The sequence below is a fragment of the Lycium ferocissimum genome, chromosome 1, assembly GCF_029784015.1.
Source record: "Lycium ferocissimum isolate CSIRO_LF1 chromosome 1, AGI_CSIRO_Lferr_CH_V1, whole genome shotgun sequence".
In the NCBI taxonomy this organism is placed as follows: Eukaryota; Viridiplantae; Streptophyta; class Magnoliopsida; order Solanales; family Solanaceae; genus Lycium; species Lycium ferocissimum.
Genome location: NC_081342.1, coordinates 51,844,817 through 51,903,539, shown reverse-complemented (window position 1 = coordinate 51,903,539; position 58,723 = coordinate 51,844,817). Strand labels below are relative to the sequence as shown.

The window sequence follows — 58,723 nt, the reverse complement described above, 5'->3', positions numbered from 1 at the left end:
TTTGTTGGACCCACGTAAATTTTATGTACAGCTTTTGTAGGGCCGAATTTGGTTACGGAATACAGATGTAAGCTTCTACCAAACACTAGTCACGCCTACTAAGTCAGTCGTGATACGAGTCCACTACTCGAACTCCTAGGCTAGTCAACCGCCGGAGCTCATTTAGCATTTCCTTTTCTCCGGCTCCACATCGCATAAACTTCCCATGGATCTACTACAGCTAAGAGCATTAGCCACAATATTTGCTTTTTCCGGATGACACAGATGTCAACATCATAGTCTTTCAATAATTCCAGCCATCGCCGTTGTCGCAAATTCAATTCTTTCGCTTGAAGATACATCAAGGCTCTTATGGATCTGTACAAATATCCATACGGACACCATACAAATAATGTCTCCACATCTTTAATGCATGAATCATGTGCACTCAATTCAGGTCATGGGTCGGATAATTCTTCTCGTTTTAGTATGCCTTCAAGATACTGAAATCACCTTACTGCATGTTGCATCAACACGCCGCTTAGCCCAACGCTTCAGCGTCACAATAAACAACATAACCTCCCAATCCCTCTTCCGGAAGTGTCGTGGACCGGGGGCAGAAGTTAATCTATCATTTAGCTCTTGAAAACTATGTTCACAAGCATCTGTCCATTAAAACTTAGCTGATTTCTGGGTTAACTTCGTGAGTGTCACAGAAATAGAAGAAAAGCCTTCTACAAATCTCCTATAGTAACCTGCTAAGCCCAGAAAACTACAAACCTCCATAGGTGTTGTGGGCCTTGGCCAAGTCTTCACAGCCTCAATCTTCTGGGTGTCTACCTGAATACCATCGACTGAAATAATATGCCCCAAAAGGTCAGAAGTTTCTTCCAAAAACTCACACTTAGAAAATTTGACAAATAATTCTCGAGCTCAAGGACTACTAAGGACAAGATGCAGATGATCCGATGTTCGCACGGACCTAGAATATACCAGATATCGTCGATGAACACGATGCTCACAAATAAATCTAAACGTTCGAACACATTGTTCATCAAATCCATAAATACTGCCGGCGCATTAGTTTGCCCAAACGACATTACTCGGAATTCAAAATGGCCATATCTTGTTCTGAAGGGTGTCTTAGGAATATCTTTCTCCCTAACTCGCACCTGATGATACCTGGATCTCAAATCTATCTTTGAAAACCATTTGGCGCCTTGTAATTGATAAAATAAATCATCAATCCTAGGAAGAGGATATTTATTCTTGATCGTCACCTTATTCGATTTAAGCGATAGTCAATACACATTTGCAAGGAGCATCTTTCTTTCGCACAAACAACACTTGTGCTCCCCACGGGGATGAACTAGGCCTAATAAAGCCTTTCTCAAGCAAGTCCTTCAACTGCTTCTTCAACTCTTTCAACTCTGCGGGAGCCATTCTATAAGGATGGATAGATATGGGCTTTGTATCTGGCAGCACATCTATAGCAAAATCAATCTCCCGCTCTGGAGGGAGCTGTTATAGCCCGTATTTCATACGTTCGGATATTGTGAGACAATGGTGAGAAGTTAAGGACAAGACTATGTTTCCAAAATTATTTTAATGTACAAGTTGGTTATGGACATTATTTATGAACATTATTGTATGGAAGTATTGAGGGAAGGTTAAGGGTAAAAAGGAAAATCGCAAAGTGGTCCATGGTAACATTGTGGAAAGATTAGGGAAAATTGGAATTTCACAAGTATTCTAGAAAATTCTTGAATGGACCAAAGTTTAAATAATAATAAGACAAGTGGTCATACGTGCTATTATAAGAAAATTCAAGAAAAGGAAGAAAATTCTAGAAAAGAAAGAAAGGAGGGTTAAGTGTGAATTACAAAAAATTATATGGACCAAAGATTGCATGGCAAGACATTAGTCTTCCCTACTTAGACTTAAGGAAATTCAAGAAAAAGGGAGGAAAAGTTCTAGAGGGGGAAAAAGGGGGACATTTGACCATACTTGAGGGACCTAAGCACAAATATGGACAAGTAGTGTAAGATATATATATATGTATAAGTTGGGCATCTTTTAATGTAAGAAAGACTTGGAAAAAAAAAAACTTGGAGATGAGAGGTGGCCATTCGGCCATGGCTCCAAAATTGGAGACCATGGTATTGACCAAGAAAAATTGATTTCTCCTAGCCTTCCTATTGGAAGGTCCTCACTGGGCAATGGAAGGATGGTTGGAGCAAGAATATCACTCACTTGCACTAATTGTGAACCAAAGTCAAGTAGAAAGTTGAAGGGAAAAAAAGGTAAGAACTAATCCTCTTTATATGTTATGGAGAGTTATGTATGTTGGAAAGTATGGAAAAGTGAATGAAATTCATGTGTTGTAGAGGTGAAGGTGTGTGGCCATGTAAAATGCATGGTTGAGCCGTGTGTGTATGTGTTGTGTGTGTTGTGTGGAAGATTGAATTCATTTCATGTAGTGTGTTGCTTGTTGTGTTAATGTATAGAAAACATGGAACATTCATGGAAAATATGGATGTTGTAGTGTGGCCGAATATAGTAGTACGTGTAGAAGTGAGGAATTAATTTTATTTAGTAGTTTGGTTGCTATTGTAATGTATAGAAATGAATGAAAATTCATGAAAATCTATGTGAGAAGTGTTGTGGCCGAATGGTAGAGGATTTGGTAAGTTGTGGTAAATTGATGTAATTTGATATTCTAGTTGTTGTCATTGTGGATTATGTGGTGTTTAATGAAGGGTGTTGTTGGTTAACGTATATGAATGATGATGACATGTATGGTTGTTGTGGAATTGGAAGGTTTCGGTAAAGTAAAATGTTGATTGAGTTGTTGAAAGATTATGTGAATTAAATTGAATTGAATTGAATTGAATATGAATGGAATGTTGTTAGTAAGATTGTTGGCATTGTTGTTGGTTTGGCCGAGTTGAATTCTCGGATTGTTGTTAATGGATGAATTGGGCCGAGCCATATTCTCGGGATGGTGTATTTACAGGGGAGATGCTGCCGAAATTTCTACAGATCATAAGTGAATTTATTTGAAAAATCAAGACAAGTGTGTTTAGTAATGAATCTAATGGTTGCATCAATTTTCGTGAATGTAGAATAGCGGGTAGCGTAGCTTGGACAATTAGACGTAGCTAGTTGGTCGTGAGACGTATGTTAAGGCTCGTCCCTTTTTCCTTCGTGGCATGAATCATACGTTGCGACTTTATAAATGCTCCCATAACGTCCTTATTTTCAAAAGTTAGAAGTTATGATTTCAAAGCATGATTTTCCTTCCTAAAAGTTTATGAATGTTTTCCAAAATATTCATTTTTCTCCAAAAACCAAGTTTTAATGATTTTGAAAGCTTTTATGACTAAAACGACGAACATGATTTTATGATGACAAGGATGATGCCAGATATGAGAAAATGTCTATGATGAATACGTCAAGGATATGTTCTTACCATGAACATGACGATATGGAATGTTAAGCCATTTCTTAGATAATGACTTTTTTTTTAAAAGGTTCCAAAGTATATGAAACGATATGTTATGATCCTGATTTATGTTTCCCGTGAAGTTACTCTTCATTGATAGTCTCGCCTTATTGTCCTAGTTCCTTCACAGTGAGGTAAAGCGCCCGGTTATTCCATAACATCATCGGAGGTTACCGACCTTACGTCACTCCGATAGATACATGGCTTTCTTTGGGCTCTCATACGCTTATATGATATATGTATATGACATATGTATATGGGGAGTAGTTGGGGAAGAGGGAAGGGCGCTATAGACGCATAGCCACCCGATCGGTTGGAGTGTAATACATGATTTCGTCCCGGACGCGGGATGCCCGGACGCGGGATATGTGGTTAAATGGATCGGAGCCGACGCCTCGGCAATATGATATAGTTATTTTCAATATATACATACATATGAAAAGAAGTGTTTTCAAAGAAAAGCAAAGTAAAGTACATGTATATGGATCGGGCTGCACGTTCCGCAGCACTAAGCATGCACGGTTCCGCCTAAAAGGCACTCGTGTATGTACAGGTTACTCTTCTTCCTCATGATATGGCCTATGTTTTTATATGGATTTTATTCATATGGATACTCTTTACTACGTTATCTGTTCATGCCTTATATACTCAGTACATTGTTCGTACTGACGCCCCTTTTTATGGGCGCTGCGTTTCATGCCGCGCAGGTACACCGATGTAGCAGAGCCGTTCTGAGAAGACGTTCAGCCGGAGTTAGCAGACTCCATTTGTCCCGGGAGTTCCGTCGAGTCGTAGGCATGTGTCTGCAAGTGCGCTTTGTTCGGTTAGAGACTTTGCGACGTAGTCGTGGGTCCAGAGTGTCAGTTTTGAAAACGGCCCCACTAGCCGATATGTTTTATTATACATTATGTTATAAAGTCCTTACGCTACAGACAGTGTTTAATTTGAGAAACGACAAAAAGATTTTGAAAATTTTACTATGTATTTTGCTTTCATTTGATTTAAGAACCCAAAGAGAATATGTGAGTAATAAGAGTCCGCGGGTTCGCTCGGCTCCGAATATGGGGTCGGGTGCCCATCACACCCTAGTAAGATCGGGGTGTGACAGAGGCCTGGAAGCTCTTCCGGGAACACATCCGGAAACTCATTCACTACGGGGATAGACTGAAGAGTTAGCGGTTCAGCTTCTACATCTTGAACCCGAACTAGATGGTAAATACAACATTTTTGTGATCATTTTCCTTGCCTTGAGATAGGAAATAAACCTACCTTTTGGTGACGCAGTATTCCCTTTCCATTCTAAAACTGGTTCTCCCGGAAACTAAAAACGAACCATTTTCATTCTGCAATCAACATTGGCATAACAAGAAGCCAACCAATCCATGCCCATAATAACATCAAAATCCACCATTTTTAACTCATGTAGGTCAACCGTAGTACGATGGTCACAAATCACAACTACACAATTTCTATATACCCGACTAGCTATTACCGGTTCACCAACTGGTGCAGATACCTCAAAGGTTTGATCGACTCTGGTTTGACCCCAAACCGACCCGTAATATATAGAGTGACATATGATAATGTGGAGCCCGGATCTATCAAAGCATATACATCATGAGAAAATACTGATAATATATATGTAACAACATCAGGAGAAGACTCTAGATCTTGGCGTCCAGCCAAAGCGTAAATATGGTGTTGAGGACCACTAGAACTGGGGGCTCTCCATCCGCCTACCATGGCCGATCGCGGTGATGCGGACCTCGGCCCCACAGGCGTATAGATGATGAAGACCCGCCATCGATCCCCCCGAAGGTCGGGTCCTACCCCTACTACCAACCGAGGGGCAATTACGTATAATATGGCCTCGCCGACCGCATGAATAGCAAACCTCTGAACCTAGTCGACACTGGCCCCAATGTAACTTCCCACACTGGGAACATCGTGGCACGGGTGGCCTTTCCTGACCCGAATCACCCCTGAACTGAGAACCTAAAGCCTTGAAACTCTGACTCGGTCCAGAATAAGTAGATTTATCAAATCTCTAGCGTGTGAACCGCGAAGGCGCACTAGTCATAGAATGGCCTAAATGCCTAGAAAACTACTGTCTATGCCCACCTCTAAACTCACTCGTCGGATCCGAAGATCTAGCCCTCGTATTATACCCTCTATCATGCTCACGCTCACTTCTTTGCTGCTGTTGGCTTTCTACCAAATTCTGGGCATGGGTTTGAATGCGTGAGATATCCATATTGTCCTGAAGGGATGCAGTCAAGCACCTATCCATTAAATGTGGCCCTAAGCCTCTCACAAATCGGTGCACTCGGTCACCCATATCTGCTACCCTGGCCAAAGCATACCTAGCCAAGGAATTGAAGCGGAGGCTATACTCTAAGGCACTCATACTTCCTTGCCTAAGATTCAAGAACTTATCGGCTCTAGCTCGCTGACCCTCTGGAGGTAAGTAATGTCGGAGGAAGGCATCCACAAGTTCTTGCCATACCGGGGGAGGTGCATTGGCTCCCTATGAAGCCATCCAAACCGTATACTAGTGAACCGCGACATCCCTAAATCTATAGGATGCTAACTCCACCGATTCAATATCAAGCATGCATTAACTGAAGGGTCCTCAACATCCCATCAATAAAATTCTGAGGGTCCTCATCCGGCTTTGACCCGAAGAATTTTGGAGGGTTTAAGCTAATAAAATCACTGGCCCTTGCAGTAACAGCCCTATTACCTTGACCTGTACCTTGCCGCTGAGTCTGGGCAGCAACCAACTGAGTAAGTAAATAAATGGCCACTTTTACATCTTGGCTCGAATCATCCGGTGGAGGAGCTGGAGGTGCTAGAGCTGGGGCTGAGGCTCCCTCGCGCTCCTCAGAAATAGGCACTGAATGAGAGGACTGAGATTGAGCCGCATTCGGGACCACTTTCCTCTACAACCGTTGGCGTGCTTTTTCACCCCGCTTTCCCGCCACCGTTCTGCCCTTTTGGGCCGCCGTAGCTTTTCTCTTTATGTGCATCTCTCGAAATACACAATACGCATTTAAGGAAAGAGAAATCCTTATATCATGGCTCTATCGCACGATCTTATGAAGAAAGAAGGTCATTCATTCCTAAAATGCCCGCAGCCTCCCGTTTATAAGCATGGCGCGCAACACACCCATAAACAAGACTCTACTGGACACGGCTCGTAGACACACCCTAGGACAGAACTACTCTGATACCACTTTTGTGCCATGACGGGCACCCGGTGCTAACCCACCCGGGCACCTCTTATCGTACATCCACATTTATATCTAGGTGGGCTACATAGCTTAATCATAATTTCTATCCATCATTCATGCTAATCTTATTGGGCAACGATACATTCATAACATCATTAACAACTATACCTATATCAATGTACATAAGCCGACGAGGCTATCAAAATGATATACAAAATATAAGCCGACAAGGCTTCAAGACATCTAACCATTTACAACTGTCTACGAGGCTCTATGAAGAGTAGGTAACATCATATAGGCGGGACAGGACCCCGCCGTGCCCATGTATGTACACAAAAGAATAATACCAAAAGCTGTAACTCCGGATGAAATGGAGCTCCTCTATGTAGTCCCTGACAAAGAAAGCTATGGATCAAGCCTATCTCCCTGGCCACTTGCGGGCATGATGCAGCGTCCACAAACAAAAGGATGTCTGTATGAATAATGTACTGAGTATGTAAAGCATAATCAACATCATAATAGAAGCATAAGAGAATATATATATATGAGAAATAGCATAAGATGGGAGAATCGGGAGATAGTAGAGTCATCATCATAATTACTTACTTGTCTTTCATAGGGACCTTCCATTTCTAATACGTGCTCGTGTACATACATATAAGCATATCAATATAGCTACATCCGTATCAATATTCGTATCCGTAGCACACCCATACCCATGGAGGTTCGGTGGTTTCACATACCCGGCCATGACAAGGCTCGGTGATTATACATACCTGGCCCTACCAAGGCTCGTTGTCATCCGTACCCAATCGCGGTGCCGCGCGCGCAATAGATATCATACTCGGCCATATAAGCTTGGTGTTACATAATAGTCATACATACTTAGACACGTATACTTAAGAGTCCATAAGTATCATCAACATCATTACCATTATTGTTTTTGTTACGTCTATCCTTGGAGGATCAACTATCATATAAATGATGCAATGAAATCATGAAAGTATCGAGGATCATGAGCTTTAGTAGCTTTAGAGATAGAATCATTTGGAGGACATTATAGAACTCATGAAAGGATATATATATAGCCAAGGAACCATGCCTTATTGAAAGAAGGGTTAGCCTTACATACCTCTTTGTCTTCTTAACTATCTAACGTTCACCGCTGAAGCTTGAATAATCTACATTTATAAGGATTCATACCATGGTTAAGCCTTAATGATACTCTTAAATTCAAACTGGAATAATTCATAGTCTAATGAAAATTGGGCAAAGATTTCCCCTATTTCGTCAACTTCCACCATATCACAAAACAACTCCCAACAACCACAATAACATCCATAATACACTTATAATATCCAAATCAAGTAATCACATTACACTAAGCCTTCAATATTCACCTTCATGTTCAACTCATACTAGCAACTTCATACCCATTTTAGCACATTTTCATATAATGCTTCTTCATCACCATTATTACGTTCCATAACAAGATTATATCCATATTATACTAGTAATCATGACTCAAGTTAGCTCACTACTTAAAAACATCACAAAAGTTACATTTAGCCCTCATTTTCTACTCTCTTCTTCAACCCAAGTTCTTCAACAACTAAGCATTCATGATAGCATGAAATAAGCATGAAAACTAACCTTTTATCTCATGGGAATGAGCTTTGGAGCAGCTATGAACTTATGTGAAAACCCTAGCTTCAATACTCAAGAATCTCTTGTAGTCTACAAACCCTAGGAAACCTTCTAACGTATGAACACTTTGATTCTTGCCTCTTGATCTTTGTTTTCTCTTGGATTGGGGTGGAATAAGTTTAGAGAAGGTTTTTGAGATCTCAATACTTGTAGAAGATGAACAATGAAATAAAAGAACCAAGGGCATCTATTTATACAAAACTTAAAAATCTGCCCGGTGAATTTTATACGGACCACTTATACGGTCCGTACAATATTATACGGTCCATATAAGTGGACTGTATAACACCACTATGTAATTAACCCTTTGTGTAAAGGTTGAGTTATACGGACCCCTCTTATACGGACCGTATAAAGTTATACGGACCGTATAAGTGGTCGTATAACTCCAGTTGTTCGAAACTTTCTCTCGTTGATTCGTTTGACTTCTAATCCTGGTGGAACCTTCTTGGCACTTATATAATACTTCATTAACCATACTTAGGCCCTATAGTAGCCCCTCAAGACATCACAAAAATAATTATTAGCTCAATCGTAGCAAAACCTTTCCGAACACGACTTATATTTCACTTCCTTCGTTGAACTGCATTTCACATATTCGTATAACTTCGGAATCTTATAGTATGAACCCTAAGCTATCCAATACTCCCCTTAATCTCATAAGGATTTCACAACCACCTTAAGCTCACATTAGACTATCCACAAGGCAACACATACATAAATTTTTCGAGGTGTAGTAGCTTAGAGTGAGAAAAGCCAGTCCATCACTTGAGCCCTCTAATTCTTCTTCTGCCCTTGATATCATGGGTGAAAAAATTCGTGTTGTCCCTATTGATCTCCTGGCCCGAGGCCATTTGATACTCATCAAGAACCTTCATGATCATCTTCACCGATTTCTTTTTTCTTTCCATAGGTGAAAAGAATCAAGTCATCTGCAGCACAAGTGGTTGACTTGAGGTCCTCTTTTGCTCATAGAGAAACCATTGAATTTGTTGTTGTTGTTAAGCTAATTAAGAGATCTAGAAAGCGCTTTAGCAGCTATAATGAATAGAAAGGGGGAAAGAGGATCCCCCTGCTTAAGACCCCTAAAAGAGTTAAAAAGGTCAAATCTTGTTCCATTAACAATTACAGAATACCAATTGTTGGAAACAAGTCTATAAATGGCCTTAATCACCTTTTCAGAGAACCCCATCTTCCGGAGGAAATTGGTTAAAAAGGTCCAAGACAATCTATCATAGGCTTTAGACATGTCTAACTTATGACTAGGTTTCCACCTTAATTCTCATTTTTCATACAATGAATAATTTCTTGAGCTAGCAAGACATTCTTAGTTATGAGTCTGCTTTATTATACTGAAGTATGCTTAGTTCTTGATAGAATTAGAAGTCTATAATTAGCATCATCTAATAATTCCCATTTACAAAAACCATAAAAAAAAGAGCCTTCTCGGTATTACTTTTCATAATGAAGAATCCTTCAATGACATCAACTTAGTTAATTACCTTTAAGTTTTAGAGAGGACATTCAAAAATTAAAGAGTGTCTTGTACGATTTCTTCTGTTTTCCTTGAAGTTCTAGCAAAGGTAAAGGAATTAATTGACATTTTCTCTAATCCAAAAATGGAAAGTTTCTGGTCAAGTTTTACAATCAAACCATGCAAAAAGCATTCCTTCTTGAAAAACAAGAACCCAAACCCCAAAAGAGTCATATCCAAAAAGGAAAAAATCCACAAAACCCCGTCAATGGTTGCAAAAGAATCCCTAAATTTGGTCCCTGGTACATTATTCCTAATGGATGTTGAAAAAGAAAAGCATTCAACGGACATAATTGTTCAAGGTGAAAAACTTTGACAATCATTCTTCTTCGTTTTGTAGCACTAATAAAGAGATTGAGAAGAAGATTGAAGTTCAGAAAGAAAATGAACAAGAAATTAGTGCAACAATTACTTGAGAAAAATCAATGTTTAGTAAGAGCAGGAGAAATTCGAATGGAGTTTTTAGTGTTTTTGGAATTTCATTACTTGTGGAGCTGTGGAGACCAATGACTCTTCCATAATTTCCATAGATGGAACAAATATGCCTTCCGTTACTTTCAATGAGAAGCCGACTAGTTTGTCGATGGAGATTAATCTTGTGGCATCTCAAAGTCAAGAGTTATTAATTAGCACTGGTCGGAGTCACTTGCATCATCAAACTAGTGGAAGGTAATTTGCATTTTATGTTTTTAAATGGAGAAGAGCCAAACTTGCGAGTGGCACTTTTGCCCTCGTTAATAGTTGAACTGTTTTGCCCCTGCCGTTCTAAAAGAATCGTTTTGCCCTTTGAGCTAACGTAATCTTAAAAAAGAAGAGAAAATTCAAAAATTCATACGGAAAAGAGTCTATATATATAATTTAGGGGCGATTTGACCCTTTTAAGTTCTCTCATCATACTCATTTTTTTCTATTTTTTTTTTTTATTGTCCGTTCTTTAATTATTATTTCTGTGTTTTCTTTGAAATCTTTCTTTCAGCTAAACTCTAGATTTTAAGTTCTGTCAATTTATTTCTTTGTTGTCATAAGCAAATAGTGGCAGATGAATTAATTTAAAGCTGATGAAGTACATGCAATGTAAAGGTCTTTTTCTTTTTCAATTATCACGTAACAAAAATTTATTGAGCCAAGTAATCTGATTTGCATCGGAATGGTCTGTTAATGGAGTAAAACGGTTCCTATCTTGAAGTTTTTATATTTCCAGAACTTGAAAATGAAACAAAATTGTATCTTATATGAATGGTGGATCCGCTTCACCGTTTGAAATAAGAGCAGATTCTAGTATAGTGGCAAATAACTAGTCTAGAAAACATGAGCGCAAAGAATTAAAGATGTATTGCAATTTTTTTTAAAATTATATAAAAATTTACATATATATGTTTTACAACAAGTTTTCTCCATAATCATTGCATTCGTTATAACAATATTTCACTATAATGACCTAATTTTTCCGGAACCGATTTTTCGTGTTATATTTTACTTCTCTATAACAACATTATACCTATAACAGCAGTGTCATTCATTATAGCGGTATACTCTTTGTAAAATTACTACTCTATAGCAGCCATACTCAAATATTGTGTAATAATATTTTGTAAGAAATATATTAAATATAAAAATAAAAGGCTACTGTTAAGCGTCAACTTTTAGTTAGGGAGAGATGGAAGAGTCAACTGTTAAGCTTTTAGACAACCTTCAAGAGAAAGCTATTGAATTCCCTTTTGCTGAAAGTTTGGACAAAATTCTTCGTCAATTCAATCGTTATATCACTAAGAGACTGAAATTTACGAAACAACCTACAATTGTAGAATTCTTATGTCAAATTTGAGATATTTAAATTTTCAATTAATTTTAAATGCAAATGTTCCTTATATTTCAACTCTTTATCGGTATGGTACAACTAGTTAGATTTATTAGCAATTTATTAGTCTTTTTAAATTTTAATTTATGAGATATGATGATCAATTGAGATTTTAAAATTAACACATCTATTATTTTCGTTTATATGTAACATAAAAAGTACAGACAAATAATTGTTTGCGTACTTTTGTTTGTAACAGCTAAATGAGATCTAAACATCAAATGTCAGTATACATACATAGCAACACCTCACTATAGCGTACCATGAAATTTTCGAACAAACACTGTCATTATAAAGAGCTTTAACTGTACTATAATTTTCAATAGATATTTATATAGTTGGTTTGGCCAGAATTCTCGGTTATTTTTTGTTTAAAATCAAAATCAAACCAATATTTGTCATTTAACTTCATCGAGCTTAGTTGAAAGAAAGATTTCAGAGAAAAAAGAGAAAGGAAAAAAAGAAAAATAGAAAAAAAAATGAGTAGGATGAGAGAATTGAAAGGGGCCAAAATTGCCCCTAAACTATACGGGTAGAACACTTTTTTCCTTTTCCGTACGAATTTTTGATTTTTTTTTTTTTTTAAAAGATTCCGTTAGTTGAGACGGCAAAAATGACACATTTTGGTAACGGCGGGGGGAAAGAAACAACCCAACTATTAACGGAGGGCAAAAGTGTCGTATTAAGGACAATTTTGGGCCTTTTTTTATTCTTTTAGTTAAATAACTATAGAGAAATTAAGGAAAATGCTCCTCGGAAGCCATTTCACTACTATAAGGTCACAACTTAGGATCACAAAGAAAGGTTACATTCCATTTTCCTCTTTAGTTTGCTAATAGTTTGAAATTAGTATATAGCATAACAGTCCAACTTTAGGAATCTGGTCATTGGAGTTCCAAAAACTTATTACTCCTATATTCTTTCCTAAAACTTAAATTTATTATTTATGTTGTCGTTTTTCTTCTATATTTATTACTTTCTTATCTTTTATTCTTTTCAAATTATTTATAAGATTCTAGGTTCCTAAAAGCACTATATTCAGAAACAAATGCCATAAAATCGAAGAAATAATAATTACGGAATTTTTTAAGGAAATTGGTTAATTTGGATATGTAGTACTAATATATGTGGATTTAGATGTATTTTGATTCTGTTGCAGGAATAACTGTGACGGGGCGAACACTTCCTCCAAATTTGGTAACAAAAAGTCACGGTCTGCCGCTTATAGGCCTCATAAGAGCCCCAACAGCTCGTAATTTCCCTAAAATTCAGTTTCCCTAATGTGAGTTAGTGGTTTTCAAATTTTAGAATACTCAGTAGTTATCATTCAAATTATAGGGTGTGTTCGTTGCGAAAGAATTTATTTTTCGTGAAAACTGTTACTTATTTTCTAGAAAACAATATTATCTCAAAAGTTGTTATATATTTGGACCTATGGCTTCCGAAATAGTCTACTTTTGCCCTTCGTTTAAAGTTGGGGCCAAAGATGCCCTCGTTGTTACATGGACACATTTACCCCTATGGTTTGCGAAATGGTTGACTTTTACCCGTTTTCACTTATACGGCCATTAAAAAAACATGGAAAAGGTCCAAAAGTTTTCCTATAGTTCGCAAAATATTTACTTTTGCCCTTAGTATAATAATCTAGGCTAATATTGTCTTTTTCAGAAGGGCTCTACTTTGAACCTCAACTTTGCATATTATAATCACAAAATGAAACATGACAATTAATTGAACCTCCTCTTATTTAAAAATCCTCAATTTTGCATACTAAAATCACAAATTGAAACTTGGCAATTAAGAGGAGGGTATCCTAGGTATTCTATGTTGCTGTTTCTATTCAAATGAAACCTTAATATTTTGCTGCACAATGCAGCTAATGCGGGAAGCTATTCAAGCCTAAGAAACTTGAGAGCCACATGAAATCCTGCAAAGGAATGAAAGCCCTGGCAAGAGGTAGAATTCCTATTATTACATCTGAGAAGTCATCCAAGCATCCATCACAAGTCGACTCTGTTTCTGGATATTACTTGGCTCATTAGATTCTTTTCTCGAATTATTTTTTCTTTTGTTTTGGATTTAGAATTTGCATTTCAATAGGATACTTGTACAACTCTCCATGTAAAGTGGAATTGATATAATCTGATATGTAATGAAATGAGAGAAGGAAGAAGATGATATGATGATGAAGAAGAAAAGAAGTATTATTCAGCTTGTATATCCAATTTCGTATATCGGACCTTTTATAATTTTTGTGTACAAATAACTAACTAACTAATTAATTGATAGCTAACTTTTCTAACTACATTTAATACAAAGGACTAAACTACCCTTTACGCATAATCTCTCAACACTCCCCCTCAAGCAAATGTTTTGAACACCTACCTTGCAGGTAAGGTAGTGATGTTGTACTCTGGTGAGCCCTTTTGTCAGTAGATCAGCTGGTTGATCCTTGGTTGAAATATAGTTTGTTGTCACCAATCCTTGAGTGATTTTTTCCCTTATAAAATGGCAATCAATCTCAATATGTTTGGTCCTTTCATAATATACCGGATTGGCTGCAATTTGCATTGCAGGCTTGCTATCAGTAAAAATGTTAACAGGATGCTTGGCTTCAATCTCTAGTTCTTTCAATAAGCCTAACAGCCATATCTACTTAGTAACAGTAGTAGCCAAGCTTCGTATTCTCGCTCTGTGAACTTCTAGAAACAGTTGTTTGTTTCTTTGATTTCCAAGAGACCGAAGAGAATCTCCTACTTTCACCAAATAGCCCGAGACCGATTTTCTTGTGAGTGGGCATGCGGCCAGTCGGCATCACAATATCTTGATGTGGTGTTGCTTTTGCTTGACAATAGAATGCAGGCCGGGTTGTCGTTTGATATACTTAACTATTCTCAAGGCGGCTTCCACGTGAGAGGCTTTTGGTTCTTGTAGGAACGGCTTAAGGTTTGAACCCCAAAAGCTATGTCGTCTTGTCATAGTCGGTATAGAAGTTTGCCATCGGTCTTTGATAAGCGCTTTGATCGCTAATGGATCTAGTACCTCCTTTGAACCACCATTTCCTTGTGAGTCATTAGTCGCTTTCACAAAGTCATCATACTGTTTTGTTGTGAGTTTGATATTTGTGTCAATTGGAGTAGCTATTGGTTTGGCACCATTAAGACCAGTTTCAGATATAAGTTCCAAGCTGTATTTCCTTTGATGTATGATTATTCCATCTTTGGACTTGGCAAATTCAATGCCCAAAAAGAACTTTAACTCACCAAGGTCCTTCATTTTGAAGGTCTTTTTCAGGCTTTCCATGGTTTCTTCAGTTTTGAGGCTGTCACTAGTGATGAGCATATCATCAACATAGATCAGTACAATAGCTATCCTATTTGCTGACTTCTTGATGTATAAAGAGTGATCCAATTCACTTTGCTTGAAATGAAAATTTATTAAAGCTTCAGACAGTTTTTGGTTCCATTGTCTTCGAGCCTGTTTCAATCCATATAGGGATTTAATGAGTCTGCATGCATGATTTTCCCCCTGACTCTTAAATCCCTGTGGTAAGTCCATGTAAATCTCTTAATGTAGGTCACCTTGCAAGAATGCATTGTAGACATCCATCTGGTGGATGTGCCAATGCTTTTGTGCAGCAAGTGCCAGGACAGTTCTCATAGTTTTCATCTTTACTCTTTTGGTGAGAATGTTTCTTGAAAGTCTATACCTTCTTGTTGGATATATCCCTTTGCAACTAGTCTTGCTTTCAGTCTTTCCACTTCACCAGTTGATTTGTACTTCACCTTGTAGATCCATTTGCAACCAGTAGGCTTTTTCCCTGGTGGAAGTGGAACTACATCCCATGTATGATTGTTTTGTAGTGCAGAAATTTCTGCTTCCATAGCTTCCTTCCATCTAGGATCTGTAGCAGCCTCTAAAAAATTCTTAGGCTCAGTTGTTACTGACATATTAGCCAGGTAAGCCTGATATGAAGGCTTGATATTGTCATATGAGAGATAGTTGGATATGGCATATGGTTTGTCTTATACATTCAGAGATATGAAATCTCTCATCCATATAGGTGGTTTTCTTTCTCTTGTTGATTGTCTGTCATTTTGCTGTACTATAAGAAGTGGTATAGTTGGTTCAACTTCAGGTGCTTGCACTATTGGTTCAGTATCAATAGGCAAGTTTTGAGGAGACTCTACTTCTGAGTGACCAGGCTCATGAAAACCATGTTGTGAACTAGACTGTTGTATATCACTTGGTTGAGATGATATAGACTGCACTGGTGTTGGTGCAGTTGTATATGATTCATGCATATCATGCATCATTGGAGTCAGGTCACTTATGTCATGTTGACTGTTTGTGAATATAGATGTATGCCTCTGTGTCTGAGTTTTGAATGGAAACACCTCTTCTTTAAAAATCACATCTCTGTTGATAAAAAAACTATTGTTAGTCATATCAAAAAGTATATATCCCTTTTGTGCTTCAGCATATCCCATGTGTACAGTTGGTTTAGACCTTGGTTGCAACTTATCAGTTTCATTTAGAATCTTTGCATAGCATAGACATCCTAGAACTCTTAGGTGACTGAGAGAAGGTTTCCTCATATATAGCTTTTCATAAGGTGTTTTGTTTCCAAGCACAATACTAGGCAACCTATTTATTATGTATATAGCAGCCTTAACATACATGCCCCAAAATTTGATAGGGATTTGTGCTTGAAACCTCATAGCTCTTGTAATTTCTAAGATGTACTTGTACTGTCTCTCGGCTACTCCATTTTGCTGAGGAGTATAAGCACAGGTTCTCTGATGTATTATGCCAAGAGAGTGAAGCAAGTTTGTGCAAATCGTGTTTACAAACTCAATTCCATTATCTGTCCTAACAGTTTTAACCATCTTACCAAATTGCGTTTGAACATAGATTAAAAGATTCTCGAGGACATAGCACACATCAGATTTAGCCTTTAGTAAGAACACCCATGTCATCCTAGAGTAATCATCTACTATAGTTAGGAAATATCTATTTCCATCAAGGGTAGCATCTTTGTATGGCCCCCAGAGATCCATATGCAAGAGTTCAAAGCTAGTATTACTTTTGACAGTGCTAGTAGGAAAAGGAAGTCTTGTTTGTTTTGCACATGGGCAAATGGTGCATTTATTCACATTATCAGAAATATCACTTGCTTTTACATTTAGTATCTTCTTGAGAACAGTAGTGGATACATGACCAAGTCTCATATGCCAAGTGACTACATCTAAACTAGCACTAGAAGCAGAATTAACAGAATCATAATTTTTTTTCTAGAAATGATAGTTGTTTATTAGCAGGAATAGAACTGTTGCTTAGGATGTATAGCCCATCTTCTTGTTTACCAATCGCCTTCACCTTCCTATTGTAAAGCTCCTGAAACACAAAAAAGTCAAGAAAGAAGGCAGTTGAACACTTCAACTCCCTAGTTAGTTTTGCTACTGACAACAAATTAAATTTGAACTGTGGTAAGTGAAACACATTAGTGACAATGTTCCCTTTGGACAAGGTACATGCCCCTATATGTGTCACCAAAGAAACATCACCTTTAGGCAAACAAACTTTCTTTGGCACCACTGATCTATATATTGACTGTTTATCTAGCATATTCAACTCAGAAGCCATGTGATTAGTGGCTCCTGAGTCCACTATCCATTTTTGTTGGCTATTAGAGGCTGTTAAAGCAATATTGATACCTGCAGTGTTTCCTATATGAACAGTTGAGTTTGCTGCATGCACATCAGAAGTTTTTTTCAGAAATTGCAATACTTGTTGATACTGATCCTTTGTCAGTGTACACCCTTCTACTTGACTCAGCTGAGATTGAGTCAGCTGGTTCATTTGTACCCCTGCACCATGTCCTGATGACTGTCCATACTCAAAACCTCCATGCTGCACTTGTCCACTACTTTATCCCATATTTCTATCATATTCCTCAAACTGCACGTTATATCTTTGCACCATTTCCATTTCTCTTCTTGAACTTAGAATCTTATGGATATCCCACCAGCTTGTAGCAAGTTTCTTTAGTGTGTCCTTTCATTTTGCAGAACTCACACATAAGATTGTAATTCCTTTTAAACCTTGAAACTCCACCAATTTGACCACCAGTTCCATTTCTAGTATACACATTGTTTTGGTTACCATTTCTAGTGTATAAGGCAGTGTCTATCATATTTGACATACTAGGATTAGGCCCTAACACCCCAGCATTATTCACCACTGACTTTTGGCTTTCATCACTTACAACCATTAAGTAGGCCTGATTCACAGATGGCATAGGACCCGTTAACAGAATTTGACTCCTAGCAGCCTGATAAGAATCATTCAGGCCCATCAAGAACTGAAACAATTTCAATTTTTGAAGATGCAGAACAAAGTCCTTAGACTTATCACAATTGCAAGTTGGAGTAGGGACTAAAGCTTCAAACTCCTCCCGCAGATCCTTTAATTTTGAATAATATTCAGACACAGACAAGGTCCCTTGAGCCATTGTGGCAATTTCTTTATGAACACTAAAGGTTCTTGAACCATCTATTTTTTTAAATCTTTCAAACAACTCATCCCAAACTGCTTTTGCACTTGTTGCATACATGATTCCTCCCAAAAGACCTTTTGACACAGAACTTAGAACCCAAGAAAGTACAATTGCATTTACCCTTTCCAATGGTTCCCTAATTCTGTTGGAAAACTTTCTTTTGGACACAAACCATTAACTAACCCCATTTTATTTCTACCAAGCAGTGCAATTCGCATTGATCGATACCAAAGGGAGTAATTTTCAATACCTGTGAGTTGAAAAGAAAGCAGTTGTATGCCACTCACATCAGCTGGATTCAGAAACAATGTGTCGTTGTAGTCGATTCCTAAAGCTTGATTTTGATTACTCGGAGTTGTTACATTATTGTTTCCATTTGTTGACTACGAGCCATTAGCCGGAACTTCATCGGTTATAGCCATTGTTATCAATCAAGAAATGTCAATTTGATCAAGAATAGAAACAAACTTTCAGATGTAATCTAAGAACGAAGGAAAAGAAGAGAGAAGAACAGATGAATAGAAGAAGATGCGGAAGACTTAATTGAGCATAATCAAATGCTCTAATACCATGATATAATCTGATATGTAATGAAATGAGAGAAGGAAGAAGATGATATGATGATGAAGAAGAAAAGAAGTATTATTCAGCTTGTATATCCAAGCTGTATATCAGACCTTTTATAGGCTGTGTACAAATAACTAACTAACTAATTAATTGATAACTAACTTTACTAACTACATTTAATACAAAGGACTAAACTACCCTTTATGCTAACTACCCTTTACACATAATCTCTCAACAGGAATACAAAGCTTAAACCTCCCAGAACGACATATGAAAACTACTAGTAGTAGTGTTACTCAGAGAAATAGTGAAGCTTAATTACTTTAGTAGTGTTCAAACTCCAAGTTCTCATTTTTTCCCCACGTCCATGAAGTAATGAAGCTAAACTTTACTAAACATCTGGATAGTTAAGCGCTGGCAACAACTGCTTCTATATATTTCGGTGGAGCAGTCAAGAGAATTGGACACATATAGGTGTTGGAATTGTGTAAATGACCATGATCTCATCCACAGACTATAAAACTCCAAGGACAATGCTGGACTATTTGTACTTCAAGTCAAGACGATTGCCAATAAGTTAACTCTAGGAATAGTGGAGTCAACGATCGAGCAAGAACTCATACAACGTAACTTCTTCCTCAATCCTTCTATATTTAGTCTCACCTGCTATATTTCATTCTTCAACCGTGTCATCCAACCAGTGATTAATTGGTACAATCTCAAATAATACGGAGAGCATTGATTTCGGGAGATCAAGAGCAGTCAAGAGGACGACCTGTGCAAATCGAGATCAAGAGAATCCAAAGATTAAAATTAGGAGTTTCGCGATCTTCAAGATATATAGTTAGAAGATGTTCTGGAGAGTCATCTTGAAGATTCTTGCAAAGAACTACAATGTTTGGAATGCTTAAGTGCTTGGTTGGAGAAAGCTGAAGAGGACTGGATGACGAAAAAGCAGCTCCAGCTGAAGAGAGATTTGTTGCACCGCCAAGCAATGAGACACAAAGCTTGAAGCAATTTCTGTTGATAAGGAATCGGAAGAAGCTAATCACCCCATAGGAAAAGTTCCTGATAAATTTAAGGTTGCAACTGTAGATGAGAATGCTATGGAACAAAAAAATTAAGTGTCCTAGTTGAATATCATATCCTATGAGGGATAATGTAGTTGTGTCTAAATGATGAATCAGTTCCGCCAGGGAAGGAAATTTCCTTTATGAATATCACTTCCAATGGGGGCAGTTTAGTTGTCTAAAGATGAACCTCTTGTGTCTGAGATCATTATGGTTGCATCAAAAGCATTGAGTCTTGCGAAAATTTGCGTCTGGTCCTAAGTTGAGTAATGTTGGTACATTGAAAATTTCAGACATTAATTTAAAGTATATTTATGTTTTGCGTTAGCGTGTCTAACCCTTATTTGTGAGATGTAATTATGAAATGAGTTTAAACTTGTTGCTTAAGATTGTCTCGTCAAGGTGGTACGATCGGTGGAATCAAACTCCCAGAATGCCGGTTACAGCTTTGGATCATGACAAATATTCATCAGTGACATGATTCAAGCAAAACAGAGACAGTTATACGCACATATTCTGCGCAATCTGTACCATATTCTTTTCTCACACAATTAAAAGCAGTGGAGCAAAATGGCAGTAACATGACTTCTGCATATTATGCACTTCATATAAATGAAACTAGAAACAAGCTTAAACAAGTTCACCTGTACTGAAACAGGTTTTGTTACTTGTTTCATAAATAATGTACTACTCAGTAAACGTTCCTGTGTCCATACCGACAAAATTCCACCCAAGAATTATTCAGATGTATGTATAAGAGCTTAAATTGAACCAAGAGAAGGTACAAATACATATATACACAGTCTTTTCTTTAAATCAAAACAGAAAAGAGCTCAAGGAATATAAACTTGACCTATTAAAGATCAAGGTTTATTATGGACTTGCATCTTCAATCTGTAACCTGCAGGCTTCTTTCTCTTGATCTTAATCATATGGCTTAAAACTTTAGCATAACGACTCACCATTTGCTTGAATTTCAATCCATTTTCTGGCTGTTTTACAACCATCTCAAGTTGCCTTTGTTCTTCCGTGAAATGGTGCCCCAAAGAAGTTCCTCTACCTTCAATCAACTGCTTCAAGCTCTTCTTCCGATCTTCTTCTTCTTCTTCTTCTTCTTCTTCGTCGTTGTTACTGATTACCCCTTTTTCTGCTTTCTCTTCTCGTTCTTCATTCACATCTTCTATATTTTCAACTGAATTGATCAGTTCTTGAGGGTGTTGGGGACTTTTGACAGCTTCTTCTTTGACAATCAATGGTGATTTTCTTGTTCTTTTTGACATACTAATATCATAACGAAGTTTTCTTGGAAAGCATTCACTTTCCATATCCTTCTGTTGTTTCACTGTTTGTTTATGGTGCTTCTTAATTCATAGGCATACTGAATAAATAATTCTAGAGTTTACTATTGAAGGTTTGCTTAAGGGTCAGTTTTGGAGTCCTTTTTAAAGGTAAAATGTCAGTTTTCTTGGCAGGTTTTATTCTTAAGTTTTTGAATTATACACTGGTGGTGTAAAGATTACTATAGTGATTTAAGTTTTCTACACTGTTAGTGAAAATTTCTTTTTGCAACATCAGGACACCTTTACCTGTTACAAAAGATTTCTAGATTTTAATCTCACATTTCCTCTTTTAAGGAAATTTAGCTATAAATATATTTTAATTGGCTTGATAGAGTAAAATATTATTTACACAAACAGTGTGTATATACATATAACTTCAACTCTTATTTAAATGCCCCTGATATGTAGAATTCTTTGTTGTTATATGTCACTTTAATTTGATAATGTAAATTTTCTTTTACGCTATTGATGCACCGAACATAAATTCTTTTATGAATATCTCGATCAGTGTAACGATGTGTTCACTAGGGGATGAAGAGGAGTTGGTGTTGATGTGTAGGTAATGCTTAAGTGCAATGGGATTAACCATTGGGGGAGAGTTCTAATCATCAACAGTGTAGAGAAAATCTGTAAAACTTACGACTGTAAATTTGGCCACCTTTCATTTTCTTCAATTATTGCAGATTGAAATTCATTTTAATTCAATTTCACTCCTTCTTTTTATTTTTCATTAGAGTGAATTTCTACTTCTTTCATCCCAAATTTCGGTCACTATTAATTCCCTAAAATCAAGTTTTAATACAGAACTTACCTGTACAACTCTACTCACTGTTTACGCAAAATCAATAGATGCATCATGACATGTATTTGTACATAGACTTTCAATACTTAATTATGAAAATTAACATCCATTCTCATCTCATTAAATCCCTTAATCAATTTTCAAGAGAACGTTTACTTTACTCAGACATCCTATTGTTTTGTTTTTTGTTTACTGTTTGCATAAATATCACCTCACTAAATATTTTGACAGTTTTGTTACTGAAATTTCTGAAGGGAAAAAAATGGCTTTGCAAAAACATTTGATTATTCAAGAAAAAAAGAAAAGAAAAGAACGTTGAGAAATTAAATCAAAGTCTTTAAATAGGCACAATGACAAAATCTACCAACTTAACTAAAAAAGACCAGTTTTTTAATTAATTTAATTACTTATATCATATTGCTGCTTCAGTCTCGCTCAAATGTATTAAATCTAATTATACTTCTGTCTGGTCTAAATAACCCCAGTAGCAACATTAATCATGCTATATTTCCACTAAAAACTTCTTATAAAACTTCAACAAAGGCCACCATGCATGAAATAGAGATATCTCCTAGTGATTGAATGAAAATTGTTGTAACAAATACGAGTTGGAAGAACAAGAATAATAAAACAGTAGAAAAAAGGGGATGAGGGGATGATTCCAGAAGTTACTCCAATACAATTGTCTATCCGATTTTTCCTGACCTGCTAGAGTACTAATTAACTATTCTCTAATTGAGGTCCCGCACATAATTTTCTAAACTCGAAATCATTGCTAGTGATGAAAGTTGTTTGTATAAATAAACCTATTGAGTTGGAGTAAGAAGTTGCAGCCAGAGTTTCTTTCCAAGAGGCATTAAAAATTGTTGCTAAGCTTAATCAAAAGAACCTAGCCATATAGTGACAAAATGAATATTTCAATAATCAGCAACTAGGTTCCTTGAATTTAAATATGGTGATATAATGTTTCTCCAATTCTAGAAAAGAAGTTGAAATATGCACATGATAATAGGACATCACAAAACATACTGTCACCTCTATGGCTACACTGATAGTATCCTCTATAGAAGAAGTTATATTCAAAGACATGCTAAATATGATGTTGCTCCCAAACGCACAAGCAAGTATACACGGTCATACAAGTAATATAGGAATAAAGTCCAGATATCGTTTCCACAGGGACTTATGATTAACTATTTACTAAATTAAACTAATAAAAAAGGCTCAAATATGTCATCGAACTATCGGAAATGGCTAATTTATGCCACTCATCAATAGTTTGGCTCATTTATGCCTTCGAACTATCGAAAATGGCTCATTTATGTCACTCATCAATAGTTTGGCTCATTTATGTCATCGCCCGTTACCAAAATGACCCATCCATGCCATTTTTCATTAAAACCGGTTTTATAATACCAAATATGATTCGTGACCTCTAATTAGAGGTTTACGTCGTTTAATTAAACCAGCCCAATTTTAAATCCCAAATTAATAAAATATCCGACCCATACACCCTATCCACCCACAACCATAATTTAGTTGGAGGCCACGTGTCATATCTGGTATTGTAAAACCGGCATTAATGAAAAATGACATGAATGAGTCATTTTGGTAACGGACGATGGCATAAATGAGCCACACTATTGATAAGTGGCATAAATGAGCCATTTCCGATAGTTCAATGGCATAAATGGCCAAACTATTGACAAGGGGCATAAATAAGCTATTTTCGATAGTTCGATGACATATTTGAGCCTTTTCCATTAAACTAATACTAATTATCTAAACAAGAAATAAAATCCAAAGTTATATTTATAAACTAACTAAAAATAAAAGAAAGCAAATAATGAACTTCAACCAAGAAAGAGTTGATTTTTATCGGAGAAGAGATAGATCTAGGGTTATGACTACTAACCATCCAGTTGAGTCTTCAAATCGTTCTACCTTTGGGTTACTAGTTGACGGGTTGATGCTAACTTTATGAGTATCTTCCGAGTTGCTCACAAGCCTGTAGATGTTACTCCAATGCCTATATTCCTATGGTCATCAGAAAATAACAAGAACACATTTATATCTCCGTATTCAACTAAGCGAGGCTAAAGGGTATATTCCTATCCTCATTAGCGAAACGATTAATCGAACAAGCTCTATTTATTCTTATTATGCATGCAAATTCCTTATCCCTAGTTCAATTCACATGCCACAGATAGTGTCTAACTATTTCGTCAAATAATCAAACAATTAAGATCAAGAATAAATAAATAACCCAAAGATGGAAAATCAATAGATATAAACGATAATCAAACGTCAACTTTCATGTTTGAGCCAAAACCCTAGAACTAAAGAGTTTAGCTCCACATAGACATGGAGGAAAAATAACAAATCATCCGAATAAAAACGTAAAAATGAGTACTATAGAAAAGAGAAGGTAAAACCCTGTAACTCCAGCTTCCACGGCGACTCCAAGCGCTCTCTCTCTAGGTCCAAAGTTCTGAACTAAGGGTTTCAAGTTATGTAAAAACCCTGTCTTATGCATTATTTATAGGTGTAAAAAAAAGCCCAAACAAAATAACCGAATCCAAAACAAATTGAGGAATAATTGCCTTCGGAAATAACGTCGATGCGCTAACTCATATTTTGCGGTGACTAAATTTTGCTTGGAAAATTTAATGTCTTTTTTTTTTTTTTTAAAAGGATGCCACAAGGGCTTTTTATTAATTAATCAAAAAACTAAGGTTCAGCAAATAAAGTAAGAAAAGGCAAAAGGGAAAGTACACTAAGCTAAGAACGAAAAAAAAAAACAAAAGAGAAGAAACCCTATACTAATCTTAGTCAATCTAGAAGTGAAATCCAACGTGAGTGACCATCCACAGCTGCTGAAGATCTGGGAAATGCCAATCGGTGTTGTGTAGCTTCAGATGATGAATGAAAGTTGACATATGTTGTTCGATTCAAACAAAAGCATCTGAAAATCGAGGTGTGAAGATTCCAAAGATTTCTATCTGGTAAGTTCTTTTTCCTCTCCTTTGTAGCTCTTATGCTTCCAAAGTATTGAATCGATATGGGCATGCTGAGTTGTGGCTGAACTTGACTTGATTGTTGCTGAGCCTGTAGCTGATGTTGCTTCTGTTTTTGGTCCGAATCTGCTCTTGTATGTTCTCCTTGGCTTCGATTTATGTTCCCCCCTCCTCTCATGTTTTGGATTTGTTGATTTTTGTGGCTTTGTGTGTATTGCTGTCCTCTAGATGTTTTCCTCTGGATCTCTATTGTGGTCCTTTGCTTTCCTTTGCCTTCTACTGCTTTCTGGGGTTGTTTATTTTGTGCTGGCTGCTGTCCTCTTGTAATTGTTCTTGAAAGAATCTTCCCTTCTCTGAGATTTCAGTCTGTACCTTCGCTTCATACTAAATTCCCCTGATTGTTGCTCAATAGTATGAGCACTTAACAGTGGTAAGACCAACCATTGAGCTATTCTCAGGTAAACCAGCATGTTGTTGAAGGTATTGTAAAATCTCTGGATTGTGTTCTTATTTCTTCCTGCAAAACAATAAACAATGTTAGTTGAAAAGAGGTTTTCTATACCCTCTTCCATCCCCGGGATTTGAGCAAGAAAACCAATGAATCTCTTCCTTCTCTCCCACCCTCCTGTCATCTCTTGCTTGGTCTGATTCTCAAGTATGGCAAGTTTAGCTTATCATTGTTGATCAGCCTTCTGCCTTGAGTGCCCAGTCCCAGAAAGGAATCAATATCTACTTCTCTTTCATCCAGTGCTACATTAGCCAAATAATCAGCTATCTGATTTCCTTCCCTGTATATATGAGCTATTCTAACAGTTCTACTGTTCATCCTTTCCCAAATCTCTTCCATCATTCCTACGATCTGCCAAGGCACTTCCCATAATCTTAGGATTATGTTTTTCAGCAATGAGGAATCAGTTTCTATTATAACCTGCTGATATTCTTTCACCTCAATCACTCTCAACGCTTGTAGAATAGCCATAGCTTCTGCTTGTGTGTTGGTGCACTGGGGGTTTTCCATCTCTTTAGCCTTCGCAACTAAAAGATTTGCATTCTCATCTCTGATACAAAAGCTCCAGGATCCTCTACCAGGATTTCCCCTTGAGGCACCATCTATGTTGCATTTCACCCATCCTAACTCTGGTGGTTCCCACTTAACATGAATCACTTTGGTTCGTGGAGAGTAATTTTGAAGTGATTGCACCAGAGTACTCCATTTATATGCAGCATATTTAAAATTACCTCTCCTCACCCTCATAAACATGATAATTGAATGCATGATTTGGTAGACTAGCTTGACCTTAGACATCTTGCCCCCATGCCTAATAGCATTTCTTCTTTTCCAGAGTTCCCAAACAATAATAGGCTGGCTTGCTTGGAAAATATATTTTACATGATGATTCTTGGGGCATCCCGCACAAATTAATAACTTGACTCAGCTGAAGATTTTGAATATTTAATCCCATGGGTCTGCAGAAAATGTTCCATGTATATTGTGCAACAGGGAACTTTAAAAACAAATGTGCTATAGTTTCCTCTTTAGGCTCATCACAATGACGAAACATTTGGAAGGAAGCTAAAGCCCCACTTCTTCACTATCTCATCTAGAGGTATTTTAGCTTTCCATAGTCTCCATAGAAAAAATGAGATCTTCATTTGGTAATCCTTTTATCCAAATTCTCTTGTACAACTCATTAGTATCCATTCTCTTTTCAAATTGAAAAGTTGTTCCCCTTTTGTAAATTTGCCTCTAGTATCTAGTTTCCGAGAAAGGTTTATCTTGAACTCCATCGGGATTTGGTGGCTTAATGTTGGATAATATGTTCAACAATATTACTCCGGGGAGAATCTCCATTAATCTTCCTTCATCCCATTCTTCTTCCAGCACCATTTCCCTGCACTAATACCTTTGTTCTATCAAATATGAAATACGGGAGGCATATTTTGGTATAAAGCCCCATTCTGTCGGTTGTCGATAAAAAATAAGAGTTTCCTTGTTTAACTTTTTTTGCCACCATATTTCTTGTTCTATTAAGTCTCTACTGTAACATATTTTTCCACATGTATGTCCCTCTTTTCCATTGTCTTTATTCTTGAATGATCCTTTTTCAAGTACTTATTACTCATATACATCCTCCATAGTGATTCGCTTTGTTACGAAGTTCCACCACAACTTAGAGAGCAGGGCCTTTGATACATCTTGTAAACTCTAAAACCCATTCCTCCCTCATCTTGAGGATGGCATAAAGTTGTCCATGACACCCAATGCTTACTAGAGTTACCCACGAAATTGCTCCAAAAGAATTTTGCAAACATTCGTGAATTTGGGCTAGTACCCCTTTAGGTGGATCACGCAAGACAATAGGTGAATAGGCATACTCTGTAAAGCATGCTTGATTAATGTTACTCTTCCTCCGATAGATAATAATTTTGTCCATGAGTTAAGCTTTGTTAAATATCTTGTACGTGATCTCTTTATAGTGTGCTATCATCCTCCTCCCATAATAAATCGGCACCCCCAGATAAGTAAATGGGAAATCCTTCCTGGGAATTCTGGTAATATCAAAGACCTGCTCTTCCACCTCCTGAGTTACATTATGATGAAGGAAAACAGCACTCTTGCCTTTGTTAATCTTCTGCCCACTAACTAGTTCATATTTGCCAATTTCTCCATGACCGATCTCGAGATGCCTCCTTCGAAGGCAAAGATAATAGTGTCATCTGCATATGCCAAATGGTTTATGTATGGGCTCCACTTTGGCATGCCAAATCCTGAAAATCTTTCATCTTCATGTAGAGCATTCAAAGCCCTTGACATGCATTCTGAAGCCAAAATGAATAAAGTTGGTGATAAGGGATCACCTTGCTTTAATCCTCTAGAAGATTTGAAAAAACCACATGGTACGCCCATTAATCAAGATAGAATACCAGTTGTTTGAAACAATTCTGAAGACCGTGTCTATCAAAACCTCACCAAATCCCATTTTCCTTAGAACTTTGGTCGAAATAACCATGAAACCCTATCATATGCCTTATTCATGTCCGGTTTTATCACAACATTGGTGAAAACACCCTCAATCTCATGTCATGGACTATCTCCGTACCCGGTAGGATATTTTCTACAATGCTTCTACCTTTAACAAATCCAGCTTGCTGAGGGGAGATTATTTTAGGTAACAACTGTACTAACCTTTCATGAATGATTCTGGAAAACACCTTCTTTGGAAAAATTACTAAGACTGATAGGTCTCAGATCTGAAAAGGTATTAATTTCCTTCTTTTTTGGAATAAGAACCAGATTTGTACAAGTGATGTACCTTGGCAATTCATGACCACAAAAGAAGGATCTCACCATTAGCACCATATCCTTAGCAATTATGTCCCAACATGCTTGGAAGAATTTTCCAGTAAAACCATCAGGTCCTCATGCTTGTCCTGAATTCAATCCAAATACTGCCTTCTTCACTTCCTCTTCCTCTGGTAATTGATTGATCCTTTCATTTTGCTCAGCTGTAATAAGCTTAGGAATATTGTCTAGTAATTCAAAATTCTTTGGGCACTTGTTCCTCGATGGCCCGATCTTCATAAAATGTGATGGCTTCCCGAATAATTTCGGCTCTTTGTTCCAACCATACACCATCGTTCTGAATCTTCTTAATATGCAACTTTTTCCTCTTCCCATTTACATGGGCATGAAAGAATTTTGTGTTCCTATCCCCATCTTTAAACCACTGCATCCCAGATTTTTGTTTCCAAAATTTCTCTTCTATAGCATAAAACCTTATTAAATCTGCCTGCAAACTCTGTAGTCTTGCCCTATTCTCTTGGGATGGATTTTCTTCAAAAGCAGCTTCATGTACTTTGACAATTTCTTCTAGGGTAGCTTTGTTTAAAAATATCCCCAAGGTTTCTTTGCTCTACTTAGTCAAAGCTCTGCTCACCTTTTTCATCTTATTATGAAAGTTGAAAAAAGGATCATAACAATATTGTTCTTCCCAATTCACTTTGTTGTTTCAAAAAGCTCTCTGCTCTATCCGGAAGTTAAGAAATCTAAAAGGCTTCTTAATGACTCGGTATACGCGTTTTGAACGTTAGAAGAAGTGGCGAATGATGCGATCCTGTTTAATTAAATGTTCCACTTCAAAATTGGGGAATGTATCCTGGAAGGCATGATTCCCTAAGCATCTGTCTAGTCTCTTAAAAATACAAGCTTCATTAGATCTTCCATTCCACCAAGTGTAAATGCTTCTTGAGAATCCCAAATCGCTACCACGACATATATTCAAACAATGTGCAAAGTCCTCTACTTCGTGCAAATTCGGCAAACCTCCATATTTCTACCTTCATCCAAAATGACATTAAAATCACCTCCTATAATCCATGGTGAGTTAATGGTATAGGCCATATCATATAATTCATCCCGGGGTGATTCTATTTGCCCTTTACATAACGGCATATATCAAAGTAGCAATGATCTACGATTAGAATCTAGATGAGTTAACTTTAAAGCAAGAAGTTGTTCATTGTCTCTTGTGACCTCTGCTTGAAATTCCTCGTTGACAAACACCCAAATCTTACCAGTTATGTTGTGCCATGCAGTGCCCATGCCCAGCCATAATCTATACATATCTATGTGTCTGTGGTGCTGAAATGGTTCCATCAATGCTATAAAATTGAAATTCTTTTGTCTGTGCATCAAAACTACTCTCTCAAAGGCCTGTTGAGTATTAACAGACCTAATATTCCATATGAGTGAGCTATTCATTGTAAACTTCCTTTGGCATATGCTTTCCTTGTGAGTACGCCACTTACTGCCTGAGGTGGCACACTTTTATCTCTTTTTTGCTTATGATGTCTCCTTCTTTCTTTGTTTTGGTTATTTGTTTTGGTGAAGCATCCCTGCATTATGCTCCGATGGGCGGATTGGGATACTAGTGTTTTCCACTTCATCATCATCTCCTATATCATCAATTCTTTCTTCATCATTGGTCTTACTTTCTGGCACATTTGAAGATATAGAATCTGTATTTTCCCCAAATTCCCCATCTTCAATAATATCCTTCCTTTGTTGCGCTGTCTGTTCTTCTGCACCCATTTTATTGTCTCCATGATCTGCATTTTCTGACCTTCCCTCATTGTTGTGGTTGTGTGTAGATGACTCTGTATCTTTTACTTCCTTGGCTATTTCATTAGACTTGTCCAGTACATCATCAGGTGGTTTTTCAGATTTTTCCACCTGTTGATCTGTGGTTGTTTGCTGCTCAGTATCAGTAATTTCTATTAGTTTATCTATCTCTTGCATTGCTGATTCTTGACTTATCCTCCTCTTTTTGCTCTCCTCATTGACACCCTCCCTTACATCAGTTATGGTTCTCTCTGTATCTTGTGATTTTGTTTCCTCCTCCATTTGATTGCCCTTATGCACTTCTGTGACTTTGTGTTGTGACTTACATTTCTCCTGTTCCTTCTCAATACTTGTTTGTTGTTCCATTAGTTGTTTAAAGGCACTAGTACTTCTTCCTTGTTTTCCAAAAGATGCTTCCACCCATGGCTTTGCTGATTCCCTAATTGCTTTTGTTTCCTGCTTTTGTACTCGACCATCCTCATCATTATGTTCATCTTCCTCCAAGTCCACTAGAAGGCTGAACTTGTTGTTTGTTGAGTAACTTGTATTTGTTCTGTTTACTCACCTCTTGATTGTTCACTTCCTTTTCTTTCCTTTCTATACCTTTATTATTACCCCCTTCCATCTCATTTTTGTCTTTGGCCTTCCAGCAATTAGGATCATTTTTGGGATCATTTTTGTTTACAACAACCTTTCCAGATTTAAGAACTTTGAATGGTTGTTGTTTGCTCTTGTTAACATTCTGCTTTTTCTCCCCATCCTCTTTTCCATTGGTCTGTTTTTTCTCCCCATATTCCTTTCTTTCTCCATTAGGATTGTTATTCTCCTTGATAGGTGCCTTTCCATTATTATTCTCCTTCTCCTGTTGCTCTTCACTCCTTTCCTTTATGTCCTCTATGTCCTCCTTTTTTGGTCTGAATTCTGGATATAAATTCCAGCATTCTTGCTTATTATGTCCTTGTATTTTGCAATTAACACAATATTTTGGTAGGTAATCATATTGTATTGTTTGCCATTTGGATCTAACTTCATTTGTCTCTTCATCAATGCAGTTAATCTGTACCCGCTTGGGTAATTCCTTCATCAAGTCCACTTCTACTTTGACTCTTGCACAGCTAGGCCTTGTTTGATTGTCGGTGGCTGTATCTATCACAATGGGTCTGCCCACTGCATTTGCTAATGAGAACAAGGATTCCTTGTCAAAGAGATTAGTAGCGACCACGGAAAGGAGATCCATGCTATAGCAATTGTTGTTTCCTCATCCGGCTTAAACCAAGGGTCCCATATGAGAAATCTAACTGGAAAGATTCTATTCCTGAACCTAATCTCCCATGGTCGAGAAGCCAGGGTAGCATAGTCTTCTAGTAAAGATAAACGAACTAGAATATGCCTATCCTCCAATAGCCCTATGGTACAGGGGCCCTTTACTTCCAATTGTGTTGGTATACTTCTCCTCAATTCATGTACATCCGGTCTTCCATAGGAGAATTTAGCAACAAGTGCATACTGTAAATTCTGTCTCTTACATAGTATCTCAAATTCCTTCTTTGTCCATGTAACAGAGGGTTCTCCATGTAAATATGTAACAGGTTTAATGTCAATTGGTCCTGGTTTTGGTGTGTTTGTGAGGTTGTTTAGTGCTGCGGCATAATTGATTGTGGGTTGTATATGATTTGCTGGCTGACTAGCCCCCGGAGGTGGCTGGCCGCCGGCCGGCGAGGCCATTTTGGGTGGTAGATACTTGTGTTTTTGGCAGGCTAGGTTTTTAGTAGAGGCTAGGTTTGTGATTTTAATGTCTTCACTAGCTGCCACATGTGTAACTCTTCCATTTTGATTCAACTTTTGCTGCCAAAATTTTTTTTTGTCGCTTTCCACGTAGACAAATACCTTGTTCACTCCCTCCAGATGACCATTTTGTTCCAGGTATGCACGTTCTTTCTTTATTTTCTTCTTTTGCAATTGTGTATTTTTGCATTCTTTTAGTTCAACCAATCGTTGGTTCAAACGTGACTTTATTCCTTCACACTTTTCACCCAATTTTGCTCCAAATCTCTTCAATTTTGCAATTCTTTATTTTTACATAATAAAATATAATATTAAGCACAAATTAATATAATAACATTCAAAAGACGATTAAAAGTAACAGAATGTGGGGCAACAATGGCTAAATATATGCATTTTTAACTGAACATCATATGACATCTTCCAAAGATGTAATAGTACTCTTAACTTACCGTGCCACCAGTTTTTACAAACGTGCACCATCCCAAATGAAAAGGGCTGCACCAATTTGAAATAAGTTACACAAAATCCTGCAACTCTGCAGATATGATATGCAGGGGCGGAGCCAGCCCTTCGGGTGGGGGTTCAGCCGAACCGAGTGGCTTTTGTCCGAATCATATATTTGTATTAAAATTTTTGTCAAATATGTAAAAATTATTAATTAAAAACCCAGTAACTTTAAAGAATTAAAATCCCGAACCCACAAGCTTCGAATTCTGGCTCTGCCTCTGATGATATGTGCAGTGCCGAAGCTTCTGCATACTTCACTCGGAGGCGGACCTACGTGGAAGGGTTGGAGTGCACGTGCACTCCCACCTTTTGAAAAAAAATTATGTATATATATGTGTGTATATATTTTGAGAAATTAGTATATATTTAATTGTGCACTCTAATAAACGAAAGTGTTTTTGGGGCACGTTGTTTGCAACTGCTGCTTCCCTTACATGTCACTCCTGATCGAACCCCAAATGTCACTTTTAATTATTTTTTTGAGGCTATTTTTAGGAAAACAATAAGCGTTAAATGAGCTCGCCTAGATTTGAACCTGCACTGTCACCACATGTTGCACAGCCTTAGCCACTGAACTCTCTCTTTCATTTGCTTCACTGTGTAACTTTTATTTATTACACATATTGGACCTGTATACTTGTAATTTCGTCACTGCTATGCTATTAATGACCTGTCTGACACAGTATTATCCCTCAGTTGTCATTAATTTTTTTTTTTTTTTGGCGTTTATGTTAAGATAATAGTGCCCCCGCCGTCTTAAAATCTTAGGTCCGCCTCTGGAGGTAACTCTCTGGAAGGTGTTCAAGACCTTATTTGGGCTATGGAACAGAGAATTATCAAGCCATTGTCTAATAAATGACATTGAAGGAAGTTTCTAAAGAGGAACCAAAAAGAATAACACATATTCATCAGTAAAGAGGTTGAACAACCATAGTCTTGCATCCTTTTCAAGATCGGGTGCACTTTTCAGAAGTTCAGGAGACAAGGCAACTTTACTAGTAATAAACAGTACCCGCTAGTCACGAAAATCACCAGACCGAATTGAATTGAACACATCATTTGTGATACAAAAAGCATCCAGATAAATAATAACAATTTGAGTACCCTGTTCAGATAACATTTTCTCCAAATATGGATCATGCCAACATTTATCCTTTTTTTTTTTTGGGTACAGTGACAGAAACAAACTAATGAAGGAACTTAAAATCGTTCATAATCCATATGGCTCAAGTCAGCTAGGACCTAGAAGTAACTCCATTTTTCAAATGCATTACTTCAGAGTGTCAAAATCTCTTCATGGTTGTGTCTTTCATTTGCAAGATAATCGACACACTAGTTTACCTCTCTCCAGATATGCTTAATCGTAGCTTTGTTGGCCTTCAACAAATATCTACAATCTTCAATGATAGGTCTACATGGATAATGTTATACGTCCTCTTTATTGATAAGCTTGAGAGTCATTGAGCAATTTGTTTCCACTTCTATTGCTTCATAATCCATTTTGATTGCGACATTTAATCCTTGCTTGATGCTCCACAATTTTGTGGACAGGCTTAAAGTAGGCTTCATCTTATCTGAATATCCCACCAACCAGTTTCCCTGATCATCTCTAAGGATCCCCCAAAAGAAGCATCTTCAGCTTGCATCTTGACACAACCATCAGTGTTCAGTTTACCAAGCTATTAGTTTAACCTGTTTAGGAATAGGAATTTGACTAGCAAATACTTCATCAATTTCTTGAGCATAATCTGTTATCTGGTTACATATAAATTCAGTAGGAAAATATCTATTTTCAATCAAATTTTCACTAGGCTCTTTCTATATATGCCATGTTTAGAGCATTATTCTCGTCTTCATATTATTGTTTTCTCTCTTATTTTCTTCTTTTTTTCTTTGTGCGACATTGGTGACCCATAATATAACAGAAAGATACATCGTATACATGGATAGATGTAGAAATGAATTTTTGAAGTAGGATTCTGTGGAGTATTCCCCTTTTGTTATTCATCTAATCTTTCCTATCCAAAGCTCCATCTCTAAGCAAAAAAACTTAACAATTGATATTGATGTCCCCAAAATTATGGGTTTATTTGAACATTCGTCACCACCGCTTGTTCCACAACATGATGAGCAAAATTAAATGATCCTCCAATGTTATAATTTTTTGTTTTAATTTCTTTAGTTCCCCTTTTGGTTTTTGTATCTTGCTGCCATTCATTCTTACATAATAGATCTTATTATTTTCTCTGTTATGGAACTAGATTTATTCTCATGGATATTAGACTGATAGAATATGAGTCCATCAAACAGTATAGAGAACCAGGTTCCCTATCTGTTCCCTTAAGTCAGACAAAAAGTATATAACACAAGATATTTACGAGGAAACCTCTTTGCTTAAGGGAGTAAAACCACGACCCATTGCAGTAGTACTTTGCTCAAACTTCACTATAACCGAGAAAACTTCAGATTAAAAACTATTGTAACCTAGGAATTAAACTCTTAACCTCTCCCCCTTGCAATTGCAAGGCCTTTACAATAACCCTATTCCAAAGACACACCTTGACGAACTCTAGCCAAGTGAACAACTCAGAAAGGTTGCGAAACTGTCCTACTATGACACTTCTTAAAAGCAGTGTAGGAATACAAGATAAAGAGCAAAAAAAAAATAAAGACTCAACAAACCTAAGGACTTAGGACATTTTCAGTGATTGGGGACTGGTCCTTCTGTTTGCTGTAACTTTGTTCTTGAGAGCACTTTGAGAGGCGGCGGCTTGCACTTGAGATATGAGTGATTTTCTGATTTGCAAGTGTTAGGTTTTCACTTGTAACATGTTGTTTATATGGGTGGAGCAAGTGGGTTGATATGAAAGTTACATTTTATATTGCTTTGGCCACTAGCGAACTGCAGCTGTACTGCGGCATTGCTACCAGTCGGTACAGTGTCAACAACTTTACAGCTGTAGAGTTGATCTGCACCGCCTAGAACCTGATCCCATCTGGTTCTTCTAAAAACATATCTTGTTCCTTGAATTAGTTTGTTAAATCATCAAAACACAGACTATCATAACTTATCAATTTCCCCCTTTTTGATGATGACAAACTCATAATTGATATTCCCCTTGAGAACCAGATTCCCCACTTGTTCCCCCTGAGAATCAGACCCATTAACGTAACAACATATCAGCAACATTATTAGCATTGTAGCTTCCTTTAATTACCTCCCCCTGATTGCTTCCCCTTTTTGGCATCATTGAAAAGAGTAAGTACAATAGCATGAGTAAAAACAGAGCAACAACAATATTAACTCATGGCCACTAGGGCAACACTAACATGAGCAAAAATAAAAACAAACAATGTTGAATATCATTGCATAAAAATAAAGATAATGCCCAATGTTAATACCAGCAAAAACCTAGTAGATTCAAAAGCACAAAAAATGATAATCAAACTAACAAGAGTACCACAGTCATTGCCAACAGGAGTAAAGGGATGGAACAAACATGAGAACAGGGAAACAGGGGGTTTTAGGAAGGAGGACAAGGAAGTAAGGAAATGGGAGACTAAGTGGATGGACCAGCTTAAGGGATCTTCTTGAGAAGCTTATCAATCCTTTCATTTGCAGCTCACTGGTCATGGACCAATTGTCTAGTCAGTTCCTCCACTTTCGCCTTCAGTTTTTCCACTTCAACCTTCATCTGATCATTTTCTTCTTTCAAAGGCGCACTGGAACCTGGTTCCTGCCTTCCCTTTGCACATTTCTGAAGCTCAATCTTCAGAATGACATTTTTAGGCCTCAACTTGTTGATCTCCTTGTTGCCCTTTCTTGGGCATCAATCAGACTCGAGATCATTGAGCTACTGCCAACACCTCCCTTCTTAGGCACGCATTCACACTCCGCAAGAGTACCTACAATAAAAATTTTCTTCCTGTTCCCACAGACACCATACCAACCTTGATTTCAAAGTACTCGAACATTTTGGTAAGAAAGAAACCATATGCCAATCCATGCCTGTCATCCTTAACTGTGACCACTTTTTTCATATGGTCTATCATCAGAGCAGGCAGGCTGACTGACTGGAGTGAAGTTGGCCAAGGCTTCTACGAGATACAAGTCTGGGAGGCTGCCATAGATCTCCTCTCAGTACGGGGCAACAACACCTAGTTTACTAGTTCGAACATGAGCTGATACTCTGGATTGAGCTATTTTTTGTATACCCGTTCCCCCGATATCCTCCCCTCCTGCTTTGCAATGATGGTCAAGAACTCCAGTGACGTGTCGATCTCTTTTTAACCATCTTCAAGCCATCAGTGGAAACTCCAAGAATTTCCCAAATTTTCTCTTCATCAAGAGTGAAGTTTGTACCATTCTGATAAGCTCAAGTGCATTCGTGTTTTGATGATTGTCAACCTGATTCAGAACCAGATAGACTTGGTCAGTGATCTGCTCTCTGTGCATCTTTTACGGTAAGAAGAGACAGCTGTAAAGCCGAGCTACTCATTGTACAAAAGTTGAGCTAGCCTATGCTTTAGGTCAAAGTGAATGAGTGGTCTCTATCCATCCCACATGCTCCCACTATATATACAACATGATGGCAACATATTGAGTAGACTTGAAAAACCTAATCCATATTGTGCAAAATCTGTGACACAAGTTTCTCAAGTACTCTTAAGAACAAAGCCATCTACAAGCTGAAGAACCTGATCTAGACACAAGATATTGTCTATGTTATTTAGATTGTTGTAAGTCTTTGTTTACTTGTGCTTAAACTGTAAACCTACTCTTCCCAAAAAGGAAGCTGTTTGTAGGTGTTCTGAATTCTCAAGGTTGCTTCCACAAGAACTTGAGTGGTACATTAGGCTAGAGATAGCTTAGTTATATTAGTGTGTGGCTAGAGTTAGTCACGGCAAAATCTCAAAGGGTGCCTTTGAGTGGTACACTAGGCTAGAGTTAGTCTAGGTGTATTAGTTTTCTTGGCTAGAGTTAGTCAAGTGGAGGTATTTGCAATCAGAGTATTGCAAAGGTTGAGGGACTATGGGAGTTATTTCCTAGGTTGCTACTATTGTAAGGGTTGAGGGATTATGAGAGTTAGTTCCTAGCTTACAATAGATTGTAATATGAAGTTGCTCGTGTAGTAGAGTTGAAATCCCACTGGGTAGGTTGTGATTTTTAATGTCACGACCCAACCGGAGGGTCATGACAGGCATCCGGAGCTAATCTACCGAGCACCTCTTAACATGCTTCTCATTATCATTCTAGGTGGACCATGAAAGATAACTTATGAATATTATATCTATAAGGGCATGAATCCACAAAAATAATAGCTCATCTATATGATCATCATCAACTATGCGCCGCCCCCCCCCCCCCACACACATATATATATATATATATACAGCATGCATGAGAGCCCAAATAAAAGCCATAAATCTATCGGAATGACGTACGGTCGGTAAACCTCCAATTTCTCTTATGGAATCATTATCATCGCTATGTCTCACCTTGAAAGAGCAACTACCATAAGGTGAGATCAACAACAATGAATAAAATCAATAATCATGTAACAAGCTTAATAATATCATAAGAACATCAAGAACTATAAGCTTTAGTATCTCTAGAAATGGAATCATCATCATCATGGAAAACCGGATGAACTGACTCCAAGTCTGAAGGTAGGTTTAACTCATAAGCTACCTGACCTACTTTGCGTACAACCTTGTAAGGTCCGATATACCGAAGACTAAGTTTACCCTTTTTATTGAATCTCATGACTCCCTTCATCGGTGACACCTTCAAGAATACCAGTCATCAACTTGGAACTCTAAGTTACGTCGACAATTATCTGCATAAGACATCTGACGACTTTGGGCTGTCAGTAATCGATCCTGAATAAGCTTGAGTTTCTACGTTGCTTGTTGGATCAAACCTGGCCCTACTAATTTATTCTCCCCTACCTCGAACCATCCAATTGGTGATCTACACTTCTGCCTATATAAAGCTTTATCCGGGGCCATCTGGATGCTGGAATGATAACTATTGTTGTATGCAAACTCAATAAGCGGCAAATGATTATCCCAACCACCTCCAAAGTCTAGCACACATGCCCGTAGCATATCTTCGAGAGTTTGAATAGTACGCTCAATCAGTCTGTGGATGAAATGCTGTGCTGAGGTTCACCTGAGTCCCCAAGCCTTCTTGGAAAGATTTCCAGAAATTAGTTGTAAACTGTGCTCCTCTATCAGAAATAATAGATACTGGAACACCATGGATTCATACTATCTCTTTGATATAAAGCTTCGCATAATCTTCAGCTGAGTATGATGTAGTTCTGATAGGCAGGAAATGAGCTGACTTTGTGAGTCTATACACAATTACCCATATAGAATCATACTTACGCTGAGAGCGAGGTAAACCTATAATGAAATCCATATTAATCACTTTCCATTTCCAAGTCGGAATCTCTATAGCTTGCAACAATCCCCCAGGCTTCTGATGCTCGATCTTTGCCTGCTGACAATTAGGACATTAAGCCACGAACTCTGCTATGTCGTTCTTCATTCCATCCCACCAATAAATTGACTTAATATCATGATACATCTTTATCGCTCCTAGATGAATAGAATAACGGGAACAATATGTTTCCCCTAAAATGTGGCGACATAACCTGGCAACATCAGGAACACATAATTTGCCTCGATATCTAAGAACTCCATCTATAGAAATCTCAAATGGTGACTTTTTTGAGGAAGTGTATCTCTGTAGTGAATTAATATGGGATCCTCATATTGGCGCTCTTTCACCTCCACTACTAAAGACGAAACAGCTGAATTCTAGATAGTAACTCCCGTATTGCCTGAGTCCATCAAGCAAACTCCTAAGCTGGCTAGTTGTTGAAGCTAACGAGCTAACTTCCTCTTCTCTAGCTGAACATCACACAAACTACCCATGGATTCGCGGCTAAGAGCAGCAACTACTACATTCGCCTTTCTAGGATGATATGGGATATTAACATCATAATCTTTCAATAGCTCCAACCACCGTCTTTGCTGCAAATTTAACTCCTTCTGCTTGAAAATATACTGGAGGCTCTTATGGTCTGTATAACTATCAACATGAACGCCATACAAATAATAATGCCTCCACATTTTCAATGCATGAATCACACCAGCCAACTTTAGATCATGATTCGGGTAGTTTTTCTCATATTTTCACAACTGTCTCGAAGCATAAGCAATAACTTTACCATGCTGCATCAATACACAACCTAGTCTAATGCCTGAGGTATCACAGTAAACAACATAGCCCTCCGATCCTTCTGGAAGTGTCCGAACCGGGGCCGAAGTCAATCTATTCTTCAATTCCTGGAAACTGCGCTCGCAAGCATCCGTCCATTGAAATTTAGCTGATTTCTGAGTTAGCTTCATCAGTGGTGCAGAAATAGAAGAAAAGCCTTTTACAAACCTTCTGTAATAACCTGCCAAACCCAGAAAGCTGAACTTCAGTAAGGGTTGTAGGTCTCGACCAAGTCTTTACAGCTTCAATCGTTTGGGTATCCACCCGAATATCATCAGCTGAAATAATGTGCCCCAGAAAAGTCACAGAATTCAACCAGAACTCACATTTAGAAAACTTTGCATATAACTTCTGGGCCTGAAGAATTCTAAGGACAACACGTAAATGATCCGCATGCTTCGCCTCAGATCGAGAATACACCAGAATATCATCGATGAACACAATCATAAACGAATCTAAGAAAGGCCAGAATACACTGTTCATCAAGTCCATGAATACCGCTGGTGCATTAGTCAACCCGAACGACATTACCCGAAATTCGAAATGACCATATCTAGTTCTGAAAGCCGTCTTCAGAATGCCCTTCTCTCTGACCCTCACTTGGTAATACCCGGATCTTAAGTCTATCTTTGAGAACTATTTGGCACCCTGCAACTGATCAAATGAATCATCAATTCTTGGGAGCGGATATTTATTCTTGATCGTCACCTTATTCAGCTGTCTATAGTCAATACACATTCGACAGGAGCCATCTTTCTTCCTTACAAATAATACATGTGCTCCCCACGGCGACGAACTAGACCTAATAAAGCCTTTTTCAAGCAAATCCTTCAACTGCTCCTTCAGCTCCCTCAATTCTACAGGAGCCATTCTATAGGGAGGAATAGATATTGGCTTAGTATCTGGTAACACATCAATGGCCTGGGAGCTCATCCGGAAACACATCTGGAAACTCATTTACTACTGGAACAGATTGAAGAGTCGGCGGCTTTGCTTCCGTATCTTGAACCCGAACTAGATGATAAATACACCCCTTAATAATCATCTTCCTTGGCATGAGATATGAAATAAACCTACCTCTTGGAGACGCTGTATTACCTTTCCACTCTAAAATTGGTTCTCTTGGGAACTGGAAACGAACCATTTTTGTCCTACAATCATCATTGGCGTAACAGGAAGCCAACCAATCCATACCCATTATAACATCAAAATCTACCATATTTAGCTCAATCAAATCCGCCATGGTACGACGATCACAGAATATAACCATACAATTTCTATATACCCGACTAGCTATTACTGGGTCACCAACGGGTGTAGACACCTCAAAAGGTTTAATTGACTCAGGTTTCACCCCAAGCCGACTAGCAATATAAGGAGTAACATATGACAATGTAGAACCTGGATCAATCAATGCACACACGTCATGAGAAGATAATGATAATATACCTGTAACAACATCATGCGAAGACTCTAGATCCTGTCGTCCAGCCAGTGCATAGATACGATTTTGACAACTGCTCGAACTAAATACTCCACCTCTACCTCTACCACGGCCTGCCGGTGTCTGTAAACTCTGCCCTAGAGGGCGTATGGATAATGAAGAACCAGCTGCTGATCTCGTGTCTTTGAACCATACTTCTACCACCTCTCGATGGACAGTCACGCACTATGTGGCCTGGCTGACCACAGGCATAACAAGCATTCGAACCTAGGTGGCACTGTCCAAAATGTAGCCTATCACACTGAGCATATCGTGGTACAGGTGGCCTCATCCGGCCAGAATCGCCCCTATACTGAGAACCCGAGACTCTGGAACTTTGACCTGGCCTAGAATAAATAGAGCAATCAAATCTCTTACCTGCAAAGCGCAGAGGTGCACTAGCTGCTGAATGACCGGAGCGTCCAGTATACTGCTGCCTCTGGCCCCATTTGAACTCACTAATAGCACCCGAGGATCTGGCCCTCTTACTATAACCTCTATCATATTCACGCTCACTCCCCCGATGCTGCTGTCGCTCCTTAAGATTCTGGGCATGGGCCTGAATATGAGAAATATCCATACCATCTTAAAGTGAGGTCGTCAAACAATCATCAATCAAATGTGATCCCAATCCATTCACAAATCAGTGGATGCGATCTCCCATCTCAACTACCATAGCTGGAGCATACCTGGCCAAAGAATTAAAATGAAGGCTATACTCCCGAGCACCCATGTTCCCCTGTCTGAGGTTCAGGAACCTGTCAGCTCTGGCCCGTCGAACCTCTAGCGGTAAATATTGTCGGAGAAAAGCATCCACAAACTCTTGCCATACCGGTAGAGGTACATTTACCCCTCTAGAAGACACCCAGGTACTATACCAATGAGCCGTCACATCTCACAATCTATAAGAGGTCAACTCTACCGATTCAACATCGAAAGCATGCATTACCCGCAAGGTCCTCAACATCTCATCTATGACGTTTTGTGGGTCCTCGTCTGGTTTTGACCCAAAGAATTTTGGAGGGTCTAAATTGATGAAATCACGAACTCTAGCGCTGACAGCCCTATCACCATGACCCGTACCTTACTGCTGGGCCTGAACGGCTACTAACTGGGTCAGCAATTGTATGGCCTCCCTTATCTCCTGGCCTGAGGCATCTGGTGGAGGAACTGGGGGTGCTGGAGCTAGAGCTGGGGCTCCTCCATGCTCCTCTGTAGCGGGCGGAGTGTGAGAGGACCGAGATGGGACCTCATTCTGGGACTCGCCCTCCTCAATATCTATGTAGGCGATGCCGCTCGGTCCTCTTACACCCCGCCGCGACTTGCCCTTCTGGGCTGCTGTAGCTTTTCTCTTCACAATCATTGCTGAAATCATAACACACGATAAGGAAAGAATAGTCCTTATAACATGGCTCTATCGCACGATCTAAGATGAGAAAGGAAGGTCAATCATTCCTAAATGCCCCGCAGCCTCCTGTTTATAAGTGTAGCGTGCTTCACACTCATAAACAAGACTCTACTGGACACGGCTCGTAGAAACACCCTAGGACGAACTGCTCTGATACCGCTTTTGTCATGACCCAGTCATGACAGGCACGCGGAGCTAATCTATCGAGGTCCTCTTAACATGCTTCCCATTATCATTCTAGTTGGACTATGAGAGATAACTTATGAATATTATAATCTATAAGGGCATGAATCCACAGAAATAATAGTTCATCTATATGATCATCATCAACTATGCCCACACACACACACACACACATATATATATACAAGCCGACAAGGCTTGCTAAAATGATGTACAAAAATATGAACCGGTAAAATTATGGAGCATCTAACTATGTATATCAGTCTACGAGCCTCTACACGGAGTGCATGAAATCATAAAGACGGGACAGGACCCCGCCATGCCCAAATATGTACTCAAAAAAACTATACCGCTCGACTGCAGCTTTGAAGCAAATGGAGCACTTCTGTGCAATCGCTGATGTAGTACCTAGGGATCTGATCCGTCTCCCTGCCTACCTGCGGGCATGAACGCAACATCCATAAGAAAAAGGACGTCAGTACGAATAATGTACTGAGTATGTAAGGTATGAATAACAATATAATAACAATATGGAAAGTAACATGATATAAAAGAGATAACCTGTACATCTGGATGCCTCTTAAGGCGGATGTCATGTGCTTAGCCTTTTTTTTAAAAAAAAACTTTTCATACATAGATAATATAACTGTTAGTACTGCGGAACGTGCAACCCGATCCATCTATCATATCATCCAGCGTCTGGGGTAACATGATAATCTGGCCAATGCAGTGGTGTGCACATCTACATCCCTACCTGGCCGACTATAGCACGGCGCAGTGTGAGAAAATACATATATATATATATAGCATGCATGAGAGGCCAAATAGAAGTCATAAATCTATCGGAGTGACGTAAGGTCGGTCACCTCTAATTTCTCTTATGGAATCATCATCATCGCTATATCTCACCTTGAAAGAACAACTACCATAAGGTGAGATCAACAACATTGAATAAAATCAATAATTATGGAACAAGCTCAATAATATCATAAGAACATCAAGAACTATAAGCTTTAGTATCTATAGAAATAGAATCATCATCATCATCATTATCATCATCATCATGGAGAGCATTTATCAACAATATCGTAAAAATCTTGAGAATCATGAGCTTCTAGCATTTCTGGAAAATAGGACATTATGGATATCTTGTATGGGTTCACAATAAGGGAATCATGCCTTTAGAAAGAAAGGGTTAGCCTTAACATACCTTTACGTCTCCTTAATTATTTAACGTTCTCCTCCCAAGCCCGCAAATCTACATTCAAGAGGATTTATACTAAAGTTAAGTCTTGAAAACACTCTTAAGTTCAAACTAGAGTAATTAGCGAGCTAGCGGAATTTGGGCAGCACTTCTCCTATTTTATCGACTTCCACCAAATTCCAAAACAACTCCCAAAGATCAATAATAACATCAACAATACCATAATCAAGAAATTATATTTAATTTAATCTCAAATTACCCCATTCAAATTCACCTCATAGTCATCAACTTCAATTCAACACTTTGTGACTTCTCCACTTTAATTCTTTTCCTTTCCAAGAGTTACTAAACCTTTAAATCAACTCAATCATATAAATAAGATGAATAACATACCTTATAATAGAATAACTTCACCTCACTCAACTTCTTTCAAGACCAAGTTCATCACAACCTTGAAGAGAAGCAAGAACCATCATCTTCCATGGATTTATCTTGAGGTTTTGATGTTTGATCTTCTTTCTTGATGGTATGGAAGGTTTTGGAATGTTGTGGAACCTTTAAGAACTCTCTAATAATGTGGGGAAATAAGTGTGGGAGGTGGATATGAAAATGGGATCTTTTGGGACTTAAAAAGGTGTTAAAGTCGTCCCCCCGCCACAATTTGTGGTGGAGATGCGGCTCAGCATAATGGATATGCGGCCGCATCTCCCCTCCTCTCCATGGGGAGGAGGTTGGGCAGTGAGGCCAGCCATTTTGATGAGTTTGCGGCTAATATGCTGCATAACAAACTCAGTTTGCGGCCGCATATTTGTCCTCAAACTCCAGTTTTCGCGAAAACGCGCTCTTTTCGATTCGTTTGACCTCCAATCCTTATGGAACCTTCTTGGCACTTGTATAAAACTTCATTAACCATTTGAGGAACCCTATATATCCCTATAAAAGTGATTCTAAGTAATGTGTAACTCAAATAACACGAAATCTGCCCAAAACATCACTCAAGTTTCCAATCCCTCAACGAACTTACTTCCGATTCATTTGACTCCGAAACCCAAGTGCACACACTTAAAATGATCAAATAACATCCTTAACCATGTAAGGGCTTCAGGAAGCAGAATACCCAGGTTTTTGAGATATTAAGTACCTTACCTCACGTATACCAAAGTGTAAGTATATGTTCCTTGCAATACGATAGGATTAGAAGTGAAACGAATCGAATCGGCGCGAATCGGAGTGATTCAGGGAATCTGCAGAAACCAATCCACTTTGTCGAGCAAAGGGATGAGCCGTTGATATGTTGATGAGGTGTTGTTCCCCACTATTGACATACCGCAGCCTCTGAACTTTCAGGCAGCAGAATGACGGAACAAGTCGTCGATCGATGACACGTCGACGAGCTGTCGACCCTCTCATCAACCCGCATCGCTGGAACCTTTTTGTTCCACTTATATATATATACCCCACACATTTTATTTCCTTATTTTTTATTCCCCAACTAGAGAAAACCCCTAAAATATTCCCTCTAAACATTTTTCCATTAAATTGGACAACTTTTAACAAGATCCGAGCCTCGTGAACCTGAGCTAGTGAAGAGAAAGTTATTCTTAGGGTTTTATTAAAGTTGTTGAGCTTAGGAGTTAGAGTTGAAGTTGAAGTTGATTTTTGGAAGTTCTAGTTCCTTCAAGGTATGTATATGATTCATATCTTTATTATTAAGTTGATTACCAAGGGTTTTAATGATTTAAAGTAAAGGAGAGATGGTTATGAAAGCGGTAAGTTGATTGAGAGTAAAGTGGAGATTAGGGGCTATCTTGGGAGGTGATTTGGAATGGATTTGGTTATTTATTGATATGTGAGTATTGTTATTGTTGTTGTTGGTATTGTCGTTGATGTTTGGGTTGAATTGGAATTTGAGCGATTGTTAAGTTTACAGAGGAAATGTTGTCCGAGATTCGTTAAGTTCCTTTTGTATTTGAATTGGATAGTAAGTGATGTAAATGGTCTAATTGTGGCCTATGTTATCTTGATTGTAGACTTGCGAGTTCGAGAAGTAGACGTTGGACGATTAGATACGCTTCAAGGTATGTTAAGGCTATCCCTTTTATTCTTTTGGAATGATCCTCATTATATGAACGAACAAAGTAAGCGAGCGAGTTCCAAAGACTCTACTCATAGATGATATAGGATTCATCGTATCCTTGATTTCCTATGTTTTATATCTATGGCTTCCAGAGATCTTATGTGTACAACTATTTTCTTAAACCATATCGCGCTATAGTCGGCTGGGTAGGCACGTAGATGTGCACACCACTGCAGTGGGCAGCTTATGAGACTACCCCGAACGCAAGATGACATGATATATGGATCGGGATGTACGTTCCACGGCATTAGAGAGATATATATATTTATATGATTTTAAAACGAGGTATGCGGATATATATATATATATATATATATATATATATATATATATATATATATATATATATATATAATTTTAAAAGAGAGTATGCATTATCATCCACCATAGAGGGACTCTCAGATACTGAGTTTAGCTTTCATGTTTCAGATGTCTTTCATGATTCTTATGTACTTGTTGTTCTTATGCTTTACATACTCGGTAAATTATTCGTACCAACTCCCCTATTGCTCGGGAGAGGGGGGGGCTACATTAATACCCGCAGGTTCAGGTAGCAGACAGGCGGTCCAGCTCAGTAAGACTTCCACTCAGCAGTAGTCAGTGCACGCCACTTGGTTCGGAGCTGCAGTTCATTTTTGGTATGCCATTCTGATGTATATTTATGGGTATGACAGGGCCCTGTCCCGTCCTTTCTACAACTTTGCATTCTATTAAAGGTCTGTAGACAGTTGTGTATAGTTGGGATGTGATGTAGCCTTGTCGGCTCCTATTTTTGTTATACAGCATATATGGCAGCCTAGTCAGCTTGCACTCATTATTTTCAGTATATATATACAAGTGGTTGTGAGTTCTTAATGCCTAGTTCATGACTTTCTACTTGCAAGAGTCAGTATTAAGTCTTATATGGGCCACCCTGTTATTTAGTGAGATCCCGACTACGCTTATAAGGGTGTCCGGCCAATAGAGGTCGCACTCGTCCACGACTCATCGGTTGGGTCGTGACACCAACCCACACACTTATACCATTTTTCTTGGAGTAGAAGTATCACAAGTCAATGTGCATGACTAAGTACTAGAAGATTCCTCACAAGGGCCATGTTCAAATTCATTATCTCTACTACATATTCACCACAAAGCGCATAACCATAAGGTTCATATCCATCACAACTTTCCAATTCATGCAAGTCTTCACTAATTTGTTCATAATGTGAGTGTGAGGAAGGACTATACCTCAAGTCGCATCCACATTCATTGTGTGTAGCATGAGGCTCTTCATAGCTCTCGTCTTCACTATAGGACTCTTCATAGAACTCTTCTACTCCTTCGTCATCTTCATAAGACCTATGAGATCCATTCATCTCATATTCGCCTCTGCAGTAGTAGTCTTCACCATCATATTGACCATGGTCATAAGTCACATCATCTTCCCGGTAGCCTCCTTCACTATCATAGTCATGCCCTCAATTGCTAGAGGCATAACTCTCCAAATCATCACCACAAGATTCCAAAGCTATGGATGACATGATTCCTTATCTCTCCTCTCCTTATGACATCCCTTCTTGTACCTACAAAATGAGCAAACAAGATTAGTAGTAAAGTTCCTCATGTCGCTCGTATTTGCACTCAAGCTTACCTTTCAACCTAAAGCTTCTTCCAAAGTTGGTCAAGAACCCCTTATCCAAATAAATTCACAAGGTTGATAATCTTTATGGAAGAGTAGATTCTTGTTAATTGAAAGACGGATGACTCGATTAAACTAAAGGACTTGAGCCAAAGAAGTTTCAGCGAGGTTAAAATGAATAAAAGCTTGAAAGGAATTAACACAAAAAGAAATGGGACTCAAGAACTAATCAACAACTAAATAATGTCAATTACTAGTGTTAATTAGCTTAGAAGATCAAGAAAGGATGAAGGATGAACAAATACCTAACGAAACTTAGAACTGAAAATGAAGTGAAACCGGGTTGAAGAATAAACTTGCAATGCAATTTCGGGTAAATGCGCCAACATCTAGGGGTTGTGTCTTTTCATATGGGTTGGTAATGGCATTTAATATTACCATGAAAAGGGCCGTTGTGGGCCCACAAGTGGAAGCATAAAATGCATTTGAAGACGCACTTTACGGTCCATATTTTGTGACCATAAATTAGCAACAGTAGACAAGTTTTTGGGGTCAATTTGATGGTCAAGATTGACGGACCGTGTTTAATCTGCGGTCTAAAATGGGATCGTACAAGCAGAAGCATAAAATGCATTTGAAGACTGCATTTTACGGTCCGTATTTTGCGATAAGGAAATGATAAAGAATCAATTTGGGGGAAAACACCAAATCAAAACAAATGCAGAAATTATAGATAATAAGAAATTAAGGGATGTGAATTGAAGAAAAGGGGATGAGAAAAGAGGGATAGAAGCTAGACCTCCTTGATAAGAAATCTATGGACAAACCTAAGTATATTAAACCTAGACCCTTCCAGTTGGATTTAATCAAGAAAACCTAAACTGTTTGAATTTCAACCAAGAGTAATCAAATGAATCCACAAATGGCAACTCTAATGAAAATCAATGGATAATGATTCATAGCCAACAAAGGAATCCACCTATAATGAACTATCACTAAATCTATAGCTAAACAAACTATATCTCCAAAGGAATAATCTCAACACTCAATTCATCATAATTCATCCAATCTAACTAATGAAATAAAATAAGTAGAGTATTCATACTCCTAGCCTAAAGAAGACTAAACTAGCTTCTTACAATAATACCCTTAATGAAGTAAGGGCTATTTGGTAGCCTTTTTTTAGGGATGATGGCTTGAATTGTGAAAATCGCCCTCTAGCATAACTAGCCACCATCGTGTCCCATCTTCTCATCTTCACTCCACGCGACCAAGCAATCATCCACATGTCATATGATCTCCTAGGAAGCTCCTCAAAGGTCTCCAACGCCTCTCTTTGTATCATCATGGCTTGTGAGGCTTGAAGTTCCTTGGCTTGGCCTCGATGAAGGATCTTGAAACATGTGTGCTCCTTAGGATCGTATAAACTACGGGGCATTAAGGAGTTGATTACACTTCTTTCAGATCTAAATCGTGCTATAGAGCTGAGTCATAGAGATTTGAGTATAAACTTATATGTTGGTGTTTGTATATAAAGATGTTTGTGACTAGAAAGACTATAGCTAGCCAGATCGCTAATATAGCAACGGGTGAGGGTACTAGCAGAGTACCACCAGTTGATGTGGCCGAGTCTGAGGCCCAGGGTGAGACACTCTCATATCCACTTTGACTCATCCACCACCAGAAGAGCACTCGAGAGAGGCTGCACATCCAGTTCCCCCTCATTTGCCATCTGATTAGGATATGAAGAGTACAGTATAGTTACTGATAAAGATACTGGCTACACAATGAAAATCGAGAGCATCGGCTAGTGCGGGGCTTTCTAAAAGGCCTGGTAGTTTGAGAGTTCATGAGTTTATAGCTTTGGACCTTCTAGAACGTGCGGGGACTAGGTGGGATGAAGATTCGCAGAATTTCATTGATCAGCTTCATAGGATTTTGAAGGTGATGCATGCTTTGAAGACCGAGATAGTAGAGCTAGAAGCTTTCAGGTTGCGAGACATAAACGTCCTGTAGTACGAGGGATGAGAGAGTTCTAGAGGTTCTGGGAGATATGGGAGGCCGAGGTTGATCAGTTCTTGGCCCTTCAGCAGGGAAGTACTAGTGTTTGGGAGTATTGTCTCTGTTCTGATTCTCTGGCTAGATATGCACCATCTCTTGTGGCCTTGATGCAGGCTAGGATTCATCAGCTTATAGCGGGACTTGCACCAAATTATGTTGAGGTCTGTACACAGCCGCATTGAATGATAATATGGATATCTCACGGATTCAATCTTTCACTCAGAATCTGGAGGGGCATAGACGCCAACAGCGGGTTACTGAGAGAATAGAGAGAGAGTAACATAACAGGGTGAGGTCTGTTTGTTATCAGGGTGGTTTTAGGCCACAGTATTATGGTAGGCCGTCATCACCTTAGTCCTAGTACATATTCGATTGTTATATTCCGTCAAGAATAGGTAAGCGCTCTTGAGCGTCAGGGTCCTAGCAGCAGACGGGTTCAGGGCAGATGAGACCACTGCCACAACATTATGATAACTGCGGTAAGGCGCACTACGGGTGGTGTCAATATGGTTAGAATGCTTGTTATACATATGGTCATCCAGGTCACATGATGAGAGATTGCTTATAGAGAGGGCAGGGTGGCATGGCAGAGCCGACTAGTTCCGGCAGGCTTATCCTAGTCAGTACCTCTCTCAGGGCGTGGTTCACAATCGCTGACTGGTAGAGGTCGAGGTAGAGGCGGAGCTTGCAGTTCAGGCGGTGGTTAGAAACGCGTCTGTCCCGCCTTGCGCTCGTCGGTTTATGAGTATTCACCACATACAGACAGGTACATTGATCGTTTGTTCACATAGTGTCTATGCATTATTAGATTCGGCGTCCACATTCCGTTTATCGCGGGGAAGTTCAGCATAGTACCCGAGTCATTGAGTAAACCATTCTCTGTGTCCACACTAGTTTGTGAACCTATTATTGCTAGAAGAGTCTATCGAGATGTACGATAGTGATTTGTAGCCGTCAGACCTCAGCAGACCTCGTAAAATTAGAGATGGTCGATTTTGATGTCATTATAGGTATGAATTGGTTAGTGTCTTGCTATGCTAATGTCGAGTGTTGGACAAAGATTGTTAGATTTCATTTTCAGGGGGGCCAGTTCTAGTGTGGAAGGATAATACAAAAATGCCGAGAGGCAGGTTTATTTATTATCTCAAGGTGAAGAAAAAAATTACTAAGGGATTTATTTATCATGTTGTCCGAGTTAGAGATGCAGAGCCGCCAACTCTTCAATTTGTTCCAGTGGTTAGTGAGTTCCCAGATGAGCTACCAGGTATTCCTCTAGAGTGGGAGATTGACTATTGATGTACTCCCAGTTACGCAGCAGATATCGATTCCTCCTTATAGAATGGCTCCTGCCGAGCTGAAGGAGTTCAAAACGCAGTTGAGAGATTTTCTCGAGAAAGGCTTTATAAGGCCTAGTAGATCACTATGGGGTGTACCACTATTGTGCGTGAGGAAGAAAGATGGCTCTTTGAGGATGTGTATAGATTATCGGTAGCTGACAAGGTAACGATAAAGATTAAGTACCCGCTCTTGAGGATTGATGACTTATTTGACCAGCTGCAGGGTGCCAAGTGATTCTCTAAGATTGACTTGAGATCTAGGTACCATCAGGTGAGAGTTTGGGAGAAAGATATTCTGAAGACAGCCTTCAGGACCAGATACAATCAAGTTGAATTTATGGTGATGTCCTTCGGGTTGACAAATGCTCCAGTAGTATTTGTAGACCTGATACACAGCGTACTCAGACCATTCTTATATCTATTCGTGATTGTATTCATTCACGATATTTTGGTTTATTCACGTTCGGACATGCGAGCATGCGGATCGCCATTGCAGAGGTGTTTGTGGTCCGTCGAGATCAAAAGTTGTATGTGAAGTTTTCTAGGTGTGAATTCTGGTTGAACTCTGTGTCATTCTTAGGCCACATTGTATTAGAAGAGGGCATCAAAGTTGGTACACATAATATAAAGGTCGTGAAGACTTGTCCTAAACCTACAATTCCGATAGAGGTTCGTAGTTTCTTGGGGCAACCAGGGTATTATAGAAGGTTTGTAGATTGTTTCTTTTCTCTTTCAATGCCATTGACAAATCTGACTCAGAAAGCAGCTAAGTTTCAGTGGACAAATGCCTGTGAGCTAAGTTTTCAGGAGTTGAAAAACAGATTGACATCAGCACTAGTTTTGACACTTCCAAAGGGTTCAGAGGTTTATGCACTTTATTGTGACGCTTCGGGCGTCGGGTTAGGATGTGTTCTAATACAACTTGGTTAGGTATTTTCATATGCTTCAAGATAGTTGAGGACGCAGGAGAAGAACTATCCAACCCACAACCTAGAGTTAGCCATAGCGGTACACATTCTAAAGATCTAGAGACACTATTTATATTGTGTTCATGTTCATATATATACAGATCACATGAGCCTCCAGTACATCTTCAAGCAGAAGGAGCTGAACTTGCATATAGACGATGGTTAGAGCTGTTAAAGGACTATGATGTTTATATATTGTACCATCCAGGAAAGGCTAATGTTGTAGCTGATGCCCTCAGTCATAGAACCATGGGTAGCTTATCGTACTTGAGGGTCGAGAAGAGTTGCTTAGCTCGAGAGCTACATCAAAAGCTAGTTTGGGAGTCTGATTGTTGGACACAGGTAATAGTGCTGATTGTTGGATACAAGTAATAGTGGGGTCACTATTCAGGACATGGTGGCATCATCTTTAGTAGCAGAAGTGATGGAGCCAGTATGAAGATCCCAATTTAGTACAACTCAGAGAGAAGGTTTAACAGAAGGAGAAATCAGCCTTTCAGATATTTAGAGACGGGGTATTGAGGTATCGAGGCCGCTTATGTGTTCCATATATTATAGGGCTTCGACAACAGATCATGGCGGAGACTCATTATTCCTCCTATTCTATCCACCCAGGGTCGACTAAGATATATCATGATATTAAAGAGATATATTGGTGGAACGATATAAAGAAGAATATTGCCGAGTTCATCGTCCAATGCCCTATTTGCTAGTAGGTGAAGGTAGACCACTAGAAGCCCAGTGGGATATTGTAGAATATAGAGATTCCGACATTGAAATGAGAGGCAATTAATATGGATTTCATTACAAGTTTTCCCCATTCGCAGTGTAAGTTTGATTCCATCTGGGTAATTATTGATAGACTCACGAAGTCAACCCACTTCTTTCCAGTCAAAACTATTTATACGGCCAAGGACTATGCGAGATAAAAAATTGTATATCAAGGAGATAGTATGGCTTCATAACGTCTCAATATGTATTAGATCAGATAGAGAGGCACAGTTTATAGCTAACTTCTGGAGATCCTTCTAGAAAGTTTTGGGGACGCAGGTAAACCTTAGCACAACCTTTTATCCTCAGACAGACAACCATGCCAAGCACACGATTTAGATGCTCAAAGATATGTTACGAGCATGTGTGCCATATTTCAGAGGGAGTCAGGATAATCATTTTTCACTTATCGAGTTTGCTTATACCAATAGCTATCATTCAAGCATCAGAATGGCTCCCTTAGGCCTTGTACGATTGAAAGTACAGATCTCCTATCAGATGGTTTGAGGTACGCGAGGCAGAGTTATTAGGACCTGATTTGGTCCAGCAGGCCGTAGAGTAGGTGAAGCTCATTCAGGAGCGATTATCATTGGGGAAGCAGTTGAACCTTAGCACAACCTTTTATCCTCACACAGACAGCAAGGCCGAGCACACGATTCGAATGCTCGAAGACATGTTATGAGTGTTGTACCAGATTTCACAGAGAGCCAGGATAATCATTTTTCACTTATCGAGTTTGCCTATAACAATAACTATCATTCAAGCATCAGAATGGCTCCCTATGAGGCCTTGTACGAATGAAAGTGCAGATCTCCTATCGGATGGTTTGAGGTACGCGAGCCGGAGTTATTATGACCTGATTTGGTCTAGCAGGCCGTAGATTAGGCGAAGCTCATTCAAGAGTGATTATTAACAACTAAGAGTCACCAAAAGTCCTATGCAGATGTAAGGCAATGAGACTTGGATTTTCAGGTTGACGATTGGGTATTCTTGAAGGTTTCACCTATGAAAAGCATCACGAGATTTGGCCGAAAGGGCATGCTTAGCCCGAGATACATTGGGTTGTATAGGATTGTTCGTAGGATAGGCCAAGTGGCCTAAAAGCTAGGGTTACCTCCAGAGTTAGAATATGTTCATCCGGTCTTCCATGTGTCGATTATCGGGGACCCTTCCCAAGTTGCTCCAGTAGATGATGTTCAGATCATGAAGGATTTGCCTTATAAGGAGATCCTAGTTCTATTCTTGCTCGACAGGTCTATAGATTGAGGACCAAAGATGTGGCTTCTGTGAAAATACTATGGAGAAACAAGAACGTCGAGGAGATGACGTGGGAAGCCGAGGAAACAGAAAGTCCAATACCCTCATTTATTTCAAGCTAAAGGTTCTAAATAATTACGATTTGAGTCTAGATTACCTTAGTTATGTTGTGTACTTACAGACTAACCCCATACTTATGACCAAATGATACCCAATAGGTGTTTCAACACTCCTAGAGGCGCAGTTATTTATACTCGAGGTGAGTTATAATTTATGTTACTTCTATTTGATATTAGTGCCATGTGGGGAAATGAGATATTGTTGTTTGTTATGGCCCTGTGTGGCATGTAGTATGTTTTCTCTGCTACGTGGAAGGTTGGACATAGTCTAATTTTCAGAGGAGACTTTGCTAAAATTTTATTGAGTCCCTATGTTTTTACATTTGAGGATGAATGTTCCTAAAGAGGAAGGGATGTTACACCTCATATTTTCATACGCTAAGTTCGTCGGAAGCTAATCGATGTAAGTTCAGAAAGTGAGATTATCTTTGAGGTTATAAGAGGTTAATCATGTTAGTCTCAAAGGTTAAAAGAGTTTACAACCATGTTGAGTAAGTATTAGAGGGGTTGAATCGAAGAGAAGACGTTTCGTTGAAGTTCGTCGGACAAGTGTAATGTACGGCCAAAGTACGGACCATATAGTACATTTGTCACTCAAACCCTAAATAACATTTAGATAATGACCCATATTTTGATCAATCTACAGTGAAATGTACGGACCGTAGATCGATTCTACGGACCCTATAGTCCACCATAGATTGGAGGCAGTGGAAGTTTCCCAAAATAGTATACATTGATGGGCTTAGTTCTTATTTTATTTTCCATATTTTATAGACCCTACATGCTGATAAACTCTCTCCATAAGTTCTCCCATCCCCCAAGAACAAAATCAAATATAGAAACGTGAATCAAACTTTATAAATCCCGTGGTGCTTGTTGGATTACTTATCTTCATTTTGTGTTGGACTTGGGGGAAATTCTTCAAAGTGAAGAAACCTCTTATTTGGAGTTTTCTAGTGTTATAACGTAAGGTTTATCCTCCTCTTTGTGTATTTGAACTTATTCAAGTCCTAGATAGTTTGTTAATGAAGAACTTGTGATATAGAAAGTGGAAATCATGTTGAAGTTGTTGTAGTGTAATGGACTGTTTTGGGGTGATTCTTATGGTATTGTATGGCTGGAAAATGTGAGGATTGAGTTAGATATGTTGTTGATAATGTTGCTATATGTGTTATGAAGAAAGGGGAGTTGTGGAGAATTGTTGGTTATATTAAGAGACGAGTCTGTCGCTCGATATACCGTATCCTAGTTCCCCCTCGTTGATAAGAGTTCTATTGTTATTATTGTAGATTGAGGTGCTATTCTATTCAAGTGCCTTGTTGTTGACGAGCGCTTGACGAAAGGTATGTAAAGGCTATTCCCTTCTTTTATCAGAATGAATTCAAAACAAAAGAAGAGTCTAATGAGCGTTTGAGAAAAAAGTATATCATATATATTCTAGAGCTCGTGTTCACACTATCATGATATCTTTCATATCATAGCTATCTCTTGTTAAGAAATCCATGCCCATTTCATCCTAGTTTTATATTAAGAGAGAGAGTATAGACTATACACATATAAATATACAGTAGTATCATTATATACAGATATGCCTGGCCTTACGGCTGGTGAGATATGCCCGGCTTATTAGCTGGTGAGATATGCCCAACTTATTAGCCGGTGAGATATGCCCAGCTTATAGGGGGTGAGTTATGTCTTGCCTTATGGCTGGTGAGATATATAACGAGCCCGATATGTGGCCAGATAGCTATATTATTATATTAGTACAAGTTGAATCAGAGCAAGTAAGTGCATCCTAGAGTATCTCTATTTCCCAGTTATTAACTTACATCAGTTCTGTCATGACCCATTTTAGAATCCACTACAAGAAAGTATAGAAATGGCAACAAAAAATTTAATATTTGGCAACAACTTAGTTTTATTGTTGGCAAATGAACTTTTTTGTTGCCATAGTATTAATTATTGTTGTAAAAAGTACTTTTGGCAACAACAAAAAAAGTTGTTGTGCGTTGTTGCAATAACAGCCGTTGGGAAAAGTCTATGCAACAATTTTTTTTTATCGCTAAAAGTACTTTTTGCAATAATAATCAATTTATGACAAAAAAAAAAATTGCCAAATATATTTTTTCTTGCAGTGATCGCGCGGGAACCTACCATTCCCACCTCGGTAGGCAAACCCTTAACCCAAAACAAATTCATAAACAAGTAAAGAACGAAATTCACTATCTTTCAAAAAATGTTATAATCAAAAGCGGAAGTCAAACCAATATACATAAAGGGAATAGCGGAAGTGTTTACAACAATTTTATAAATACATTGACTCCTTTCCCATGACCTGGTCTAGACTAGTACAAGAGCAACTGAGATTTGATTACTGGATACAACAAAAAATCTAAGGCTCAATCTCCATCTTGGAATGAGAATGATGGAGGCCTTCAAGATAGGCACCGTGCATCTTCCGAAAAACTCCAGTTAATCAATATCCTGAAAAAATGTACACCCCAAAAAGGGATGTAATAAGAGCAGTATCAGTACAACACTAGTACTGGTAAGCATCATAGGCCGACAATGGATAGAAATGTATAACAGTAATAGAATCTACAAATAAGGATAGTAGGCAAAACTAAGTCAACAACACACATCACTTACAACTCGCTTCAACAAATAGAAGGTTCTTATTTTCATTAACTCTTCCTTCCTTGAGATTTTATGCTATTAAAACTAAGTTAGAATAAAGTGTGAGGGTCTGTCACATTCTCTGCCATGATTAAAGGGCTTAAAACCTGCAGTATTGACTGAAGCTCTGGGAGTAAGTCATTTATCAGGATCTGGATTCATGTTTTATAGTTCAAACTTGCTTGCTTTGTGTTGTATAAGAATGAATATGTTCAATGAAAACCAATATAATATATTTATGCTTGACCTGTCTGTGTTGTTGCCTTAGCCATAATTTGAATCTAGAAAAAGGACATTTTAGGTAATATAAAATTGGTGGGAACTTGTCACGACCCAACCCCGTAGGCCGTGACTAGTGCCAGAGCTGGACACTCGTATACACACCTGTTAGCTATAATCAGTCCACAACTAGCATGATACGGAACTTATATATAAAAAAAGACAAGACGTCGTCTCCGTAGCATATATATATATATATATATATATATATATATATATATATATATATATATATATATATCAATACAACTTTGTCTCTGTGGAGTCACAACTACCAACGTATAACATCGTACATAAGCGGCAAGGCTATCACAAATACGTGGGAACGCCCCAACTATATATACGCAAGCCGACAAGGCTGCCACTACATACAACATCCCAAACATATATACATACGCAAGCCGATAAGGCTACCACTATGAATGGGAACGTCCCAAAACATGAGTCATACAGACACAACCGAACAGCAACTATATACAACCCACACATATGTCTACGTACCCCAAGAGTGTCAACGGTAACATATGACGGGGACAAGGCCCCGCTCGTACCCCGAATAAACATATACATATGTCCCGGCGGATCCGTGCTAAAAGTTCAGGGCTTCGAAACAACGGAAAGCACTCCAAGACGACCTAAGTAGAAGTCCCCTAATCAAGGATCACCAAATCGAGTATACGTACTGGCGGCATGAAAGCATGCCCCCCCGAAGAAAGGGGGGTCGGTACGAAATATACCGAGTATATAGTATGAAATACATTAAGGAAAATCATAACCGAATAGAGATTCCAGAGACAAGTATAATAGTCAAGAAGTCACCGTCACATGCACTTACGAATGAAATCATGCATATCATTATCATCGTACCGTACCCGGCCCATCAGCGGGACTCGGTGAATAGTCATATCATCATATCATCATATAAAACCCGCCCGTTTACGGGACTCGGTGAATAATCATATCATCATAACATCATGTCATCATATCATCATATCATCATATAGCGTACCCGGCCCTCTAGTGAGGGACTCGGTGAATAATATAGTAAAATTGCGCGTGATAACATACCCGGCCCGGGACTCGGTGAAGGATGTAACAACAGTATGCACGAGCAGAGTAGTGAGTAACCATATGCATATAAATCATCTTTTGAGACTCAATAAATAAGTAGACTAATCAATGCTCGAGTATGAGGACGATAGCCATACTCAGTACTCTTTGAATATCGTTATGAATTATATCAAATAAAGCCTCAGGGATCATAGACATGTATCAAGTTAATACGAAACAGCTTATGAAAGTTAAGGACATTATTCATTACAGAATCCTCTAAGAATAGGACT

General features: G+C 38.5%; 2 long non-coding RNA genes across 2 annotated transcripts; both read left to right on the top strand.

Moving 5' to 3' along the window:
• Positions 1–12,313: 12,313 nt before the first annotated feature.
• LOC132030075 (uncharacterized) lies at positions 12,314–14,027 on the top strand. The gene is made up of 3 exons (XR_009407986.1): positions 12,314–12,620; positions 12,976–13,098; positions 13,693–14,027. It is a non-coding gene; the product is annotated as an uncharacterized LOC132030075 (long non-coding RNA).
• Positions 14,028–24,955: 10,928 nt separating this feature from the next.
• LOC132030071 (uncharacterized) lies at positions 24,956–31,916 on the top strand. Its single transcript, XR_009407985.1, has 2 exons — positions 24,956–25,305; positions 31,346–31,916. It is a non-coding gene; the product is annotated as an uncharacterized LOC132030071 (long non-coding RNA).
• The last annotated feature ends 26,807 nt before the right edge of the window (positions 31,917–58,723 follow it).